This window comes from Barbatula barbatula (assembly GCF_947034865.1).
Source record: "Barbatula barbatula genome assembly, chromosome: 8".
Lineage (NCBI taxonomy): Eukaryota > Metazoa > Chordata > Actinopteri > Cypriniformes > Nemacheilidae > Barbatula > Barbatula barbatula.
Window position 1 is genome coordinate 10698562 of NC_136771.1, and position 64703 is coordinate 10763264.

The 64703-nt window shown below is 38.3% G+C and overlaps 1 protein-coding gene across 1 annotated transcript; it reads right to left on the minus strand.

Moving 5' to 3' along the window:
• Positions 1–22246: 22246 nt before the first annotated feature.
• Positions 22247–60659, minus strand: vegfc (vascular endothelial growth factor c). Its single transcript, XM_079462761.1, has 7 exons — positions 60095–60659; positions 46455–46665; positions 46049–46239; positions 43878–44017; positions 29981–30084; positions 25558–25879; positions 22247–23375 (listed from the first exon to the last, which is right to left on the minus strand). Exons 1-7 carry the CDS (start codon positions 60203–60205, stop codon positions 23261–23263), a joined length of 1194 nt encoding a protein of 397 aa, XP_079318887.1. The 5' UTR covers positions 60206–60659; the 3' UTR covers positions 22247–23260.
• Between the last annotated feature and the right edge of the window lie 4044 nt (positions 60660–64703).

Here is a 64703-nt window from a genome sequence, read left to right on the forward strand (position 1 = left end):
CGACTTGACTGGCATGACACGGGAGGAGGCTGCTCAAAGACTAGAACGCGTGTTCTTGTCAGGCCGTTCCGGTTTTCATGCGGGTATTTCCTAGCAATAGAGCAAGAGGAAAAGGCGTCGGTGCCATGCCAGCTGAGTGAATATTCAATCCGCCTTCATCTTCAGTGAAAGGTTTCATGATTTTGCTAAGCTGCAAACTGACAGGCATGACCGGATTGATCCGTCACGCATGTAGAAACTCAACAAGATGCAGAGCGCGCGCGAGATCAATCACAGTGAGGGGGAAATTAAAAGAGCAAACACTGAAGCAGTTCAATAAATATTCCCAATGTTTGTTTAAAAAGTATGTTTTAATAATATTGACAGATTTTTTATGAAAATAAAATAGCAACGCATAAAGCACAAACAAAAAGTTGAGCTACAACACAAACATTTTTGGTTGACATCTAGTTGGCCATCAATTTCAAAAACACATCCAGTAAGAAGTCAGAAACTTAAAAATGATCTCATTTAAATTTTTGGACAATATACTGTCCTGCTTATCCAAGCTTGTTCTAATGCAAACTGTCCAGCAAACAATTGCTTATTGGGCTTTGCCACTTTTCAAGCAGCCTTGTCCTTTTTCATGAACAATGAGTTTGGTAAACTGAAAATGCCATTTATGGGTAAAATCAGCTCCCATTTGAAGGTTGCCTCTTGATGATTTGATTACTGTGAGCTGTAATAAGTAAGAAGGACAGAACCGCCACAATGGCAATAACATTAGCAAGGTAACAATATGAGCAATTCACTGGTAATAGGAAAAAATCCATTAAGCACCTAGTTGTGCCGGTTGTCTCTATGAGATTTGCAGATTGAATTGTTTAAACTAAAAGCTTTATTTTAGTCACTCATTCCTCTGAAACCAAATATTTCAGAATTTTGTCCCACCTATGCATCTAGATAACATAAACCGGGATGCTTATGATGATATAGGGCAGAAGAATGAAATAATCCTGAATGTGACTGGGCACAGAATATAGCTGATCAGACACCATGAAGCATGTGCCAATGAGTTATTGGACAGATTTTTAACCCCGGGAAAACAGTGCAATGCCATACGTGGCTTTACATTAAATCCTGGTCCTAAAAGTGAGCAGGAGGAAGTTGAGCTCTCCTCCTGCTTCTCTGGCATCATGGCACGCTGGTACATCATGAGTCATGGGTCGCCTCCCACCCGAGATGAGCATTTGTCTTCGGAAAACATTACTGCCTAATTCAAACAACTGCTGTGACAGCACCACCAGTAAAATAAATCTGGGGTTGGGCAAACTACTAAAAAATTATGAAAGAACAAATGTGTTTATTCAATGTCGCCCAAACATTAGTGGTGGAAACAGTGCACATACACTAGAAAAATATTGTCATGAAGAGCGAATACATAAAAATCAAAACAGGTCTCTTCTGTTTACAGTAATGGGCATGTTAAGAATATATGACTCGTTTGTAAAGAGTTATTAAAAAATGGTTTCATGTACCTAAATGAAAATCTAATGTATTGTTACATTTTTACTTGCAAAAAGAAGGAAACGAATACACAATTAGAAAATGTTGCTATTATTATTGATCATTTTCATTTTCTTCTATTATGTACTTGCTAATTAAATCTTTTACCACAAATATATATTTTTAAGTCATTTTGCTGTTACGTTTTGCAATACTAACAACCGAATAACATTATGTTCACTTTTACGTAAAAACTAAATACTGAATCTATAAAGCAAATTGAATTATCCAAACACTAGTCTTTTTTTGTATTCCACTTTGAAAATTAACTTTAGGTTGAAATGAAATGAAAGGTTTCTGAGTTTAATTCAAATGAATATCCCTTTCCTGAAGTTTCAGTTTGCTGGCTAAGTGTCCTTGTGTCCATTAGACTCTGATTAGTTGATGCATCTAATAAGCAATCCCTCCCATTTGCTGCAGAAATTATGAAGTAAATGATGCATAAGCAGAGGAAAAGGAGAAAGCCAGTCTTTCTAATCTTTCAACCATAACCATAAATGAATGTGAGCGTACATGGGTGTCTCACTTACTCAAGACACACAGCAAGATCATGTTTAGTGTGCTTGAATGTCTGTAGATGGAAGAAAATAAAAAAGCATTGTCCACATGTAATAAAAGCAAGTAAAAAGGATAGCAGACTGGAAATGTATTTATGTTAGTATGTCCAATATTACAGTATTTTCCATTTCACTTCAGAGTTGATACCTTTGAAAAGCAAGGTGTTGACAAGTTATCATGAATGACAGGTGCTTACAGCTGGTATCTACTGTATAAGATTTGTTCATGGTCATGAAATAGGGAGTAATTATAAAGTCATGGAATAAGAATGTAATCCTTTAAATATGCAATAAGCAGTATTTAATTAATCTGGTTGCAGTCTATTTTTTACATGTCAGCTGTTCGATATATTTTGGGGAAAATATTTTATTTGATTGAAATTATTCTGGAGATACCACATGGTTTATTCGTGACAGCTAAATATTTAGTCATCTTATACACGCTTAATGCAGTATTATTATTTTTGTGGTTTGTGCTCATAATATAAATAATAATTATTACAATAATACAAATATTTAAGAAGGGGATCATCACATTTTTTTCTACTAACTTTCTAAATAGAACTCTGACTACTTGTTAGATGTATAATAAATCTAGACATTCTCAATAAAGGGGCATTAATTCATTTGGAACCTTTAAACAATTAAAATGTTTAAACTTATTACACAGTATACAGTGCATTACAATCACTTTAAAATGTAAAGAAATTAAGGTACACCAGGAGATGGCAGCACAGTTTACATTTTGGACCTCTGCAAATACAAACTGTCCATTTCCACTTCTTGAAAGTTTGTATAGTTCATGTAATCATAGACACTTGCAGACCAGCACTGACCTAAGTGAGCATGCATCCTTCTTTAAAATATATCTGAATGTTTCAAAACATGTACTTTAAATCCATGGATTTAAAATGTGTATTTTATACTTTATAAAGTATACTTTAGATTTCTGCCCGCAAAACTTTTTTAAAGTGGCTGTTGTCCCAAATTAGCTTATATTTAACAGATTGTAATGTAGTATAAACAAAACTGTCTGTTACAGGAGACAGGAAACATCTTTAGTTTAGTTAATAGGATTTTCCCCTTTTAAATCAAATGTTTTTATTATAGCTTCCCTCTTTATTCAGCGATTTATTGACGTTTCAAAAGGCTAAACTATTTACAGTGTCATCTAATAATGAGAGAAGACATCCAAACATTGAGCTCTTTCTCAATGAGTGTACAGTATGTGCTCTATTCATTTGACAGGGATTTTAATTCTAAGTTCCAGAAAGAGGGTGGTAAAGTGGGGGCTTTCATTGTAGAAAAAATACAAAGATTATGAATGAACATTAAGAAAAAATGTTATGCTAGACAAAATATTTTTCCACCAAAGGCACCTCATAAAAATACTTGACTACTTGACTGCTGTGACATAAGATGTGATTATGATCTTTTACAGCCACAATATGGAAGAATTTTGTTGTGAAATATCTGTAAATACTTACATTATCCGAAATGTTCCCAAGAATGTGCAAATCCAGAGAAATTCCTATTTAAAATAATGTCCCGTCCCTTGTCTCCCTTGTATTTGTCGCATATCAATGACTTAATACCTGGTGTTCCGCAATACTGGTCTCCGGTTGGGGAAACTATTGCAACACGCAAATGTAGAAGTTGTTATACAGCATCTGGGATGCAGCATCTGCTGTTTTGCTATTATGGAACACTATTACTCTTTGGCGAGTAAAGGAAACCCAAAAAGCGTAAACGTAGTTTTAAACATGTAAAACTGTGTAGCATTACGCTACCAAATCAATTGACAAAGTCCGATATCATTCGCTACCTAGTCTGTGAACATGATGGGCGATCTCCATACGCCTCTGGATGGTGAAAATTACATTTCTCATAATTCCACTCTCCTACATAACGTAATTTAGCTTCGCCTTTTGTTGTTGTTTCGAATGTGCACCATCTAGCGGTCCAAATCTACATATTGTGGCTTTAAGCGCAATAACTTGCCCTTTTTTATTTTTGATAAAAATTCACATCAGCTATTATTCCCCGAAGGTGGCTGTAAGGTTTTGCTTACATTATTTGACAAAAGTTAAAAGTTGCCAAAACATCATACAAAATGGCTACTATACACATGGCAAAACAATATTCAGATCACATTCACAGAATGATGTCTTCAGCAGATCAAATACTATGGCAGCATCTTTTACTGGTTGAAGACCTTTGTGAGGCAGTATATATCCAGACACAGAGACTCTGGTCTGGAGAGTGTCTTTAAATGTCAGAGTCTGGTTAATGCTACCGCAATGTAGTAAAATTAACCTATCTGGCTGTGTTCAGGATTAGCAGACGATTCATTCATCACCTGGCAAATTAGTACCTCGCAGCTGTTATCTTTCAGGGAGGTCTCCATGCCCCTGTTTTCCATCCTCATCATTCTGACTAAGGCCTGACAGTCCGGTTCAGCCTTTTCCCGTGATCTTTTTGGAGACCAATGAGACACTTACTCATGTTATTAAGAAATATTTATTATATTGACATATTATACAGAAAATACAGTATGTATTATATTTTGTACAATATGTTGATAACCTGTATGCAGAGAAGGCATACAGTTTTGTCCCGTGGCATTTCGAATGATGACATGGGTTTACAAAATGGCATTTGATATTGACAAGGCCTGCCCACACACTCTAGATTCGCCAGAGAGGGCGAAAGGCAAACACTGGGATTCATCAAAGAAAATAAATGAACACAATTATGTACTTTAAACTGATCTCTCTTGACACTGTCCAGGAAGTGCTTCTGGTGACTTGAGAAATTCTTGCAGGAGCTTTCCCAGAGGAACTCCATGTACACTCCCCCGGCTCAGTGGCATAATCACAAAAATGTGGTTACTGAATGTACAGTACATTCCTCTGATCCCCTTACCTCTTAAATAATTAAAATGGGAAATTGTTGTGGGGCTCCCTGTACCTTTGGGCCTCTGAAATCTTTTCCACCTTAACACCAGGAGCTATAGCCCCGCTCACAAATGGCACTATAACCACCATTTGGATCTAAAGTGTCTTTGTGATAAATATTTTGGTATGGACGGTAGTGACCTATCATATATCAACCAAAGTTAGGATTTATTTAATTATCTCAATGGAAATTTAGTAAATAACACCTGATTTTATCAGCAGTAAGCAGTGAATGTCACATTTACATACACAGGTAAAATATTAATAAAGGAGGGTTGTCGTCAGAAGCATTAGCTCTGAGAACCAAGTCCAGTTGGGCCAATGGGGCGCAACTAGCAAAACGTGATGCTCCTCTTCCCTGATCTTGCATAGTTCCTGTGCGAGGAGGCTCACTGGGGGGAAGGCGTACTTCCGCTTGTCCCGCGGCCAGCTGTGCAAAGGCATCCGTGCCAAGGGGGCCTCAGTCAGGTCGTACCAAAGCTGGCAATGGGAGGTGTCCAAGGAGGCAAACAGGTCCACCGGCGCCTGCCCGAACTGCTCCAAAATGAGCTGGACTCTCCGAGGAGCGCAACATGTCACAGTGGTGCCTTAGGAATTGAGCTTCCATTCAGTGATCCATTGACAGCCCATCCTAACACTGTCCTAACAGCGTATGGACCACTCCCACAGCTGTTGTCTATCTCAAAGGGTTCCAATATATTTGGTACCAATCAACAAGTCAACATTTGCCTTTATGTTTGGAATGTGCACCTTTGATCGGTAAGAAAATTTTGTCAAATCTTCAGATGTTATCAAACTTTCAGTGCTAACTGGCATTGTCTGCTGTGTAAGCAACTCAGGAAGATGATAGAAGTTATTGTCATCCAGATTGGATACTTCCAAGTCAGTCAAGGAGTAAGCTGGAACTATAGCTTGTTGCCCCATTGTACAGAGCAGGAATTTCACCTGTTTGCCTGAAATATTCAACCTTTGCATTAGCCCTACTCAACAAAATGTAGTGGAACTCCCTGCAAGAATGCATATGTTATTATGGCCTTGTTTCCTTTAATGGATTTAACTTGTACTGGGAGAATGGACAGTGCACATCGTTTTTTTCTGACCCCTGTATGCCCACATGTTTGGTAGAAACAAACTTATCAGATGCCGATTGTTTGACAGCTGCTGGTTGCCTTTTATTTTGAAGCACTGTATGGTGAGTTTATGCTTTTTTGCATTAAAATGATCATACTCCTCCAATTGGTGATTATCAGAACAGCATAAGCAATCAGCGTTCTTTGAGTCTGATATTGAACTCCAAACACCTGAACATGAGTCTATGTTTGCTACTTTAGTGGCAAACCTACTTCCCTTCATTCTTTCCTTGGTCTTTAACTTGAATCTGGTCAGTGTCTTGACTCCAGTGACACCAAATTGTGACTGTTGAATATCACCAAACAAAGGTTCAGAAAGAATCTGAATATGGCGTTCTATGAATGCACCAGATCAACAAAGCTCGTCTTTTACATGTTTCCATTATGTTATATGCTTGAATGCTCCACTTGTCCAAAAGCTTTTATAAAGTATCTATATTGAAGAGAGTCCCCATCAAATATAGGAATATCTCTTGGTGGCACAGACATTGAACGATTTTGTTGAAGCAATGAAGTTGTAATCCCGTTTTGCCTCTGCATGATTGGAAGAACTCCATCAGGTAGATCTTGACCAGTTGCAGTATTGTCTGTTGGTTGCTTGTTTTGTACTTGAAAACGTGTATGCTGTGATGTTCTCTGTACAACTGTTGCCTACTGTTGAATATTGAAAGCATGCTGGTGATTTGTAGTAATGTTACTTGTTTTAAGTCGCACATCAACTCTTTGTCCAGGTGGTAATGAGCTGACTCCTTGTTGAACTGATTTCCCTAGAACAAGTTTCTATTCCTTTGCCATAGGGTTTAATACATTTCCAGATTTCCTTTTCTCTTCTTGCTTTTCGGAGTAGGAATTCATGAAACTTGAAGAAGAGACATGTTTTTCAAAAGTCTTTAACACTTCCAGTTTAGCAGTAGATGCAGCTAGTTCAGCCTCCACATCAAGCTGCTCCCTTTTCCTCCTTAACTGCTACTCCTGCTCCTCACGAACATGTATTACCTGCGTTACTCAAAACCCACTGTTTTGCACCAGTAATTCACTCATCATTAAACATAAATTTAGCATTAAACCATGTTTCATGTTTTTCCTGTTCCTCCGGTGACAATGAACCCAATAAAGACTTGTGCATGCTTCTTGCATTAGCACATACCTCAATGAGCTCTTTGTCAGGGTGTGTGGACAGAACCCAAGCGCAGGCAGACGTGATATAAATCACAAAAATTTATTAAAACAAAAGACCCTCGATGGGGAAAACATGAACTAAAACAAGACAGTAAACAAAAGCCTCCCTCAAGGGGACAAAACAAACCAAGTCCTTAGAATAATAAATCAATAATCCACAAACTTTGAACAGGAACAGGAACACGGGTAATCAATAATCCACAAACTTTGAACAGGAACAGGAACACGGGTAATCCAGACAGACTAGGGTAAATGTGCAAAAGTGTGCAAAATGCAAAATGAACCGACAAGAGACAGAGGGAAACTGGGGCTTGATAAAGGGAAACACTAACAAGGACTGATGACACAGGGAGAGTGGCGGCAGGTGACATGGATGAAACACTAAGGGAAAGCTAACAGGAGGATTGCACGAGGCAGGTGAGGGGACTGAAACACTAAGGGAAAGATGGACCAGGGCTGGAGACAAGACTAACACTAATGGACCGCTAACCGGGGAAACAAGGGGTCGGGACTAAAGGACGTGACACCGGAGAGAGAGCATGGCTTCTCAAACCAAAACAATGCTCTTTCTCCACACAAAACACATGGGACTGACATGATCCTGCCACAAGACTCGAAAACCAAGACAAGGAGAGGCAGGATCATGACACTCTTTCAGTGTACTTTGTACCAGAATTGTGTCACCAATTTGAATATAACCTTGCAAGGATTTTATTATGCTATCTGTTAAAATTATTTAGCTTGGCTTTTCTGCCAACTTGCAATTTTTCCAATCTGTTAGCTAATGTTTTAAATGAAAGCGTAACCACGCGTTTTTCAGTTTGTACCTCCACATTACTAACCACACTGTTATTTTACTAATAGCTGACGCAACAGATACGTCTGCTTTATCCACATTTGCGTCACGTGGATCCATATTTATTTGTCTTTTTAATAGTCCGTTGCAACAAACAGTCAATATCCAAGTCCTTCTTGCGCCTGAACACAATGTGATGGCCATTTAAACAGTGTAGCGCTACACATACCTCAGTGCGTTGGGCGCCATTCCCAGGTTATGATGTTCTTCGAGCCAACTTTTGAAGTTATAAATCCAGTACCATGATTTCCTTCACACAGATGAATAACTGCATATACTCTTTACTCCATGTTGCAAACGAGAAGTACTCCCATTTGCCACGTCGTCCTTGTTCGATATATTCCAACGTGCCAAAAGTTCAAACTAAGTATATTCCAACGTGCCGAAGCAAAGTACCACAAGTAAAGTTCCAAAGTTCCACAAGCAAAGTTCCAAAGTTCCACAAGCAAATTTCCAAAGTTCCACATGCAAGGTTCCAAAGTTCCACAAGCTAGTCTCATACTTCAATCTACTGAGTTTGATCCCGGGATTTTAGGTTTATGCGTTTTCCTCACGTACTGTTGTTTGCTTCTTTGTTTCATCTCCATAAAGAACGAACAGACCATTTCTTGTTTGCATCACTATATAGTTTATTGGCTCCACACCAACTTGTATATTCCAATTATATCCAATGTACGTACAAACATGTGAAGCTTACAACTTGAGTTGTTTCGCTTTGCGTTTGCGCTTAAAACCTTATTGCCCTTCCGGGTCAAACACCTGCCTTACAACAGTAGCTGGTCACTTAAATACAAAATGCACCACCGTGTTAACAGCGCCACTCAGTGGCTAAACAGAAATAACACAGTTTGGCTACTACAGTTTTCCTGTAGCTCAGTGGTAAGAGCATGGCGTTAACAACGCAAGGTTGTGGGTTCGATCCGAGGGGATTGCAGCTCCCTATGTATAAATGTATAGGATAATGCTATGTAAGTCGCTTTGGATAAAACCGTCTGCTAAATTTAAATGGATATGAGTGGCTGCACGAATTCCATCCTCTGCTGACTCCTGAGGAGGAGGCGTCGGGTGAGTTGCAACATCTTCCGTGAGTGTACGCCACCCTGGCGATTGATGTATGCTACGGCAGCCGTGCTGTCTGATCAGCACCCCAGCCAAGCAGGGAGGCATCTGTCGTCACCACTACGCACCTCGAGACCTGGCTGATCGGGAGAAAGGAGATGTCAGTCCAGGGGACTAGGGTGCGATGGCAGTGAAACGTGTAACACGTTCGTGCCAGTGAACAATGCTCTCCAGGGAACTTGACTGAAGCGGTCTCATATGCATCAGCTCAAGCAACACGACTGCCGTCGAGGACGCCATATTCCCCAGAAGCCTCTAAAAAAATTTTTTATTATTTAAAGAGTGCGTTAGGAATATGTGCCCATAGGTGGGTGCACAGCGTTTATACAATTACACACAGAGAGACACGCAGAAGCAAACAATAATGTCAAATATTTATAAAATGAATTACAATGTACAAGATTATTATTGTGGACATAAAGAAAAAAATCCGGCTTGTCCTGCAGATGGTCTGTTTACCTCTCGCACGAGCAGACGCGTTTCCTTTCTGGAGAAGTGTCTGCTCTACCAAATTCCGCCGTGTAAATAGCGAATCCGCTATAGTTCGAGCGCAACTGGCTCTTAAAGGGAACAGAAGATGACACTCTAATTGGTTTATTGCACGTTACGCCCAAAAACACCCATTACTCATTAAGAGAATTGGGACAACCTGTTCAGAGCATGTGCTGAGGCGCACAGCGACCGTTTTCCTGCCTTTAACTAGCAAAAGTGGAGTCGAACACGCTGAATATACAACTTGGATATTGTTGTCCACATTTTACTTGTCATTTTAATTAACTTGTTTTTCATTTTCTTGTTCTGTTCTGCGCCTCGGGACGTTTCTTTGCTCCACCCATTTTGTCATGTGACTGTCACAGAGTGAGCAGTTGACTTAATAACTTGATTAAATAAAAATAATCGTTAATTACATTTTCTAAAAGAAAACTTTGCCATATATTTTGTTCCTCACCCATATACTGCAAACCCAATTTTTGCGCCACTGAAAATGCTTGATTTAAACTCATTTGTGGTAATTCATATTCTATTTTTGCGGCAATCATACTAGAGAAAGACAGACAGAAAGAAAACAACAGAGGGAAGTGGCTAACACATCTTACAAATATGTCAAATTATTTTGTGAGGGGACTATTGTACAGTTTGACACAAAGAAAAACAAACCATCAAGGTTTCTCATTCAGCTGGTGCAGGTGAAGGGAAATACAGTTACAGCATGTCAAATATTTACATCTCTAACGGACATTCAATAAATTGAGCAGTAATCTGTTCATGTTTATTACAGTACACACATAATGAATAATAAATTGTCCCTCATATCTGTGAATCATTTGGACAAAAAAGAGTTCTTGGACATCAAAACCTGGGTTTCAATTGAAAAATGATGATGAGTAAGAGGGAACCTGATTTCTTTTAAAATATCAAAACAGAATGATGAATAATTCTGAATGAGAATTGCATTGTTTTTATAAGAGCCACGTAAAGCTTGCCAGTTTATGTTTATATTGATACACATTCATATCGCAACAAGCCTGAGTTCTGAAATTAAATACACGTTAAACACTCATCATAGCATGATACAAAAAATAAATCAATAGACTCAATAGAGTATACTAGAATGTTGTTTATTACATAAAATTATTTCCATCAGAAAATTCTTTACTACAGGGATGTTAAACTTGTTTTGCAATAACAAATACTGTTAACACAATGTAAATTATGGACACAATCTCATGTGTTGAGTATAAAGAAAATCGTTCAATATGTTAAAAAATGAATTTGATTGTTTTCTGAGAAAGGACAGGGGTCTTCTATCTCATGCAGAATGGGGATTTAGAACATCTTAAGCACTATAAGCATCATGCAAAAAACTTTTGTTTACGCAGGGTCTAAGCAATTGTTTTTAATTTAATTTGCTAAAATTACCACAAATTAAATAACATTAAGACATTTTGAAAAGATAAATCGTGAAATCTTGGGCCCATGCGTGCGGGTGCACTTTATAATAATACTGTTTAACGCATTAGATGCTAGGCTAACTAGAGCTTACACATACTGTACACAGGCACTAAAAGTAGGATTTCTAATGTTTTTTTTAAGTATTGTTCAAACATCTTAGATTTTAGAAGGAAACTATAAACGTTCTCACCCTCATATCTTTGGTCATACATTCCCATATAATACCAGCCAGCTGCTTTCCAACAAGAACTCTTTTAAAACACAATTCATGTATTTATGGACCTACATTGTGTAAACAGGAATTAAAAAACAGACATGCGGCGATTCATTCTTCTTCAGTCAGGTGGTAAGAGCCAGAGCACAGGGATTTAAAAAGGCAGGAACATACTGTATTGCAGTCCTTCAAACAGAATGAAGCAGATGCTGTTTGTGTCAATTGTGCCTTGTCTTTTTATGCTCTTCCTCTAATTCCAGTGCCAGTCATTGTATATCTGACATCATCGTGGGTTTACGTCAGTCTGTGGCATCTACGGAATTCTGATTCGTGCCATTTCCTAAACAGAGAGAATAGAGATTCATGCCACCCTCTGATGTGCTATTGTGACTTCTTTCACAAGTATTTATTTCACCTAGAGCCATTGCAAAGTCAATAACAACCCGTTTACTTACAACCCAACATTTTTCAGAGTGTACATCTTTAAAACTCCACTCATGTTTTTAGATCTGCTCATAGTGACTTGTGGTACACAATTTTGGAAAGGCTGTGAATTCACACACATACCCCTTTTCAAAACTCTCCCTTCTTGCATTGTTGTGCGTCCAATCCAGCACACACCCATCTCCTGAAACACAACCTATAATGGGATTCTCAGCGGCTCCTGCCTCTCCCTTTAGAAAGGTCATAAGTCACGTAGAATTTCTATAGCAGGAAAAGTGCATGATGGGCACACTGATGTAATATACGGTGTGAACGGGTCGCAGTGGCATGAAGACTATCTGACAATCTTCAGACCAGGGCAATTGACACCGTTTCCTTCCCTCCTCTGAGGATATTGGCCATCCTTGAAAGAGTTTCGAAACCACTCTGTATTGTCTAGGTATCTAGGAGACAAGCCGACAACAAACTTTATTTAAACTCCTAAAATAACAAAACTGCAATTATGGAAGCATGTCAAGGTCATGATAAACCTCAAAAAGCAGACTTTGATTGGACTGAAACTTAAATTGATGTTGACATTTAAGATTGTCATGCCCAGTCTGGCTCGGGCTATTTTTAAAAAAATAAAGCTCTGTCCTCATGTTTCTTTTTGTTAACCGCAGAAGAGGGGCACGTTCACAATAAAACCCCAAACCCCTGACTTATTTGATGAATATGTGGTTCAGAAATGATCGTCCCCTCTAGAGCTCCACGAGAAAACATAACCATGCTTTTGGTTAGCACTGCATTAGACAACATTACTTATTTAGTTTGACAACATAACAAAAGACGTACCAAAGGCCTTACAGAATGAGAATCCATCTGCGTCTTTCAAGGTCACTGGTAACCAATCCGTTTTTTACTATTCTACCAGGCGTACACAGCGTTCTACGTAATGTACTTATCAACTCTGCCAAGAATCACGAGGAAATGGATGGGCTAATGCTGCCTAGCTTTCAGATCTACAAAATGTGAACCAAGTAAAAGTGGTCTGCATTGACTCTGAGTCAGTGTTGTTTCATTATGCCACAGTGGCTCCCAGATGGAGCTTGGTTGTGAAAATGTGTTACAACCAACTTTCACAATGTGCATTGTTCCAAAGCAGCTTTACAGGGGAAAATAAGAAAAAAAACGAAAAATACGAAAGAGGTAAAACACATTTCATGGTGTTAATATAACAAGTTAAATTACTCTAGTAAATAATATCTAATAAATGCAGTCTCGTTTATTTAGCATACAGTGCCCTGCACAATTATTGGCACCCCGTTTAAGATGTGGTCGTGGACTTCTAAAAATTCTCCTTTTTTATTAAACAACATAGAACCCAAATGCAAAAAAGATAAAAATCCAACCTTTCATTTAAGTACATTACTTTGGTGGTAAAAAAACATCACACATTTAGAAAAAAAAACTTGAAATCATGTGTCCCACAATTACTGGCACCCCTAACAATTCCGCTGAAAAATTTAATTGTTTTTTTATTAAATATATTTTTCTGCAGTTGCTAAAGTTGGTCAGGGTATCTAGGAACTTTTAATTAGTAATTCATGACTTCCTGTTTCCCTGGAGTATAAATATGACGTGACACAGAAGCCTAATTGTCTTACCCATTTGTCAACATGGCAAAGACAAAATTTAGACAAAAATGGTGCAGCGATCACAAACTCAAGGTCCTCCCATGGCCATCTCAGTCCCCAGACCTCAACCCAATCGAAAACCTATGGGGCGAGCTAAAGAGGAGAGTGCATAAGAGAGGACCCAGGACACTGGATGATCTAGAAAGATTGTGCAGAGAAGAATGGTCAAAGATCCATCTCTTTTGTTCTCCAATCTTGTGAACTGTTATAAAAGGAGAATTTGTAGAAGTCCACAACCACATCTTAAACAGGGGTGCCAATAATTATGGGGGGCACTGTATTTGCATTAAGTGAATGCTTGGCTGAAAGGATGTGTCTTTAATCTAGATTTAAATTGGGCGAGTGTGTCTGATCCTCGAATAGCGTCAGGAAGGCTATTCCAGAGTTTAGGTGCTACGTATGAGAAAGCTCGACCCCTTTGGTGGATTTAGTTATTCTAGGTGTTATCAAAAGTCCTGAGTTTTGCTATTTGTAGGTTTAGATGTTGCTATAGGTTTAATGAAATCTTCCTGTTTTATAGGTGAAAAACACTGTAACCTTTCTTTTGGGGCGATAGTTGGTACTAATTCATGGGACAGACTTGGAGGTTGAGTTTTTTCTATTTTTACAGATGATATCTGTTTATTTGTTAATTTAGCAACTGTGCTAAATAAAAACCTTGGATTGTTTTTGTTGGTTTCTATCTGGTTACGGAGGTGCGATGACTTTGCTGCTTTTAGTGCCTTTTTATAACAGTTTGCACTCTCTCTCCCCGCAATTTTAAAAACCTCTGATTGGGTTTGTTTACATTTGCGCTCCAGTTTAAGCATTTCTCTTATAAAGGCGCGGGTATTGTGCCATGGTGCTAAGATTTTCTTATTAATCTTTTTTGACTTCATAGGAGCAACAGCTTCTAATGTATTAGAGAAAATAGTGCCCAATTTGCTGGTCATGTTATTGAGCGATTCTGTATTTATTGGTATGGTTATTAACGGAGTCAGATCTGGCAAGCTCTTTGCGAAACTATCTTTAGTAGTCGAGGTAATTGTTCTACCCTGTCGATAACAAGTTAAACAGCTGATTCCTGAAGTGCTCAGTGTAAATGTTATAAGATAGTGATCGGTGACATCGTCACTTTGAGGCATAATATCTATATCGGCTCCGTGAGATATAATCAAGTCTAGTGTATGATTAAATCGATGAGCGGGTCCTTTAATGTGTTGTAAGACTGGTAAAGTTGAAAGCTGGAAAGCCTTTTGTGTATGTGTGTGTGTGTGTGTGTGTGTGTGTGTGCCAAATTTAGACATTCATGAACTACATCTGGAGTGTGCAAATCACATTTACATGTTGTAGTAGCCCAGCCTGAAGCTATACATTTATAGATTCTATTCTCAAAGTTTAAACAACCCTTCTAGACTTAATTTGTTAAAGCTGGTATTGCTATACACCTAGGAGGGTGTTCTCTCTATGTTTAAGGAAGTGACAAGTGAGAGTCCTTCAAATAAGCTAAATCACACTGAACGGACAGGACAGATATAATAATCTAATAATTCCCAGATGACAAAAAACAGCTCCAGAAGTGAAGCTAAAACCGTTTTTTATAAAACTGTGTTTTATGGTTTGAAGAACGCTCACTTGTAAAAAACAGTGCGTGCAACTGGTCTTATTTGAATTTTGTTCCAAGTAGCAAACATAGTCCTCTATAGAGGACATAAGAATGTGCCGAAAAATACTGATGGTTGGGAACAGATGGAAATTATCAGATGGACTTAGAAACAATAGATCACATTCCTTATGGCTCCAGATGACTCTACTGCCCCACTGTCTTTGAGTTTAGTTTGATCTATAAAACTGCATAAAATACTACCATTGTGAAAACTGAAGTCTGCATACTTATTGGTTTATTTACAAGTGTAAAACAAAGTGGATTGTGTCACATATTTTACTCAATGGCACAAAAAGGTATTAATATTATGAATTGTTGTAATCTTTTGATGTAGGCTGTATACTGTAAATTGTGACATCTTAAATAATAAATTTATTAAATAAAACTTGCTAAAAACCTGTGTATGAATCTTTCTTCTGTGGAACACGCGGTTCTGTGGAGGCCCCAATTTTGTTTGGTTACCAGCATCTTCTTTTGTGTTCTGCAGAAGAAAGAAAATCACACAGGTTTGGAAAGAAATGAGAGGGGTTTTTTTTGGGGGTGAACTATCACTGTAAGCCTTACATTTGCTTTTATGGCATATATTATGTGTGTGTTTTGAATGCTTCCTTAAATAACACAAGACACATGTTCAATATACTTTAATGTTTACAGTATACCTGGAGTCACAAACTAATGACTCATGGAGAACAAATAGACATAAACTGTGGCAGCGCCTGACGGAGACATTGCTCAGTCTGTTCAGTTTGTATTTAAAAGAGGCTGTGGTTTGTGTTGACTAAATAATTTATGAATAAAACAATCAACAGGCATGTGATTTGTCATTTAGTTTGAACACTAAGCAGTTCAGTATTTATTTTACTACATTTATTGAAGTATTTATTTTACTACAAACTGAAATGATGTTGCATTTAAAACATTTTCAACATCACCAATAACATATTTGCAGTTTTTTGTTTTATATGATCGCATAAACTATGGCTACAGGCTGAATCTCATGAGCCGAAACACACTTAGGGGAATATAAAGTGGATAAAATGTCTTTAGATAAAATATTATTCTGAACTTACTATAAAAACTATAAGAGAACTGTTCTCAGATAATTATTCTAAATCAAAAAATAATTCTCTCACCATCTTTGCTCATGAACGTGCAAATTAAAACGTTTCATTTTAAACATCCAACTGCAGCCAAGGGACATTAATAAAAATAAGCCAACACAATAATAGCATGAAATTTGATCAATTTGAAATTTATTTACCCTCTGATTGACAAAGTATTGTGTGACAGGTTGAACTGGTTACAGATATTTCTGACCATTCTGACTGTAATCTGATTATTTGATAGGATATCTTTTGACCACCAATGTAATATAGTGCATTATTTGGTTTCTTGCATTGATTCATGACTATTTACGAATGCACGTGCTTCGCTGAAAAAGAGGAATTTTGACAAAGAACAAAGCATGACAAAGAACACAGGAAAAACTGTTATTTTACGATAATTCTTTTTTATTTAACGGTATATTTCTGGCACCCCAGCTGCCGGAAAATCTATTTTTTATGGGATATCTTTTAAAGTCTATTTTTAAAATATGATAAACAGAGAAAACAATGTAATTTTACAGGAAAAAGCTTTTTACGTATTCTTTATATTTTTATATATGATCAAAACCCATCAAATTACAGAAAAAGACAACAACAAACTGAGAAAACCATGTCATTTTACAGGAAAAATCCCAGCTGCCAAAAATGTTTTACAGGAGTTTTTTTACAGTGTTTTCTACGGATGGAAGAGATATCCAATCGTGAAAACATCAAGCGTAGACATCAGAAATCAAGAATATGGTTTGAGATGCATATATAACGAAACTCGGAAAATTGTAAATTCAACTGTTTTTTACATCCACGTCAGTATATGGACATTTGTGAGCCATGTACAGTATAACCGCAAATCTTTCTGAAAATTGTGTGTCAAAATCTTAGTCCAACTTTCCAAAGTACATCAGGTGTACAGTAATAACTTGAAGCAAGAATGATTTCAACATTCAGAACACCGCTTGATATATCAAGGCAAGGTATGTTTAGGTTTAAATGACATATATGACGAAAAAAGGCCAACAGGAGAAATGGATGGTCTTTAGGAGAAGTTTGATTCCGTGGGTATGGGGCGTCTGTTGTCCCCTGACTGTTTCTCCACGGACGTACATGGGAAGCTTTAGTTGTTGAAAGGAAAACACCCTCCAAACTTGCCAATATCCACATCCTCTCTTTCTTGCCCTTTCAATTAATTTTTCATAACCACCTAATGGCTTCCTTTTCCCACAAGCTAAAAAAAACAGACCCATCAGGACACATCAGCGTTTATTCTGGCCTCTCCTTTCAGTGAGGCCTCAGTGGAATTTGCAAAAAAAGATGAATTTGGCTGCAGTTTAGTGCAGACAGTTCATTTATCCGCTGCTGTCAGCTTCTAGAGAACAACATTAAGACATCCGATGCTGTAGACCCCATTTCAAAACCTGTGTGGGATGCAGCTTCGGGGTCGACGTATGATTGATACACTGAAAGGCAGCGATGTGGGAAATGGGGCAGCGTCCTTCTCGCTCCTTTGAGAGCTGCTCCAGGAGTGGGTGTAATTTAGAGGAAGTCTTAATCTTACTTTCCAGAGAAGTGGTTTGGCGGCTTACTTTACGGTTGATGTTTTCATTGTGGTGGTGCACGGATTCAGGCCAGGAGGAAAATGTTGGCGAGGGTCAACAACCTGATCAGAAGGTCAGGAAGAGGGTGAGGTCTGTTTTGCAGAGGGTGAGAGACTGGTGCCAAAGAAGGATTTGTATCCTGTAGGTCAGGTTGACCAGGTCTATTGCTCTTGTACGTTGAAGTTATACATTTTAAGACTTTCTTTGGCACCATTTAGAACCATCATTGTCATTTATAGACAATCCATAGCTGTTTCACAGGACTACACATACTAAGGCATTGACGACAAGCCTCCTCTACAGACATTTGAGTGACATCAGGACAACCGTGACTCTCAGCGCTACCAGATCTATAACAGAAGTAGAGCCCCCCCCTCAGGAACTTATTCTGAAATGTCCATGATTTATGGCCCCTGAGAGAAGAGAGTCTGTTTCCCGGGCCAATCAGTCAGTCATTCTTCTGCCTCCATAGACTCTTACGTCTGTTAGCAACAGTGAGGAGTCATTCCATGTCTCAATTTGGGAAGTGTGTATATATACACAAGCACATATACAAAATCTTTCTCAATTACCATTTCAGCCCCCACAATGAATTCGGAAACCTAAGCCATCAACCTGAATGTTTTGGAATTAGTTTCATTACAGTATACAGTAAACAATTTTATGGGGCTTGACATGAAGCAAAAATATTTAAGTTTTCTTTTTACAGAGATTCAATGTAATGTAAGATAGCAAAAACACAATTTTGTGTCATCACTATTTCAAACAAAAGATTCAAATAAAAGTTTTTAAATAGCTTTTGTGTGACCATGTCTGTGAAAACCCAGTTTAAAGGGATAGTTCATCCGCAAAATGAAAATTCTGTCATTGAAAATATATTAACTCTAATTCCAAACCTGTATTATATTTTTGAGCACAACGTTGGACCCAGTGGCAATCCTAGACGTCTGGGGGCCCTAAGCAAACCATAGTGGGGGCCCTTGTCAGTTGAATTTAGATAAACATAACTGTAAACTATAAGAAATAATATATCAATTAACACACGAATAAACCTGAAAAACTAAATAAAACATTAAACTGACAGTTACAATTAAGTATAAAATTAAATTCACATTTTGATTAACATGTATTAATTATTTACCTAAAGTAACACCTGGCTCTGGAACCATCTAGCTGTTCAAAAAAACGTTAACAGGTAAATGCGATGTGTTTTTACTAATACAAATGAGTGATTAACAAAAATAAAACATGATAAAGACTTGGAAGTAAACACCCACTTGCTATAATTGGATAGCAGTTTGCGTGGTAAACTTAGTTGGAGCATTCTGTGAATTTGGTTGGACGTAACGTTAGGTTACACATTATCCAGCGATCTCTAACATAACAATAGTGACGCACAGTACAAAGATGTTTTACTCACATAAGATTGCTTCAGCATTCCCGGAGGATTAAAAAAAAATCTGCAAATTCAGAGCTGGAATGTCTTCCAATAAAATGTAACCACGCATTCCTAATGTCCGAATCCAAAGGAAGGTTATGCAGCAACTGTGTTCTTACACAACCAGATACTGCACAATATTTTGCGATCTTTAACGACATGTTTATTGCTTGCTGGCTCTATCTGGTTCCGCGCCACTTGTGTTACTTCATTACTGTCATTCACGAACCAGTGGGCGGGGCTACAGAAGCAGTCAGTGGTATTCTTCTGTGGAGGCCGTGTTCAACCTATCTATGAAATACTGTCGATGGGTGCATAACAGGACCTGCCGTACGCTGGTCAATAACAGTATAAATAACAGTTGTCATTTCAGTAACAGGGGCGTTTTCAGTTCGACACTTAAAAGATGTTCGCTTAAATACAACTACCTCTTATATAACAAAAGCTTGGGTTAAAATTGTTGTCTTAATTCATTGCCCCTAAATTCTATAATGCAGTCACCCTCTTGTTATTTCAAACCTGTATGCCTGACTTTCTTCCGCAGAAGACAAAATAGATTTAGAAGAAAGTTGGTAACCGAAGCACTGGCCATTCACTTTTATTCTATGGACACAAACAGTTCAACAACATTCTTCAAAATATCTTCTTTTGTGTTTTGCAGAAGAAAGTCATACTGTCATGATCGCGGGTGATGAGACACAGACAGAGGACCCAGGTGCAGACAGCGGGTAAGGACATTTTTTATACTAAATGATAAAACAAACACCCACGAGGGTGCAACATAACAAAACAGGGAAATATAACAACAAGACAGGACTAAAACTAACTACACTTAAACAAGACCGAAATTAACTTTTGACATGACCTACAAATAACACTAAACTAGACTACAAGACACAAGAACTCACCACACAACCACAATGAAACCAGCACAAGACAGAAGGCACAAGGGCTTTAAATAAGGGACCAAATCAAGAGGGGAACAGGTGAAGGGCATGAGTCAATAACGAGGAGACCAGAGGGCGGGAACAGAGATGAGACCGGAGAGAGTGTATGGAAGGCCATAAAGGCCATAACTGCCTCACTCCACACAAAACATGAGACTCTGTCATGATCCTGACACTAAACCAAGAGAAACATGACATGATGCGGCAGAATCATGACACATACAGGTTTGAAATGACAAGAGGGTGAGTAAATGATGACATTTTCTGTTTTGGGTAAACTATCCCTTGAATTGTCCTATAGGCCACTGTACATAAATCCTGTAAGCTGGTTTTGAGTAAGTGCCTCAAAACGTGAATGGCAGACATACGTGCACAGGCAGGAAGTTCGAGCGTGGACCTGAGAACAAAACCCTTTGAGTGGACTGCCAAGTCCCTCTGTAATGCTACGAAGAGATTCCACAATCAACTATAAATAAACACACTTGGCATCCCCCTAAGGTACATGAAAACAAATGCAAAAAAGTTTGTTGGTTTAATGCACAGATAATGTGCATACAGACAATAATATCCTAAGTGAATTTTCTAGTTTTGGAACCAAATGCATATTAAAATCCAGCAGAACTGAGTTAAGCTACATGCTATCCAGTTTGTGAACCAAATAGTCTCCCAGCTGATTTTGGTTGCAATGCTGGCATTGAAACAGGCACCTAACTGATGCCAGGTGTATGATACTGGACCCCACTCAGCTGAATAATACAAGCGGACATTATTGTTTTTATAGACTTTATTTATTTGATCACATGTGGCTGAAGTTTTCAGGACCACACACAGCATAACAGAGCAGCCTAATATATTTCTGCTTAATGACATTTGTTGACTACCACAGTTTTATATATATATATATATAATAAATATCCTCATTGTGCTGAATTTAGGTGGTCACATATTTTTGTTTGTTCTGTACACCTGTGTGACTTTCTTTCTACTGCATAATACATTGTGAAGAATGTTTGTAGCCAAACAACATGGCCCCCCATAGACTTCCATTACATAGACACTTCTCGAAATATCCAACATATTCAAGTCATATAGGTTTGGAATGGCAGGAGGGTGAGCAAATGTTGAAAGAATTTTCATTTTCTGCGAACTATCCCATCAAAAAATATCCAAAACTCGCTAACACAATAAACCACAAATCTATTGTCTGTACTTGTTTAAGTTTCTATCGCATTGGAAAAAAACTAAACAAGCACCAAACACAAATCCAAAGTCGATTTTGAAATGTAAACCTCATCTTCATTTACTGCTGTGAAAAAAACCAAGTCAAATCAGGCCAGACATGGTAACCCCCCCTTCTAAAATATTCACATCCACTCACCAGGTGGCTGTTTTCAGTTATTTCACGGTGAGTCCGCACATGTTATTTTTATCAGGTCTCTCTTGGGATTGTGCGGCGGATGCAGATGGCTTTGGTACAATCTGCTGCAAACCAGGCTACAGGGAAAGCCTACTTTCAGCTGGAAACAGATAAACGCTGAACAGTTTTAATGTATAACATCTATACATGTCTAAGTATATGCAATGCTGGGGGTGGGGGGTAATGTAATCCAGATGCCAAGTGATGCAATCCTAGATCTGAAATTCCCTAGAGAAACAGAGAAGGGGAGATCTGTGTGTGTGTGTGTGTTGGCTGGGGTTAAAACGCAAAGAAACGAGGAAACCTGCTGAAGTAATATTCTAGAAAACAAAAGACGAGCACATTTCTGAAATATCCCATCCAGCGACAGAAGATTATGGGTCCAGAGTGGGGCTACAGGGGGTTGCTATGGAATGAGAAACAGTGAAAAATCACACGCACATATTTGGCAGACACAGACGCAAGACCGGCATGGAGGCAGAGGTGATTTATTATATTTACAGTGTCATGGGTGAATATGAGGTGGATTTGGGCCAATCACATTTCTCGTATTTAAACATCCATTCTGTGCTTTCGATCACTCGCCGAAACGATTGTTGACTACGTTGCGCACTACATACACGACCAGGCCATAATGTCCAAAAAGGCCACTGATCTCCAAACCTAGAAGCCATTCTGCACCCCACCATCACACTTTCAACTGCATATATTAAAGGAGGCAGTCTGGAATCGATTGTAGGCTGAGAATCCGTCCAAATGCACAGCACATAACTTATGGGACTGCATACATGTAGCACCAGTTTTTAGTTGGTATTGGTTCATATCCAGACTTTAAAATCATTTGTCCTCTTAAAATCACACAGTTCTCCATGTACCACTGGAATGCACTGCTGCGGGGTCCTGGTGTCCTCGATTGTCAACAAGCAACGTTTCCAGCGCAAAAAGACACGTTGTGCATATTACCACCAGCTTGAATTGTCTGATAGAACTGAATCAGGATAGGTGCATATATATGGTAGACAAAACTGAATACATTTGAAACGTGTGCAGTATTATTTCAATAAGATAGTCTAGCTTATAAATAAGTTAACAATATATAATACAACTATATATTTTATTTTACGGGACTCGACATGATACAAAAATATCGATCACAGTGTTTTTCTTCGCAGAGATCTGAAATTGCTATGAATAAGGAAGTTTCAAAACGTTTCATGGCAATAAATTATAAAGTCAACATCTGTCAAATAGACATTTAAAACGACGAGAAGAACATGGCTCCAGCCTTTATACATCTCTATTGGTCCTTCACTCAATGTTTGATATGTGGACATTTTTTGTCTCCCATTGACAAATCGCTACACTGTGCAAGTCCACGTGACTGGCACATGTGAGTCAGATAACCAGCAGCCGAATATTAGCACTGATCCAAATGCCAGTGTCTCCGTTGGCATTCAGCGCCTCGACCTGCCCTGTTGCTCGTCTTTACTCCAGTCTCCCCCAGTATGTGGGTATACAGTGACACAGTTCTTCGCTGAAATACTCGTTGTCCTTACATCTCCGTTTCCTGGGCTCCACAGTACATGGCGCTCTGGAGCAACTAACAATAACAGAAAACATTTAAACATTAACATTTAAAGGTCTATTGACAGAAATGCAATATAATATACACAACTTTAGAGGTGTATAAAGACCTTACATAATGAAGCGTTATGTTTTTATTATCTAACCTTATAATTTCTATCTGTACACACCCTACATGGAATTCACAAGTTGTTCATACAGTAGCCCTAAATGGACAAACTGCTCTACAGAGCACATTTCATGAATATGTTATCTCCTTCTGCAAAGTAGCAAAAACATGGTGAAATTTTGGGCATGTGTCATCCACCGTAGTGCTTTGAAATGGAGGGGTGGAGTGAGCCGTTGGTTGCAACTCACAACCTCACCACTAGATGCCGCAAAATTTCATACACTGGACTTTTACACTAGGTATGGAAATTTCTATTTAAAAAAGCCATTTAAAGTAAAATTTTATAAAGTCATTTCAACATACAATAAAACATTTTTGGCACGTGGTTGATGAACTTAAGCTGAAATTTCTAAAGATATTATGATGAGTAAGTTGCAATAACTTGAAAAGCTAATTTGATTGTACCTAAAAAAACAAAGGCAGCTAAAATGTTTACAGCACATCCAAAATAGTGTTCATTTAAAAACAGATCTTTGCAGAAGTCGATTAACTAAACATTTTAAACAATTACAAGTTAAATTAAACTAAATGTTCCAAATTTTGATTTCCGTTCTTATATTTACAGCACATATGTGGCAGTAAAACGGACCCTTATGTTCGAAAGACTAGAAACACAAAGGTTTGGGGTTAGACAAGGTCAGAAAGTAAAAAGCCTAAAAAATCATATTATACAGTACTTTTTTGTAATCATCTGTGATGCTGTTTTAAAACATCCTTAGCCCTGTTTTCGGTTAAATGAATGTGGCAAATGATTTAATGAAATGATTTGTCAAACTGAAAAAAACATAACATCCATACATGTCATAATGTTCTATAGGCAGTTTGGTGAACATTTGAATATATTGTAATAAAAGAATGAGCCCATAGTTACATTTAATTCTGAAATTGTCGGCAGTACTACTTGCCCGCAAGCACAAGGTCTTGCTTTCCCAGAGCAGGGATCACCTCTTAGAGTCTAACTTACTACTCTGCAAAGTGAGAAGCCAAAGCCACTAGATGTTAAAAGTCCAGTCAGTAATATCTAGCGGCAAGGTTGTGAACGAAAACTCGGAAATCGCAAATTAAAAATCTACCAGCGAATTCAAAAACGATTATTTGCAAAAACGAAACTTTAAAAAATCTGTTTATTTGAAAATCATGTTACACTTGCCGATTGAGTTTATTGTTTTCATAATCAACGTGTTTTTTTCTTTCTTATTGTATATTTTTGTTCGTTTTTTTAAGTTTGTGTTAATTTTTATTGGCACAAAAATAATCCCGGCCCTGGCTTCAGCGGAATGCAGGAAAGGGGTCCAGATATAGTTTTCCATCTCTCTTTAATAAGTACCTCTGGAGAAGCATGTTTGATATATAAACATGAAACAGACAATATATACACGAAAACAGTTTTATTGGGCAATATGCTGTATTCAAATATGTTTAGAAACGGGTCTGAAGTTGCAACACAAAAATAAGCGATTACATCATGAATATGTTAATTAGCCTATGACGCCATCCAGCTCCACTGTTTTATAAAATCTTAGCAGAAACACTATGTTTTATTGTTGTAAATGTCCCGTTTGGACAGAGTGTGTGCAGTTTTCAAAGAGTTTAATTAAACGTTCATCTTATATATTTTGGTTTCATTTGTGAGTTACAGTATTAAAAATGTAACTGCATGTGTAAACTAGGCAAGTAATAGCAAAATATCGATTCGATTAATCGAATCGTAAACATTTCCGAGGTACACTTTCAGCTCGAAGCAATCGCATAACATGTTATTCATCTCTACAAATGGTTGATATTTGAAATGAAACCTCAGTTAATCATCAGTGGTGTCACATTAGGTTTGAGGGGATTCAGAATGCATCAGAGCTCCAGATGTGTATGAAATACAAATACAGTTCCAATAGCCTCGAGGAGACAGACACCAGCTGTAAAGCTCTGTCGTTAAAATATATTTTGGTGCTTATAAAAGAAAGTAGCCATTTTTCTGTCAGTATATGAAATAGCCATTATCTCACATTGAAAAAACAAGCTGATTTCTTACCTGCATGAGGCCGGGTGAAACCTCCTCCCTTTTAAGAAGCACTTGTTAGGGGTCTCTGTGCATTCGCAAACACATTTAGTGCGGTTCAGGGGTTGACTCTTAGGGCACACCTTGGCACAGGTGCACTGGCAGGTGTCCTTGTTGAAGCTCTGCTGCGGCCCGCAGGAGGAGGGCTGCACTTTGCACACGCACTGACAGGTGTTCTTGTCCAGGTAGCGGTTTGGTCCGCAGCCTGCTGTTCTCAGTTGCTTTCGACAGACACACTGACAGGTTTCTTCATCCAGCTCCTTGTTTGGCCCGCAGAAGTCCTGCTCAAATAAGTCTTCATAGGACAAGAAAAACGTTTTTATTACAACTTATTTTTACATTTGAGGAACTCTTTGGTCAATGCTATGGAATGTTTGGCGGATTCCCAGAAGGTTACGCAAGACCGATGTCCAGCATGCACAATTGTGAGATGTAACTTTTTTTGGTAATCTTCTGTCTGAAAAGTTTTTGTTTTTGCATTCCTTACATTATGCTACCCCCCAAAGACCTAAACAGATGTTTTCTCTACAACAGGCTAAAAACATTAAACTCGATGACTATTCAACTCTTTTGTATGAAGTGGCCTTGACTGACGAGAGGGCTAAAATTCCAGTCACAAATGTTTGTATTTTGTAATGATTTAACTCCTAGGGGCCACATTATGAGTAATAGGACTTTATCCATGGAAAGAGTTTATAAACGGCTACGTAAACATTTTGTTAACATGTTTTCGCTCTAGTGATGTAGTAATAACCTTGCAAAATGCACAAAATGTAGAAACCAGACGCATTTGTAACTAAGCTGCTGTAACAATCAAGATATGTCAATGGTTACAAGCTATTTATGCTTTGCGGTTTAAAATGTGAATTTTTGTTATATTTCTGCTTGGGAAACTGCTCAGTTACAGTAAATAAGAACTACACTGGGTTTCACTGGAAATATACCATGCTGTTCTGGTTTTGTCGGTGTGACCACAATTAAAAGGTTTTTTCACAATAGAGAGGGATTTTTAGCAAATCTTATTGTCACTCAGGAATCATCCCACACATATAATTCTCAAAATATATTCCCCTTGAGACATGAGGTTTTCTCAATTATCATATTTGTGTTTTAAAAGTGATGTGCAACAGTGTTTCATGCATTCTGACTTCTTTACAATGTTAAACGTGTTGTCTTCTCGTGTTTTAAATGGCCAACTTGTCAAAAAACGATTTGGACATATGAAATAGTATTTATGTGCTCGATATACTCCCACATCGTTCTTATAATTTTTTTTTGAACATGAAAATCCGTTTCGTAACAACTTTTCTTAGTCACTTATTAGACAATTCTCCCGAAAAAGCATGCCCACGCGTCAACCAAGAATAGCAGGAGAAGGAGCATGCGCAAACGTCAAGCAGCTGGAGCAAGAGAGAGAGAGAGTACTGCGTTCGCGAAGTTCAGCTGTGTTTGTTTGATAACTGCATTTCAGTGAGGAACGTTATATAAACGGTGGACATAACGCTGGATTTGAAGATCGATTGCAACTTATAAATTGAGTGGTCCCAGCGCTAAAAGATGCCGGACATGAACCGCACGCGGCCAGTCAAACTGAGTGCATGGTCTCAGTAACACATCTGGCGCTTGATGCACGCTGATCAATAATTGTATCCACTCGTTTCCGTCGCCCTGGTCAAATGTTGTTTATGTTAGAAAGATGGCAAGTACGGAGTCTCCGCAACAGTTCTCATGTTTGATGCACGTGCTTTTGTCTTTATGTGTGCTCATCAATGATTTCATCCACTCATCTCATAAGCTCCAGTTAAGTTGATGTTTGAATTGATACTGGTGCAGTGGAAGTCTCCACAAGTTCTAGCGTGTGAAACACGTCATATAAATGTATTAATGAACAATGAATGAGCAATTCATTTGTTTTAAATGTTAGTTAAAAATAAAACAATTCATGTAAGCTCTGGTCTATTATTACCGACAAATACAACTTTGATTTTAAATAGAAAATGTATTAGTCAAATTTGCATTTAATTAACAATGAATAAAAAAATGCGAAAATATACCTCATTGTCTAGTCTTGAACAATTTAACTTTTAATAAACCTTAAAATGTAGGTTCTTATTGTTATGGGAGTTTCTTCCCTGTGCTATCGAATATCGGTTTAGGTATCACAAGCATAGAAAGCATATGAAATTACACAACTGGAAACAAGTAAATCCAGAGTACTTGGCTGTTGACCCCCAATATAATTTGCTGTTGACCCCAAGATAATTCACTATTAGTGTAATAAGCTTTTCTGTCAAAGCACTGAGCCAAGTAAAGAAATGTGTGTCTGTCTGCTTGAGCAAAAGTGAATCACGGCTGAGTTTCACTCCCTAATCTCTACAGATGAACAGTGTGAAAATCTTTTATTTCACTGTGGTATGACTGTTAAAAGACTTGCCATTGTGCTGCTGCCACATATCCATCCTCTCCCGATCCAGCTGTCTCTTTAAATCAAACACAGCAAACCGATATACGTAAGCAGTCTGCATCTACACGGCTGATCTCACACATGCACTATATCTCTCTGTCTATTATGGGATCAGCTGTCTGCTTCTCTTACGAATTGAGTTTAGTGTTACACATTAGCCTGATGGTTTTCTGACTTCATTCGATTCCTAAGTGCATACTCCACAGGCACTCATATCTACATCAGGTTTGACCTGTCACATCTGCTCAGTGAGAAGAAGACGAGTGCGTCACTCCTGTGAACCTGCATTACATCATCCTCCACTTGGGCTGGAACTCTGAGTTTCGAGACCGGTTGGGAAGGTGAGAATGAGAAATTACTTTGTTTTAACCGAGCGCACTTTGGTGCCAATGTTTTTGTTTAGCTTGAAGGATTCTTGACCGATTGCCACAGTATTGCGAGGAGCTATTATGGCAGATTTCCCCATTTGCCGGTTTTGAGTTGGACTGAAGTGTTTGTTTTTGAGGCTTTGTTTTGTTAGCATGTAGTCAGGGGTGTCAAATGCTGAGTTTGATCTTTTGTGGCAACAATTCACAGCTGCTGCTCTTTGTCTACTTGAGAAAGAATTTCCTTCAACACGAACACGGTTGCACTCCTTTAACCAATTCACAGTAGAGAATTACAGTAGGCCATAAGAGGCTTATTGTATGTGCTACAGTTATCTTAGCACTGGCTTAACTTTAGACCAACTGGAAAGGTGTCGTGGGTTTGATGCAGGTAATACATGTGATCAAATGTAAAGCCTGAATACATTGTAAGTCACTTAAAACAACAGTGTTATATAACTATAACTGAAATATACAGTGGTTAAAGAGATAACCAGAGGGAATCTTTAAAGAGATAATAAGAGGGAAAGGCACAAGGCCTGTCACTTGAGTGATAACGACATCAGCTGTGGGTGCAACGGTCTCGCATCTCTCATGGAGGAGCTCCGGAAGCATAAGAGATGAGCGACAACAGTGAAGTATGAGAGAGGACCAGGACTGTATGTTGGGTTTTATTATGTTTGTATGGCCGGCAGTCACCCGTGAGGGATATGCCGGCATTTGAAGTTAGTTTTATTGTTTGTTTATTATATTAAATGTTGTGTTACGTTCGCCGGTTCCCCCTCCTTCCTTCCTTTTATTGAACTTTGTTACAGTGCTATATAGAACATAACTATATACTACATAACCGCCCTCAGGTAATGGTAGGGGAAACCACTTGTCATAATAAAGATAAAACACAAATATTTTAGGAATCTATTCAATATTTGTCTAAAACTAAAACTGTTATTGTCATTAATTAAGCAAATAACAATCTGAAACAACTAAATCATCAAAAGACCAGAACAAACCTGACTCCATGGGGGGCCTGGGTTTAGGTTGGTTCTCCCCCCCCAAAAGTGTTTATAACCTTTTGTTTCTCCATGTTATATTTATAAACCATTTGAACATTTCAATATCTCCACGCGCATACGTATATTGATCCAGCACAGAGCTCGCAAGTATCCATTTTTATTTATAGAATAGATGCGTTAAGTTTGTGCCTCTTTGTTAAAGATGAATTTACTGGTGTGCTGAAACGTTTCTACCTGCGTTCTGAAACGTTTCTACCTGCCTTATTGTTGCCTCTCTCTCTCTCTCTCTCTCTCTCTCTCTCTCTCTCAAATTTGTTATGCCCTGAATATATATTTATAAATATGTACAAACACCTATTCAAATAAATACAGCATCCTTACAACAAAGCCTAACTTTCTGCATTTGTTTAGAAAGACTGCTCAGGAATAAAAAGAATGTAGAAGAATGTCTGTCATAACTTACTAATGTTTAAGAACATTTAATTCAAGTGCACCAGGCACTATGAGCACGCCAAGGTTTTTTTATGCTATTAACATTATAAATTAGCACTTACCAGAATTTGTTTTTGACAGAAGAGTGTCAGGCATTGGCACACATCTGCATAAGCGATTACTCCAGCTGTGTGTTTTCGGGCATGTTTTATTTGCCACATGACATCTGTTGAGTAAATACGTGATTATTGAGACAGACGGTAGCGCAAGATTAAAACAAATAATTCACAATAAAAGCTCAAATACCACCCTCAATAAAGCCACTCTCAACAAGCAAATTACTAATCTGTAGGCAACACATTTTGCATGTTGACTTTACTGTTATAACTACGAAATGGATATATAATTCATAAACGCAGTACTTTTGATCACAAGATGTGTCCAACCTCGCAGCAAATTAGTCTTTTCTTGCTTTTCAGGATTTAGTAATAAATAAGATGGTCAACAGCTATTTTCAAAGGCAACTTAAAAGACGGTATGTTTTTCAGCTCATTCACCTCATCTCTTAACTAAACACACCTCGCTGAGTTTTATACCGTTTGGCTTAACTTTGCAATTTCTCAAGATCATCTCATTATCTGCTCTAGCATTTATTTATTGTCTCATGGCCTCAGACTTCAAGTCCAGACTGCAAGCTTTCACCAAGATAAACTTTACTCTGGCTTCTCTATTTTTAATTCGATAAATCTTCAAAATTGGATGGAAAGTGAGCGCTGCCCACAGAATGCATTGACACTGGTGTGAAGTGTTGTTTTGCCGTCTGGGATTTGATATTGCCTGCTGGCATGTAAAATGATATGAAGTAACTCATTGGGAAGAGACTTGTTTTGTTAAACCGTGTGAAAATGTTGTTTCTTTGAAGTTCTATGAATTTCAAAGCTACTTTGTCCTTTTGCATTGAGTTTATCAGTGTGTATGCATATGCTTCTAAACATCTGCTATACATAAACATACATCCACAGCTTTAAGGCGTCTATAAACTAGAAAAATCTGAGGCCTACTGAGATTTATTTTTTATAACATCAGCAAGGCATTTGAATATCGATTTGGGGGTCCTCCTGCCTCACACAAACCACAGATTGTCCCATCCAATTTTCTTCATATTTTGTTTTCGAGTCAAACAATTTAGCATGGAAAAAGTGCAGGATGGGACTTTAAGATGAAAACCGAACTACAGCGGTATCCATTCACACAAAAGCAGTGCATTTTTTTCCAGAGAATCCAAATTCTCTCAAGAATCAAGAGAATCTAGCATCTAGCATTATTGCAGATTACTGATAGTTCAAATTATCATTATCGGTGCATCTTAATTGACCAAACGATGAATCAGTCGACCTCTAACTGAAATTACTGCTAAATTGGGAGTACTGATTTACCAGGAATGTTATGTTTACACACAATCTGTTAACTGCAATTTTCTGGCAATTTACCAGTAAAACTGTATGTGTAAAAGGGGGTATAGATGGAAAGTTACAGAAGTAACAAGGATGTGAGAGAGACTGAAAACTACAGAGAGTGACTGTGAGCGATTACGTGCATCTGCAGTGACATGTGCAAGGAGAAAACTGATAAATTTGTTAGAGTATCATTTAGCTCAAATGTTACTGTAATACAGTAAGCATCCAGCATGGTCGTTTCTTATACCAGCAATCCTAAAACACCTCAAAACCGATCTAAGGACTAGAACAAATAGTTGCATAATTTACAGTAGTATACAAAAAAGAATGCCCTTTAAGAGAAAAGCAAGTTACTTCTGATTTCATATTGACGTTAACATAAAACCAGCTCCCAGCAACAATTCTGAACAAACCGTCATCTGCAGTAAAACTTACATACTCCAGACTGTCTAATAAAATTGAAAAGTCAAGAGCAATGCTTCTCTTGACCCATGACAAATTCCAACCACTAAAAACACTATTTAGTGGATCTTTTTGGAAAGAAAACTACAGAACAATACCTTTAAAATCGCTTATCCTCATACTGCTTAACAATAGTCATTTTAAGTACATCAAAATATCTTTGTAACATTCAGCAACACTATTAAACTCAGTGCTTGTTTTGTGACTTACACTGTGTTTACACCAAACGCGACCGGCACGACACAACAAAAGACATTAAAAACGCATTAGAACCCATTATAATTAAAAATGTTGTCCACACTTGTCCGATGCAACAAAACCATTAAGAACAAGCAGGTTGTCATGTCGTGCCTGTCGAGTCTGGTGTAGAAACGATGTAAAGCATAAAAAAGGTCCATATCCACAAAATATTTTAGTTTTGATGTTCCTAAAGTCAAATACAGACCTAAAGACCCCACAGGGGGACCCTCGCGAAAACCTGAGCTATTTTATGCTTCTGCTTGTATTCTGAGTTGTTCTAGATAAGCAAGCATACAACAACAGAAAATATATTGTGTTTACACTGGCCATTGAAATTGCCAGAAAAATCTATCACATGCTTGAATATTGACTGAAAACACTGAAATATTAATATGAGGGCTTGTGGGGGACCCCAAGATTTGTGGTCTATCACTGGTTTGAAGATGGTAAGCCCCATCTATTTATTGCTTTGTCACCTTCCCATTGCCTCTACCACTTTGCTCTTTTTAACTTGAGCAAGTTTAGTGCCTTGTGAATAGTGTCAGATCCCCAGGCAGATTTGGCCTCAGAGTCATCCAGCGCAAAACCAGTCTCAGATGTGGGTTTCCCCTCTGGAACACAGAGACAAGAGACTTCACGGTCTGCCCTCAACCTTTGCACTGGAAGATTTATGTGATTGCGTGCAAGTGTGTGTGCTTGTTAATTTGCATGTTCAGCCTATGCATCCCGCTGAGACCAGACTCGGATGTAACAGCTCGAGTTACGGGTCCACTGTCATTAACCTCCACTGGCTGAAAAGTGAGAGGTCAGGGCCAGTTAGCATGACCCCGGGCTGGATCAGGTCCAGGGGAGGACTATTCTCACACATAGATCAACCTTCTCTCCTATCCTGTCTGGCTGTCCATGAAATCACCACTTTTCCTTCTAGACAGCACAGATGATATATTACCCATGTAGAACTGTTTGTCATTATGGCGACGTTTCAGGAAACTTGAGTAATGATCTTGATTTTTAAGCTTGTGAACAATGTACTGTACAAAGGACATCACAATCACCGCTAAATGTCAATATGCTTTGCATTCTACACTTCAAACATGCAAACTATGTAAACAGATGTTGGCATAATTAGTGTTGCGGGTTGTTTACTTAGAAAAATCCAAGCAGGTTGTTGAAAGCCAATACCGTGAAATAAAGCAAATTGCAGACGTCGCCCCGAATGGGTTCAGTGATAAGCTACATGTACAAGGTACTCAATGTGTTTTCAATTACAATACAGTATGCTCGTGGTATAAGACAAGACATTCCTGAGAAGTGGAGGGGTGCTTATGTGGTCCACAAGAGGTGGAAGGCAACCTATCGGATGACTTACACGTGCACTTGCACCTTGTGTAACACAAAACAGATCAGTCCATTTAGTCTAGCAAGGTGTCTGAAAGATAACATATAAGCTAGGATAATGTAGAGAGCATGTTCCATATATGACTATACTGTCGTTCACGTTTATAGGCCATACTGAGACAGATTTCTGTCCTCACCTCTCCAGTAATTCAACTGCTCGGTCAATATGTCCCATATGTTGTTTGTTATAGAGAGCGGTTTCATTCCTTACTGGGGGCTGTCTGAAAAGGTCTTCCGCTCTTACTGATTTACATTTAAAAGTCTGAAGAGGTTGAAAATATCCCTCTTTCATATGGTCAGATAAATAGCACTACCAGAGATGGCCAGCCTGCACTTTGAATCACATTTAAATGTCAAAATGTCACTTGCTTTTGTCAAAGTTGTTCCAAACCTATAAAAACTGGGAAATGATTGACTACCATAGTAGGACGAATAATTTCATCATTTTTTGTTCTGTTAAACACAAAATTTGATATTTTGAAGAATTTAGGAAAGCAAACAGTTCAAGGGCACCTTTGACTGCCGTTTTAATTTTCTCTTCAATGGTTGTGAAATGTATGAAATGTTTATCTAAATAATATATTTCTATATTATTATTTATTATAGTAATCTATTTATAAATATATATATATATATTAGGGCTGTCAATAGATTCAAATTTGCACCCTTTTGGTGTGATTAACTGTGAATAATCGCAGACGTATAGTGAAATTAAACATACACTGTTTATTTTGTTTAACATGTTATTTTAGTGCTGCCAATCGATTACAAAAATTAACCAACTAATCAGACACAGCATTTATGTTTTTACCTACAAGTTTCGTTTACATTCTATTAATTTCACATTTTATCTTCAAATTCCCACGTATTTATTGTCGAGAGAGACATGGCATTGTTTGTTTTGGAAAGCAAACCTGTCTTCTCTCTTGACCCAGCCACCTCGTTAAGCTTTCCGCCACCGTTTCATTACCCACACCTGCCTATTGTGATTAGCCCTTGTTAGTTCCCATATTTAATGCCCTTGTGTTTGTTGTCCTGTGCCGTTTCATTTTGCAGGTTACCCTGATACGTTTGCCTTGTTACCTTGCCATGTGGAATATAACCTTGCCATGTTGGAGTATTACCTTGCCATGTTGGAGTGTAACATTGTATCGATGTCTTATTTTCCTAGTCCTGTCTGAATCGTGTGTTTAGTTTGATCCTGTTCTCTTGTTTTCTGGGGGGGAATTTTTTGTTTCAGTTATATTTTGTGCCGCTCTGGTTTTACCCCCAGTGTGCTTTTGTTTTGTTTGTATAAATAAAGTTATCCATCCGGCTTAAGCTACCCTGTCCCGCCCACCGGTCTTGGTGGCAAGCGTAGTAGGAGGGAGTTACTGTATGCGAGTCGGCTTCCGATGCTTCCATTCCGAAGCCAGCCACAGTCCCTGCCACATCTCACCAACCTGCCACAAGTCCAGTGGCCCGCACGAGGAGATGGAAGGGGCTCTTCTGCTCCGGTCCAACCGGCATCCAGCTCTGTCCAGCCATACTGCCTCGGGAATCTGTACTGCTACGTTGTTAATTAATTCTACATTTTTATTTAATACTGGTAGTACAATTCGCTAGGGTATGCGCTGTAAAACCTACATGTTTCTTTTATGCTGGTAGGATGATTCTGGCATGCATTGTAAAATCACCCTACCGGTTTATTTTGTTGATGTGGTTAAGATTATATAAAATTTTGCCCTCCGGTAGGAAAATCTGATGTGTAGGACAACTCGACAGAACACTAAAACGCTTAACAAGGTTTAACGTACCTAAACAAATGACCAGGGAAGCTCACATTCCTTTCAAGCCTTGTTATAAAAACAAGCAGCCTAGCCTTCCTTATAATGGGTTTTGGGAAATAATTTGTATTAAAAAAATTCTTTACTTGATCTATTTAATAAGGGCTCGTTCCCTTAACAGCATTTAGTGTTTATCACAAGTAAGGTTTGACAGAAATTTACCTGGTTGCTTACCTGGTTGTTGTTCAGGTCGTCAAACATAAGTACGTTCACATTCATATGGAGAAAATCACTTGCCGCCGTCCACTTGATTGAAAACAACCTTTCAGTGAGCTATTTTTAGAGTGTGCATGTGATGCCCGAATCGACACAGGCAGACAGCTCGATCCTACTTCTCCTTGGCGATGACTGCGTGCAGATAACAATCATAAACTCATTTGAAAATGGGGGGGACACAAACAGGATTTTGAAAAGTGGAGGAGACATGTCCCCCTTGTTCCCAGTGGAAATTACACTCATGCCCGGATGATGCACCTTTTCGACTGAAAATATGAAGTGTGGAACTTTTATTTATTTATTTAAAAGTGTAATGAAAGGGAAACATGTTCATTTGTTCTATTATTGTGTCTTAACAAAAACGGAAAAGCGGTTTTAAAATCTTTGTTCTCCAGTAATAATTTTTTAAGCTATAGAAGTAGTACTGGGATAGGGAGAAATTGTTTTATTATATATCGTTTTTCTGTTCTGTTAATCTGTTATTGTTAATACTTTCCAGTAATAATTTGGTGCAAAGTTCATGTTTCCAAATTCTATTACAGTAATAAATAAATAAAATTATTTGGTTTAAACTATGCCCTGTGTTTTAACATCTACATGATTGATTAGCCTACACACACATTAAGAGCACAAATCACAAAATATTTTAGTGGTCATGAAAATGTATTCAGATTTAGCATATTAATGATCCATTCATCTGATAAACCATGACACTTCATCTACAGGAAAGTCAATGTAAATTCAAGTGAATGCTTCTAAAAGTAAAACGTTTTGGTATCGATATCGGCAATACTGGCCCTGCATTTACTATCAAAATTATGATATGGGGAAAAAAACTGGGCCGCATCCGATTTATACTTTTGAATATGGCCCTCAAAGAAAAGTAGTTGACGACCTCTGCACTACATGGTTAACTGCATAGTGCATAGTTTAAGTGTATAGTTAGTATGTCCATTTAGGACACAGCTTTCATTCAACTCGTTGAAGACTGTGCTTGCGAAAATACAACACAAAATGTGCTTTCTGGCATAATCTTGTGTGTTTTTGTTAATTAAAGCACGAAAGAGAAGTTGATACCGGTGCGCTGTCTCACAGATTCTGAAGCAGCCTTTAGCCCATGTGTACATCAGACGGGGCCACTGTCACCTCACGTTGAGCCGTTTTCTACCGCCAGAACCTGTCAATCTATACTGGACGTGTCAATAGAACCATTTCAAATCGCACATATATCTTAAAGGCCTTTATATGAATAAGAGTGTGATTATATAATGTTACGCTACACAATGATGACAGAAAAAACGGATGTTATGTTAATGGTGTTCAATATTTTTTAAACTTGTTTAACAACCCTAATATATATATATATATATATATATAATGTATATATTGTAGTGCTTGCGACAGATAACTAATTAGATTTCTTAAGTATAACAACAACACCCCTCACCCAGCCAGCAAGTCACCAGGGGTCTACCCCAATCTGCAACCTACACCAAACCATCAAGATAAGACTATTTTACGACCCAATGGAATGTAGGGAGATGCGCTCTCTATACTCACTTTAGGGACAGACATATGATATATTTATATAGAAACGTACATATATTCATTTATAACTTTTCCCTGTATTGATGTTCCTGTTGTTATATCTGCCTTAAACATAAACCCAAAGTAGTTTGAATGAATGTGTGTTTAACTACTAGAATTATTAGATTTGTAGTAACTCATTTAACCAAGATGATATGTAGTCCATGATTGGTGTCTATGAGCTACATTTGTGATTTCCTTAATGTTTGTTGTGTTTTGGTAACTCTTTTCATATTAGTTTTATTAAACTCTTAGAAGTTTTCTTAATGAACATTCAATCAGCTTCCACATGCAAAACAAAGACAATTAACTTTCCCTCCAAAGGTGTCATATCCTGATTGGGTCCGTTCATACAGCTTAAGAGACAACAGTCTCTTCCGTTTTGTCTGTGCTTTCTCTCTTTTCTCTTCACCCGGACCCCTTAGATTGTGCCAGGCTGCGGCCTTGTGTTTCCAGATACAGACCCTCTGCATCAACTGGTTCTCTCTAATCACATCCAGCCAAGATCAACAGCAGCCTCAAAAAACTGCATCAGGACACTTTCTTTCTTTTGATGAGCAAAATATACAAGTATCGTACATGGTCTCATTATGGATGCATAGGTGCTATACCAATAAGAAACTGATGTTTTGGTCAGGCTATTGATCTTCTTAATATCAAATACTGCCATAAATCCATGCTGTTATTCTCTCTCCTTCAACGTCAACCTTCTTCCAATGCTAAACTGTATGTGTGTGTATGTTAGATTAGTATGTGTCTAGTTTAGGTAGTAAAGTTCTGTTTTATTGTCACACGTGACGTTGTTTGTAGTTCATGCTCATAATCCGGAGTCCCTAATCATGCTGATTCTTGCTACCTGCTCGTAGTGCCAAATCATTTCCCCAAATCATGAATTTGAACCAGAGTAATATAATTGATCATAATCAATTAAATTTATCCCAATTTGGGCTGATATTTGTTTCCCTTATAAGGGGTGCTGGAGAATATATTACTTATAATTGTGATCAATTACTCATGATAATTCTTACCATTTTGGTGCAGAATAGTGTTTAAATAATACTGTTCCTCATTGAATCCAACATATATATAGATTTTTTTGGGGGGCAGACTATCCCATTAAGCAATCAAATATGTATATATACTGTACATATATGTATACGTGGATCCTATATGTATGTGTATATATATATGTATGTATGTGTGTATGTGTGTGTATATACACACATAAAGACTACACATATACATATATGTACAGTATATATACATATTTGATTGCTTAACGGGATAGTTTGCCCCCAAAAAAGATTCTTGCATCATTTATTCACCCCTTGCCAACTGGCATGTGACTCTTTCTGCTGTGGAATACAAAATATTTTTTGAAATGTCTCAGTGGTTTTTTGTCTTCATACAATGTAAGTCAATAGGGCTAATGTTGTTTTACTAACCTTCTTCCAAAGCTTTGGAATGGCATTAAACCATTCAGTGTTGGTTGTAGGATCACTACAAATGTGCTTGTATAAAAACCATCATATTCAAGATTTGAAAACGGTAAAATCCCAATGAACTGATGAATAAGAGAGCATACCTGAATGTAAACCTGAAAGATCACCTACAGGTCAAATGTTAATTAACAGTGTGTGCAGTTTTCATAGCCTCATTAATGTCTTAATGTTTATCCTCATGTCGAGTCTCTCTTTCCTACATGGTGAGTCATCATCTCCCAAACAATACAGAGTGAGAAAACCAAGAACGCAACAAAACTCTAGCCAAATGTTGATAATCATTACCAGGCCTCTGCCATCGCATTGCACAGGCTCTGATAACAACGACAGCTTTTAAATGCTACGTTACCCTCTCTAGACCACACATCTGAGTTAAACGTTCTTCACCGTGGTGCGATTTGCATCATGCTTTGATTGATTGGCTAAATGCAATAGCACCTTGGAGCGGACCACCCTGTGTCAAAGCCCCCGGCGTCCCAACTGCCCTGATATCAGATGGCGGCAGGTTACGGCAGAATAATTCCAGATATAAGATTAGAATCAAACTGAAAGCATTTCAAGACGACCCTGGAGTGGTCTTGAATTAATCTGGCATTGGAGTCAGATTGAAGAAAACGTTGGAGAAAAAATCCGGAGAGCACACTGCAAAACATGGATCGGATCCCACGGGTGTTGACCTTTACAGCTGTAAAAGAATTACAAGAGCGTGCAACACTGTAAAAGACGTCAGCTGTAGGTAACCGCAGCGGAAGCCGTGCCACTGCGCGTCTGGTTGGATCTCACGTACGCAGACGTTATGCCGTCGCCACTTGCGTGAAAGCACGAGAGGAATGAGGAGATGAAGCCTCAGTGTGTCCAGGAAACCAAAACAACATATAACACACTTCCTAAGTGCAGGTCGCCCTAGGAACACATCTGCTTTTTCTTAAGCGAGTCCTGGCTGTGCGGGACCTTGTGGGGGATAAAGCCTCTTTCCTTTTCACTGCAAATCACTCTGACAGCGATGGCTTAAAAAAAACAGCGCTGAAACACATAACAATAAACAGTTCTTTTACTTCTGGACTGGTTAGTTGTGGTTATAACGTTTTAACATTCGAGACAAATAATTAACGGCTTGATTTATAGAAGCTGTTGACGGTTTGTAAACACCATTAATAAAGCAGTTTGTCCACAAGCCAGCATTAAAATCCAACGCGAAAAAGTACTTTAAATATTTTAGTGCTTACGCAAGACTGCATTCCGTTCGACAGAGCGTTAAGTAACTCCTTGCACACTGAAGACATCAAATGTAACGAAACAGCAGCTCCATATTATATGTTTACAGGCCAATTTTGGAAACGTGTCACTGAACCTCTCTCTGGCGTGAGCCGCACATCACAAGTTAACATTTGGGTGTCATTTCCCCCCATTTGCAAACAGATCAATGCTGTAATACACTGGGGTCCACTGCCACACGTGTTCTCAAACAAAGAAACAGCAGTTTTCACACACTAAGCATACATTATTAACAAGTAATTTAACTCGTTTTCTCCACTTTCCTTGCAAGTCAGTGACTGCCTGGTGCACTGATGTCTGTCATGAAAAGGCATACAAGGTAACCTTTCATTCTCTTAGAGGATTAAAATGCTAAACATTTACACAAAGTATGCAAGAGAACAACGTAGAGTTGAAAACAGGGGGTGTACCTCATGTAAAAAATATCTGATGATAGGAAACAGACTATGGTGTTGTGTTGTTCTTGCCACTAAATCACCTTAAACAGTAAAATTAGATTTTATACAATGTCCTACACCGAATATGGTTTACTTTACATATACAGTGATGTTGCTCTTGCTCTCTCTCTCATGGATAAAACTCAAGGCCATAAGGGTTGTTCTGTGTTTCAAAATAAATTAAGTGTTTTGAATGATACAAAGTGATACAAATCCATTGTGGCTTTGACCAAGTAATATACACTCTTACTACACTCTTACTACTCTTAAACGACTGACAACCCCCAAATATAAATGTAGATCATCAGCTTTTTATTATATTTAAAAGGATAGTTCACCCTATTCTGTCATCATTTACTCTAATTAACAAAGGAGATATTTTGAAGAATGTTGTTAACTGGCACCCATTTACTTGCATTGATTATGTTTCCATACAGTAGAAGTGAATGGGAAGCCGTGGATGACAGGGGAGGTCTATAGTTTTCTCAAGGCTTGGAACGCTGCCTTCAGAGCTGGAGATAAGGAGAGCCTGAAGACAGCCGGGGCCAGTCCAGCTCACAGCATCAGAGAGGCTAAGAGACAGTACTCCAGGAGAATAGCCCAGCGACAGCAGAGACACTCAGAGCCTGTGGCAGGGGATTCAGACCATCACAGACTACAAGCCCCCATCGTACGACCTGTGACAGCACAATCTCCTTGCTAAATGAGCTGAACACCTTCCCCATCGCTTTGAGGCACAAAATAGCACCACTGCACAGAAGACATCACCTCCTGCTGGCGAACAGGTGATGATCTGTCCCCAGACAGTATGAAGCGATTCCTCAGAAGGTTTTTTGCACGAAAAGCTATGGATCCTGACAACATTCCTGGACACGTGCTTAGAGACTGTGCATTAGAACTCACTGATATCTTCAGAAACATTTTCAACATCTCACTGAGTCAGGCGGTTGTCCCCACATGCTTCAAAGCTACCACCATCATTCCAGTTCCAAAGAAGTCACCTCCATCCTGCTTCAATGACTAACATCCAGTTGCACTTACTCGACCGATGATGCCACTGCCCTCCACGCTGCACTCACTCATCTGGACAAAAAGACTTGTACGTCAGAATGCTGTTCATAGACTTCAGATCAGCATTCAAGACAATCATCCCTCAACAGCTCACTCACAAATTGGTCCAACTAGGACTGAACACTTTGCTCTGCAACTGGCTGTTGGATTTCCTGACGAAGAGACCTCAGGCAGTACGGGTCGGCAGTAACACATCCAGTACCATCACAATGAACACGGGCCCCCACAAGGATGTGATCTTAGCTCCCTCCTGTAAACCCTGCTTACCCAAAACTGCATACAGTCACACAACTCATCGAGTTTGCGGACGAGACCACTATGGTGGGTCTTATTAGCAACTGAACATTTGACCTGAGGATCTCTCCTGGACTAACAACACCACTGCACTGGCCAAGAAAGCACAGCAACGCCTCTAGTTCCTCTGCAAACTGGGAAGAGCAAGAGCCCCAGCCCCAATCATGTGCACCTTCTGCAGAGGCACCATCGACAGCATTCTGACTAACTGCATCACTGTGTGGTATGGCGCCTGCAACGTGTCCTGCCGCAAGACCCTCCAACACCTATTGAGAGCAGCTGAAAAGATCATTGGTTCTCGTTTCTTGGAACCCGTCTCAACCGAAAAGCTCTCTGCATTGCAGGTGATCCCAATCACCCAACACACAGCTACTTTAGGCTGCTGCCATCAGGGAGGAGACTGCAAAGTCTCCAGGCCAGGACCTTCAGACTAAAGGAGAACTTCATCCACTAGGCAGTCAGGAAGCTAAACTCCCTCCTCTCTTGCCCCCATGCACAACTGAACTCTAACCACATCCGCAGGTCCTTCCATTCCCAACCCATCACCCCCCACCACAACATACACTGACCCGCACCAGTCATTTTATGCTGCATTGGACTGCTCTACCTCAATCAGCATTGGTCTGTCCTCTTCAACTACCTCTTCTTACAAGTTAAACAAAGTCTGCCCTCTTTGTCACTTTAAACTAATAAGCTCTTTGCACTTCCTCACATCTGCAGTGTTGTATATTTCACTGGTTTGCATGTCCCTGCTTGGAAAGTTGTAATATATACAGTATATAATAACCTGTATGTATCTGTATCTTTATTTCTGTTTCTGTGTTAGTGTTATTTGTATGCACCATGGGTGTGAGAGTAACAACATTTCTAGGCTCTATATGTATGTACTGTACATGTGGCAGAATTAACAATAAAGCAGACTTTGGCTTTGACTTAGGGCTGCATGATTTGAGGAAAATGTCACAGTGCGATTATTGATGTAAAAATTGTGATGTGTGATTGCGATTACGATGAACTGGGTATAATGAGTCAACTTGGCTGATATCAAGGAAAATGCACACACAGATAACTGAACTCTTTTGAAAAAGAAACTGGATAAATGTGTGGTTCACTCTGTAAAACCTAAACCTCTATAATCTTTGTTGTTACTTTAAATGGTTGTTACTCAACCAACTGGTTGAATCCTCTTTCTAAGACATTCTATTTAGTACTTTATTTACAACTTAAGTTTAGCAAATTCTGCACAGTACCTCTCTCTTCTCAGTGTCTGATATCCTGAAACAAATATATCGCCAAATAACAGAGGTAGCATTTTTTGTGGGCACTAGTTCAGGGTCGGTCTGCACTGCAACCATTTCTCACGTCTCCACACTGCGCCCCGCAAGTCACGTGACCAAGCACACAAGACGACTCGTTTTTTTTTCTCGCATAGAAAATGGGCATATATCTCTAAGAATGGATGTCTTGTCACGTGCACGAATGCACTTTTTTTTATATAATAGCACAATTTTGCTTCATTTAATTGCATAGCCTGACATCGCGATTGCGATATGATTAATCGTGCAGCACTACTTTGATTTCCATGAACCACTTTCCGATTGTTTGACTCATGCTTTGATCCATATCACATAATTAAGATGTTTAGATCCTGTTCATGGTCATTCTCATATGATTCTACCTGTATCAGTAGTTAGGTAGCACTACCCCCACATTTGCAGATGAAGAAAATTGAGCAAGAAACAACGTAAATATGATCTGCAATTTGTTAAGCACACATTTTGTCAGCAGGACACAGAAACCACATATGCTTTCTTACTTGATAGTCATGATTACTTCATCAAGCCAAAACACTGCATGGTAAGTTAATTAGATTCCCTACTGGGATTTTCCTCCCTGACGAAATTCACACAACAACAGACGGACAGGAAGATCTCCATGGGCTTTAACAATGGGCAGTAACACTATACCGCCAATATAAAAAGCAATCTGATGAGTTACCGCACGTCACTGGATGCAGTTATATTCAAAGTTCACACATCAGTGTAGCCGCATATCCGTTCATCATAAGACGCCATGCAGAGCCAAAGCACTACTGCAAACATCAATGTCTTGCCATGATACTCAGTTTTTTTTTAAAAGGTAGACTAAAATCACAATCTACATCAATGTTTGGGTGTCTGATTGTTAAACACATTAAATATTTAGGTTTACACACCTGATTCGTATGGTTTACATAGACAAAGTGAACACTTACTCTGGTAAGGCTCTTCGTATGATTGAGTGTCGTTGTCTGTACACATCCAGTTTTGACAGACAGCTGCAGGAAGTGTGGTTGGCAAAGCTTATGGTGACTGGCTTGGTCCCTTGTTTGAAAGGAACTGTGATCTCAAAGAGCTGTAGAAAAAAGGAGACATTTTCAATAAAAGCCTAACAAGTCACAAATAATGTAAGCTGGAACTTTAAGAGCTCTGGAACAGTATTTCAGAGTCATTTGTATTTAAATAAAAAAATTCTATCTACAGTAAAAGTGTTGTGCAAGCAGGATTGCAAAAACTTTCTGAGAAATCAGTGAGTGTGAAGACACAACCAGAACTACAGACTGAAACTGCTGAGGCAGAATGGGGAAGAAAGATGGGCAGATGTTGGTAGATCAAGCAATATTCACACCACCACCACCATTCCAAACCTTTTCCTCCTCTTCAGATGATGACATGTATGTTCAGAACCAACCCTGGGCACACATAAATAAACTGTGCCTGATGAAGGGGGAAGAGTATGGGATGTTATCATCTGACCTGAGCCCTGGCATTGGCTCACCTCACTTCTCAAGGTACCTACCCATCATTCTCCATGTACACTTCTTAAGCCTAATTCACACAGATACAACAAACTGAACAAATAAAGACATGTAAACAGAATGAATGAGTTTGAGGTCAGGGAGTAGTGTGCCTTTCCATGTGTGTAAGTGCCATGTTGCCACTTGTTTATGGCGCGGATAGATCTGCAGACAACTGCGTTAGCATTTTACAAATCCACGAGAAAGAATCTCCATTAGTCCACCAACCGTACAGACTACACTTAACATAAACTGAAAATGTAAGACATTTTTTATATATTTATCAGTTTGTGTATCCCCTGAGAACCTCGTTTGGAAAGTACAAAGCTCAACTAGTTTGGCGATGTTCAAATCATGTTGAAACCGCACACCTGGAACCACTCATACTACATAAACATTATAGACATATTAGAATTACGTTGCATGGCAACCACAAACAACATACATACATACATACTGTAGGTGGTATAATAAAAATATTACTTGTGAAAAACTTTTTACAACAACCTATTTCATTATTTTTTATGATAACTAAAATCCTAAATTACATTTTAGAGTTTTAAAAGAAACAATTTTATTTTACAATCCTGTCTCCCATGTACATACTGTGTACTTATTACAGTAAATATTAAAACTGGGTAATAACTATGTACTTACCCTGAACCTACCCCAAACCTAAACCTGATACCATGTGGTTACCTTATACTACCCAGTTCTTTCGTAGGTAAGTACACTGTAAGTACATTATAGGTACACATACTTTAAAATAAAGTAAACAAGAAACTCTTATCCACACCTAACTTACTGTAATAAACATCCACTCATGATGACTTATTGAACCTTTTTCTTTCTTGCTTTCATGTTTGCAGAAGTCCATAATTCAGTGGGGATGCATTTTTACCAGGACAAGCGATACAAAAAGATTCACCGTCCTGCTCACTTTGTAAACTTGTCAGCCTCCAGTCCCGATAATAAAAGCACTTCAGCCAAGTATTTACAGTCCACATAGCCTGAGTATTATGTTTTTGCAGGTGAGAGAAGGGTCAGGCGAAAGTAGAGATCCATTTAAATTTGTTCTCTCTCTCTCTCAGGTTATCTTCATTACATTATTACATATTGTATGGGTGGGCAGATAAACAGAATATAAATGTTGCATGTAATTTTATAATCCAAATCTTCCTAAATTATTATGTAATATCTTGACATTGCATCTCTTGCTTAGGCTTTGTGCCCAGACTGGGAGTGTAATGTCGGTAGTCCAGTAGCTGGACATGAGGACCTTGACCTGCTCGGTGGTGGGAGGGCGTCATGGTTTAAATCACAGGAGGACAACCCATAGCCTGCTGAGGTCAGCACACCCAAAATAAGTGGGCAATTAAAGAAAGCCTGCTTGCAAATAATTCACATCCATGACCTTCCAACCAAACCCCTGCCTCTTCACAACTCACTAAATCAAAGCTTAACAGACCATCTCTGCTCTGGCGAGCAAGCTGTAAAACAAAAGCCACTGCAATATACATATAAAATAAAAGGCATTACAGTGAACCAAATGCTCCAGACTTGATTAATAAAAAGTAAACGTCACTCACAGTCTTGCTGATGTAGGAAGTGCTGATGTTCATGCATTGATGTTCTTCACTGTTACAACAGCCCCCACATCTGTAGACAGACACGCAGGGTGGTTTATAGAAGGTGTTTGTAGCTGCCCCAAACTCTTTTCCCACATCTAAACAAACTTGGCGTGGCATGCACAGGGTCTTTCTCCACTCTGTTTCAATACCTGTTGGAAGCGCAATGGAAGAGTAGGAAGAGGAGATGCATTAAAAAAGGACCACCATCAATTGTTATGCACTACAGTTATTGCAATTCACAGTTTGAAACAAAGCCTATGGAAACTTTGTGCCAGGATTGTGCTATGAAAATCTTGGCTGTAATGCAGTGGCAGAAAACACAGCCAGTACAGATTGTGGCTGTCCCAAATTTTTAGTCACTCACTTTTTAGTATTTCAAAGTTGAAGTAAGCAGCCGCAAAGGAGGCCTCCTCCGACCTTGTTTCTGTGGAGCCGTGTTCTCTTTGAGGGTAGCGAGCTCCTGTTTTGGAACGACATTTCAGCATGCTCCAGTAGCTGGGATAAACTATCCTCATGAGTTCATCCACGCTGCCCGCCGAACGCAACTGCTCCACCAGATCTGGCTCAGTATGTTCCTAATAAGACAAAAAGAAACGTGGCCAGTTTACTCACAAAAGGCTAACTTTGTTCTTCGATCTTAAGTATCAAGAAGTTCAGAAACCTTCATGTGGTAGCACGTTTTAGAGCAGTGGTTCTCAAACTAGGGGGCCCAAGATTTGCCTAATATAGAACTTTCTAACTGCTTAATATGCATATATATCCATCAAATCCATCTATTATGTCATCAGCTTAAACCTAGTTTTCCTGATAAGTTTGCACAGGTGATAACTTTTCTAACTTTCCAAAATCCTCCAAAAACACCTAATGTCAGATTTGTTTTAATTGTGTCACTCTTCTTCATTAACTGAAACCTTTGCCTAAAAACTTTAACTGAAACCTCTGCCTAAATCTGGGAAAGAGCATCTAGTCAGTGACATTCTCATGTCAGGAAAACTCCTGGGTCACAGTATAAAACTGTCAATATTTAAATCAACAGCTTTCCTTGTTGTTTCTAGTTCTAGTTTCTAGGTACCCAATAAAAGATATTGATAACACCTTTACTTTAAATAATTGGACTTATGTACCTTTATTTTAATACATTTGAATGCAAATGTAACCTTTGCATACATATGCATTAAAATAAAATGGAATTGAATCAAATCGATTTTTGAATAAATATCTTAAAATCTAAAGACTTCTTAATCAGAATTTCTGTCCATTTCTTTTTACAGATAACGGGTAACTAAACAAATAACAGAACAGAGTTTACAATTTATAGGCAGGCATCTAGTGTACGTGTGTGGTGAGGAAGGCAGGACGGGAGCCGTGAGGCGGAGTCGGTGGCGTGAGTGATAGTTTGAATCAGCTGTGCGCGCACCAGTCCCGCATATCTCACGGAGAAGATCGGGAGCTTAAGAGGACGCTATTGCTATTGTGTTTAAAACAACCCAGTGTATGAATTCAACGGCATCTCGTGGTGAAGTTGTAAATTGCAACCAACGGCTCACTCCATCCTTTCGAAGCACTTCGGTGGCTGACACCATCAAAGATATTGTCACATTTCCGCTTGTTTGCTGAAGGACATAACGCATTTACGAAATGCGCTGTGTAGAGCAGTTTGTCTGTTTAGGGCAACTGTAGAAACAACATGCTGAATTTCTTTCAAGGGGACCCGCAGTGTATGTAGATAGAAAGAGCTCATTCTAAGGTAATAAAAACAAAACGCGTTGTGTATAAAGACCTTACATAGTAAAATTATGTATATTATATGGTATTTCTCTCAATAGATCCTGCAAAATATTACACATTGGACCTTTTATACATTTACTGAAATAATCTGTCAATCTGGATTGCACCAGCAGCAAGTAATACAGCCCTGAAATGGACCTCAAAGATATCACACCTGTTCCACATTTACCTGACCTACCCCTGACTCTTTCCATCGTCTTGCTTTACGTATACAAAAATAGTCTTTCAAGTTCTTCATCTTTAATGTTGTTAACTGTTTCTTTGCTTTAGCTACTTGTAAACATGGCTTTGAAATCTACACTTATTGTTTGCTATTTGACAAAATGTCAAACACTCTCTTTGGTGAGTGAGTCTCCTTGGATGAATGAATTTATTCTTGGCAAAAATACTACAAAGAAACTTGTGATGTATGCTAAGATTTCGGGAAGATGGTTTGTGACTCAATGTAAAACCAGTGACAGTAAACACACCTTTATGTGTATCCCTTTCCCATGTGTTTAACTGCTCTATTCAACCAGACAACATCAACAACTAAGCTTAGATACATACATACTGCATGACATATTCTAGAATATACATAATACTGTTAAATAATCTGTCAAATTAATCTGTTGATATCTTCAGGGAACTTTCACATTTTTATAAAATTATTTAATCCCTTTTAAAAGCGCCCCTATTTTTAATCACTTAATTGATTGTTAATTTAATAATATATAGTAATAAACTATGATGAGCATTTACATTAGCTGATCCGAAAAATGATCCGATCCGTGACCCAAATCCATAAAATGAGTTTTGTGATCCGTTGCACCACTACTATGGAGGTCAATTGGGGGTGAGATCTGTTTGGTTACTGATATCCTTCCAAATATCTTTCTTTGTGTTTAGCAGAACAAAGAAATGTATACAGGTTTGGAACAAACTGAGGATAAGCAAATTATGAAAGAAATCTCATTTTTAAGCACTTCAAGCAGATGGGTTCCTACTAAATGACTTTAGAAAAAAAAAGGTCACAAAGTTCACAGCACATGTTTGAAACAACAACAGTACAGCTTACTAATGGGTTGTCTGTTGTGACTGAATCGCATCAGTCTGCAGTAACAGATAGCCCAGTATATGCAAATCAAACACCCTCCTATGTCTTGACCTCCCCTTAATCCTCAGTGGAATGAGACTTTGCAAGTGTGAAAACACCAACAGCATCTTGAAACAGGCTGAAGTCCCCGATGGAAAATGATACTGCTGCCTGGGACATTCCAGGAAACATGCCCAGTTTACCCACATAGCCCATCACGGCCGTCGATAATAAAAAGCACTCCCACCATGCACTTGGGAAGGTGTTAAAAAATACAACTCAAAGCTTCTGTGTAATTTCCCTTCCCCTTTTCAGGAGGCCAGTGCTAGTAGTTGGCCCAGTCTGGGGTTGTATCATCTCTGACTGGTGAACGAATCTCTTTGAATATCTATTGCAGAGATCTCATTGGGCAAGTAAGCATGTTTACAGCAGTGAATGTATTATCTCAAAACCTAGGAATTTACCTGTTTCTTAAAAAAAACACTCTGTTGTATTTTACTGTAAAACCCATATTTATCTACGACAGGAATTTTTGGCCGGTTAAGTATAAGCTGTGCTTTTCTAGACCTCCCTTCTTCTCTCACTTCAAAAGAAGATCCCTAGAACAAACAGTATTACAGTATGGCAGTTTGTGAAGACTATAAATCTGAGGCCCATTTTTTAAGATACAGAAATCAAGTTTTTACATCATCTGAAAGCTGAATAAATAAGCTTTCTATTGCTGTATGGTTTGTTGGGATAGGACATTATCTGGTCGAGATACAAATGGAGGAATCTGAGGTTGCAAAAAAACACCTTTGAAGTTGTTACTCAGAGGCCACAGGTCAAACCTCAAGAGGTTTGTTTTAATGCTATCTATTGGCTGGGTTACCCCAGCAATGACTTTGTGGAGAGTAGATGTACCTGAAAGCAGAAATCCTAAGCTTTACATAGATACCAAACTTGAGTGTGTTCATTCCCAAAGAGCGGGCAGCAGCAACAATGGCGTAACGCAAACTGCAGTGGCCCTCTCGCAAGAGTTGGGGCTTTACCATATAATGCTTTAAAAAAAAAATCGCATAACTTTCCAGTGCTATGCCACTTACTAGACCATATTGTTTTGTGTCAAAGCTATTGGACTGCTCGCACATAGCCTTGTGACGTACATCCAACTTGAAATGGTAAAGCGCACTTGGTTCTGGTTATGTATTTACAATGAGCTGTTGCTGCCTAGTAAATCTAACTATTTGAAAAAGATTTCAAGTACATACAAAATCAGCAACTTGAGAAGATATATTCTAAACACCACTAGGATGCTTTTCCCCGTTTCTCCTCACAGATAGGTCTGTTGCAGACATTTAACCACCAAACACAAATCACAGAATACGATATAAGGATACGAAAATACCAGCACATAGTGAAATACTGTTCAGTGTTTCATGCGTGAGAGTGTAGGGACCTGACAAACACACGCAACGCATGCTTTTATTCAATGTTTTAATCACTATGTTGTGCCATTATTTCATTGACAAATGTACAGTATATATCCATAAGTAAATACATATTTTGTCAATATATAGGCCTAACTCTTTTCTTATTCAGGAGTTGAATAGGCTACGTCAGGGCTCTAGACAGATTTATCCCACTGGTGTGATTCACTTTCTCAGTTGGTAGCACCAATTTTTTATTTGGTCACACCCTTTTTATAATTATTTTAATGACTTTGCATAATGATCTCACTTGATGAATCGTTATGTTAATTTGTCAGTCTGTCATTTAAAAATACTTTGCTATAGACCGCTTCATATTTGTGCTTTAACACTTGTGTTTTATTATCTATGCACTGCGCGCCTTTAGGGAGGGGTGAATCGATCCTGATTGGTTAACAGGCAGGTTTTTTTCCCCGGCAGTGCGTGACCTGCGTGCCCGTCCGTTACTCAACTGAGCAGCGAGTGAAAATTGCAAGCATGTGTCCGCCCATTTTTGTTAGCGATTTTGCTGCATCCACTTTATATATATATTTATGGTAGGAAATTTAGAAAAAATCTTCATGAAACATGATCTTTACTTAATATCCTAATGAATTGAATTTGAAGAAAATATTTCATTTTGACCCATACAATATATTTTTGGCTTTTACTTAAAATGTTCCCGTGCTACTTAAAGGTCCCAGTGAAATAAAAAAAAATACAGTTCCTATTGTTTCATATTATATTACAATTTAACAGTGTTTATTGCTAATAGCTTACCAATGTGGGTCATTATATATGTTTTATACATTTGTCCTCACAAACTTCTGTCCCTGGAGTGACTATCCATCTCAAATGATGTAAGTTCTCCCCTTCAGTTGTCAGTCAGCTGCCAGTTCCATTTCAATATGCAATAGCTGTTTTTATACTTTTTTATTATTTTTATTTGCAGTAAAAAACAAGCTTCTGTTAAAAATTCTGTTTCTCCCAGAAAACCTGTCAGAATAAGAAAATCCGGATCACAAGTACTTTAAGACTGGTTTTGTGGTCCAGGCTCACACGATAAAGCTCAAAATAGCAAATTAGCATCTAAATCACAGTTTCACAAATCTTTCATAAAGGTCCAGTGTGTAACTTTTTTGAGGATCTATTGACAGAAATGCAATAGAATTAAAATAATGAAATGTCTTCAGATGTGTATAAAGACCTTACATAATGAAACATTATGTTTTTATTACCTATGAATGAGCTATTTCGATTTGCATGGAATTCCCCATGTTTATTCTACAGTAGCACTAAACTGCCCTACAGTCCACGTTTCGCAAATACGTCATCTCCTTCAGTAAAGAAGTGGAAACGTGACAACATCTTTGTTCTTTGAGAGCCGCAGTAGTGCTTCGAAAGGAAGGGCTGGAGTAGGCGTTGGTTGCAATTCACAACCTTACTGCAAGATGCCGCTAAAATCTACACATCATTCCTATAGCTAGAAGCTCACGTTAACACAGAGACGATGTAATAAAATAATTAAAAGTATGACTATCACGGTTTAGGAAACTAATTAATTTAAATAAAAATGATTAAATATGTATTACATACAGTATATTGAATACTGAGACAACCTGACAAACCACAACTAGATCCTATAGATTGTAACTGTGTTGTACTGCACAGGAAAAATACAATGCTTTTCAGGAAATTGGACTCACTTCTGTTTATTGAGGAAACTTAAATACCACAAAAAGAGTCTGAACAAGACTATTGTATGTGGCCTCTTCCATGTCTTTGTTTACAGTGATTCCTGAGATAACAAACTGGTCTGTTTCCGACCAGAAACAATGGCGACAGAAAATTATAATATTGTGTGTATGTGCATGACACACAGACACGTTCAGACATTAGCATTAGCGGGTCCCAAACTTCAGGTCATTCTACATAACACCAATATACAATGCAAATTTTTTTTTTCGTTTCAACGGCAATAAAAGGGGAGAAAAAACTAATGGGAACCATGAAGTCTGAGGGCAGTTGACCCAAAAATGCCATTCATTGTTATTTTTTGTGATCTTGTTCACGATATTAAGATAGACTTTTAGTATTACAAACTAATTGACAGAACTATAATAATAACCAATCTTTAATGTATTTGAATGCCAACATCTTTACTATCAAATATCATGTTCAAATGGATATTTAATTGCAATTTTCAAAATATGCACTCCAAAAACTCACAGCTATTATAATAAATAAAAAACAGGCCTGAAACTTCAGAACATTTTTTAGATAAAAGAAAATAAACAGCGTGCCTGATTTATTTAGGTTGCAGTGAGACAAGCCTCAAACAAGAGTGTTTGGCCTGGAAGGACAGTGATTCATGGGAAATGATGAAATGATGAACTGATCATAGATGCCAGCAATATTAATGGGCAGAGATGGCCACATTTTTTAAATATGACTAACTGAATTATTATCAGCTGGACTCAATAATATAGACAAGACGCCATGTCAACTCTTAACAAAACATGATCCCACTTTTGTCCAATCCTCCCTAAAAGACAATGACTCATTACTGAGAGTATTTTGCGATTCAAATGTGAATCAGTAGTTTGAAACCAATGACAGATTTTACACAGTTACAAGACAGCCTGAAACTACACAGTGTTGTCATCCGAAATATGAGAAGTCACATTTTCCTGGACACACATAACATAGATGCTGTTTGCAATTAAAGATGCTGCATCACTCACAATAAAAGATGGGACTAAAAATAGCTTTGCCATTGGGTCACTAACTGGAGCAAGCACTAATCTTAGCAGACCTCAAAAAACTATATTCAACATTGAAATCTGAAAAAACATCATAAGCAAACCATCACACACAATCAAAATAAACAGATCCCTGTACTGACTACGAGATAAGCATTTACTTTCTTCACTGACACAAGCATTCAGAGCTATTTGGAAAAAGTTTCTATAAGACACTCTTACTAAAAATCATTTTGTCAAAATACTGCACATTTTTAAAACCACATCATCCTGCATCATGTGCAAAATTATGCTACATAAATTTGACAATGATTTCTGGAAATGAATAAATCATTGTGCTAGAAAGATTTTCAATATGGCACTGAAGTCTCCATTACTAATGCCACAAATAGAGCAGTCTCGGTTTATACTACAGGCAGCTGATAATCATAAAATTATAAGAGGACCAGACAACAGGCTAACAAACACAGTAGTCCAACATCACAGTGGAACAGCCTCAGTCCATCTGCACAGGAACACATGTTGCATGTGTTCTAGACATACCTTTCATCCTCAGTATTGGACTCCAGAGAGCAGGTTTGTGTACACTGCTGTGCTCACTGGACTTGAATGATGTACTCGAAGTCAGCTGCTGAGGGCATGTCTGGGGTTTTGCGTGCAGATTTTTCAAAAACAAAAAGGATGAGGATATGAGATATCATTAACCCTCTAAAGACTCATGTTCTCAAAGAAACTCTAGACCTGTCTGTGAGTTTGAAGTCTTTGACCCAGTGAGAACGGATCCTTTGGAGAATAAGTGTTGCCCACAAGTGTAAAGAGTAAGAAGTCTGACACTAAGACCTTTGCACATTTCAGACCAACAGTCCAATCTACACTGTTTTCCTGAAGCAATTGAGATGTTCCCTGAGGTATAGTACTTTGCCACGATCCTTATGAATGCTATATTAAAGACTAGTCCCTCGTTTTGTTTCTAAACCAACCGTTGGACGCAGTACACACGCTCGGCACACACACAAGCTCTTGAGGCCAGACCTTACGTGTGGATATTGTTTTTCCAGCCTACAGCCCAGTGCCTGTTAGAGCTATTAGAATGAACTAGCAGAATTGGATACAACACAGAATGGGGAATAGTGCCTGAATCAAGAGATTCGAAAACAATGACTTCTTTATTCATTTTTAATGTCTCAAATAATTGTAACAATAATGTAACTAAATAAGTTTTGGAAAACTTAGTGGTCCTGAAATACTGTTCACTTACACTAGTGAACGATTTCAACTTCTTAGGATTTCACAGAACTCTACTTTTATATTTCCCAATGAAATGCTAAAATCTTTTCATTGAGAATTCATTAAATTGTGAAGAGTGAGCATTAGATACTAGAATTTTTAAGGTTGAGAGTTGGCAAAAACAGTTTTTGTGATGTAAGACAAAATAAATGGTATAAAGAAATAAATTGATGATAAAAATTTTTATCACAACACATATTATAAGAAAGTAAACGGTTACAATTGTGGTTGCTTTTAAAACTCTGAAATAATGCTTGCAGTCTTTTTGTCCTGTGGTAATATATGACCTTTCATCCATTTATTGAAAATAGCTTAAAAAGACTTTCAGACATCAACCATAATGTGTGACTTGATTGAAAGGAAATTCTCTATCAAGATTAGAAAAAAATCTGAAGTGCAACATGAGTAATCAATTTACCCGTGAAAATCTTTACCATTTGACTGTAAACACTTTAACAGAAGTTCACTTTTTCAGCCTACAGTGTAACATAACTACATAAAAACTGAAAGCCAAAACAGCCACAACTTTAATTTCATGGGGTCTTTAAAGAGTAATAGAGAGTCTGCTATAGTCCTACCCAGACTCATTCATCCCCTTCTGAAAAGTTACTTTCCTGGTCTTCTCGGTTTCACGCGTTTAGTCAGACGTGTGTCAGGATGCAATTACTGCTCACTTCTGATGCGTACTTGGTTAAGGTTTCTGTGGTGCAATAAAGCTATTAGCCTGGAGGGTTGCCCACTACTCAATAAGACCGCAGGGATATTAGGCTTAATATTCTGTAACCCAATTCTTTAGCTCTCCAAAAACATAATACAGCTCAGCTGAACATGAAATCCATGTGAAACTCCCTGTAAGCCAATTAAAACAAACTTTCCAACACTACAGTGGGGAAAAGGGATTTAGCTATTTTTTGGAACACTGAAAACATTAGGGTATGGAGCCAGTATCCAGGCTGATAAGAAAAGAAAGCTAAGGTATGATGAGATCACCAGCTACATAATACAATAAGATGTAGATGACTCATCTGTAAACTAATGTGTTTATCTCGTGAGTCCATTTCCACAAGCAATAACACTTAGTGGATAAGTGTAGTGTACATTATGTTGGATATGGCTTTTGAAACCAACTATTAATGCTCAATTCCAGAACTCCAGTTTGTACGTACATGATACAAATTCATAAACTGTGCAGTTTGGACAAAAGTGCCAAATACATTAATCAAAGATTTCAGGGCTATTTGATCCAGAAGGGCCACTGTTTTGGAGAGTTTTGCTCCATCCCTGATCGAACACACTAAACAAGCTAATCGACAGGATTACTTTAAAGTGACAGATGCAGGAAAGTTGCCTTCTATGACAGAGGCAAGCTGTACTTGCCATGGCACACTACCAAGGGAGGCTGAATATACTTCTTGTGAATGTCTACCATAGTGCTTCCAACCTCAATAAACCACACTTGAACCAGTTCACTCGAAAATTAAAGGCAGTTATCGTGCAGGTGCTCAATACTGTTCCTGGAACTTTAAGGAACTTCTTAAGCAGGTCGATCTCCAGGAACAGGTTTGAGGACACCTGCTTAAAGAAAATCCCAAGGCCTATACACTGAGTGCTGTTAGAGTAAGTTTACTGAAACAAAATAATAAATCAAGTTTGCCAACTGTAATTGATCTGAAATTGAACCTTCTCAAAACCCTGCTCTCCTTTGTTTCCGGTGCCATGTCCGACAAGTTTTCGGTATCAGCCATGCACTCCCAGTGTCAATTTTGCACTCCCTGGGGAAATAGTGAAGAATTTCTGGAAAAAGTACACGCTGATTTCAGACAGAAAGGTCTGCAATATGCATTCGAGGGATGCATTCAGGATTTGAGATAACTGTAACAATAATTATACCTATATTTTTATCCACAAATATGTGCGCTCATCACATCACAGGGACGCAAAGCAGATCTTGCGAGCTTGCTCATACATGTAAAATATAAGTATTATATCAATAAGTATCATATTCCGCCTTAAAACACCACTTCCTGAACGCTTCTGTCTGTAATCCGCACATTAATGATTCCAACAATATCGTGTCTCGTATCTGTATTGGTATGGCTGTTATATGAACTCTGCTATTTTCCTTCATTTAGAATGATTTTAAGTCAAAACATAGTTAACTTTTATCGTTATAGTGTGAACATCCATTAAAGCTGGGTATATATCTCGCTGTTTACTATTACAATAATAAAAAACTGTATTTTTTCATATTTATCACCAAAGCTCTACTACACCAGGTTTGTTTGTCAGAAAAAATGGCGGTCAGACAAGGGGGCACATAATATCTGATTGGTGAGATCGCTTGTCAATCCAACTGCTTGCGAAGGACCAACAATTGTACGGCCAAATACACACTACAGTCATTTGTCTATGCAGAGAAAATTGCAAAAAACTTGCAATTCAGTGCAAAAAAACAAGTGTAATCCCAGTTGCTTCAGGCATACTGCTTAGCCACAGTCAGAGATGAATTCCTAAAATGAGTCTATAGACAGTTTTCAGCAAGTAAAAAAGATGTCACACAGACTGCACAAAGATAGAGGGAGAAAGACCGTGATATAGACCATAAATGCATAAACCATAAGGTCTCTGTTCTTGACTGGCAATGTTGAGTGATATGCTGTTATCCCCTAAAAGTTTGGTCTACAAAGCTGTGTAAGACTGAGATTGGGATGCTTAAACAAAGCAGATTAATGTTTTTATATCGCCACAAAGTCACAGTGTTAACAATCCTAAGAAAGTCAAATCACCATCACTGAAACTTAGAGAATTGGCTTTTCCCCTATTTTATATTGATTGAATGATACATTTGTGGATGTTTGGTAATAATCTACAGTGTATCAGACACAATTTCAATCATGATTTAAAGGGACAGTTTACCCCAAAATGAAAATTATTTCATCATTTATTTAACCAAAACGACTATTTGACAGAAAACAAAAGACGACATTTTATGAAACAACAATGTTTTTGGGGCCACATTGACTTCCATTTTATGGACTACACCCACGAAGACATTTCACATAATATCTTCTATCGTGTTCCTCAGAAAAAAATTATGAATACAGTTTGAATGACATGGGGGTAAATAAATGACGACATCATTTTATAGTTTTTCACTTTTGATTTTCATTCTCTTCAATGTGTCGGTACTATGCATGGCAGTACAATTGACTATTTAGACATCAAATATTACACCATAACTTTAAACCTTTCAAACCGGTCCTTAAAAATACACAGGAGAATGTATTTCAAAATTATTATGAAATTAGCTTTAGAAAAAGCTGAAATTTCTCCAAAGAATGTAGTTGCCTAATTAAATAAAGTTGAGCTCCCAAAAAGTCATTTCGCTTATGCCATCTCAACGTCTGACTACCCCTACCCCCGGGGCGAAAGCAGATCTCCTCCAAAGTTGTGAAAGTGTTGAAAGAATCTAAAGTTAAAGGACTGAAAGGATCTGGCAGGTGGATTGGCTATTAGTGGGCAAGATAAGAGAGGCAGATGTGGATAATCTGTTCCACCTGTGTTAACTTCCTCCTACCTATGAAGTACACGCACCACACACTCACACTGCAGAAGAAACCCCTTGGGAATCCCTCAGCCATCACCGGAGGACAGAAATAAAACAAGCATTGTTTATAAGATAACGGAAACTCTTTGTTTATGAAAACGAGCTCTTTTCCTTGTAGCTGGAGGTGCTTTATCATGGGTGTTATTTTCTCAGACATTCATTACGAGCCAGAAGACGCACTCCTATGGGCTGAAACGTAATGCTTACTCAAGCCTGGCTGTCCCAAGAGGCTTGCAACACAGCAGATAATTTAAGCAGTCAAAATCCCAGTTTATAATGATGAGTCAAAACCGGCAAAGTCACCAATGAGGTTACCTTCATATCTGAGGCTTTAAGACTACAAAGCTGTCTGCAAATGAACAAAGATTAGTGGTTCCATCCCAAAAAGGAAAAAAGTCACTCTCGCGTACCTTCTCTGGATCTGTTCCACATTGGTGGAATGATCTGCCTGCTGCTACAAGATCAGCAGACTCTGTTGCCATCTTTAAAAAATGCCTGAAAAAGCATCTCTTCCGTCAACATGTAGCTGATTGATTTTAACCTCGAATTCTTTTCTGTCTTCTTGTAAAAATGTTTTACTAACCTCACTATTCTTAGCTTTGTATACTGTGCTAGGCTTCAATGGACTATTTTTGATGCACTTATGCACTTTGTTGCCTATGTAGTTATAATTGCTTCCAATGTTTCCTCGTCTATAAGTCGCTTTGGATAAAAGCGTCTGCTAAATGACTAAATGTAAATGACTGGGACCCAGCACCCACATTGCCCAGGTGACCCCAGTGTCTTACAGAGAATAACCATCTCTATATGCAAAACCCTTGTGATTTACAATTGCACTTACAATTACTCGTGATTTACAGGACAGCTTTACCAAACAGATGAGAGACGGCCATCACTGAAATGTGCAAAGGAGAGAAATAAGGTCAGTACATAAGCCAAGCCCTGACTGATGCCCAATGAATTATTGAGGACAAACACTGTTAGCGGAGTCCCCATCCTACACTTTCATATTCCCTACGGCCACATGTGCAATTATAGAACAATTATTCAAACACATGGCAAAAGCGCAAGATAAATATCTCCCAAACGGACTGAAAATAAAACATTAGAAATTCGCCAGCTTTCATTGTTGCCGTGGCAGTTAATCTGAACTTTCCCGTCTCTCTGTGAATTCCAGCTAAATGAATCTTAATAACCCTCGAATTTCACTGAAACCCAAAGGAGTTTGGAGAGCGGGGAAAATAAAGTCTCATTTTAGGCAATCATTTAAGTCACACGTTACTAATGGGAAACATTGTAAGATTTTGTCAAGACGTCCACGTTGCTGGGTGTAGCATATGGTATCATTTATACAGTGTTCGGAGTAAAATGCCACAGAGACGACTACTGCCGTGTTGCAAAAGTTTGAATGTTGTAAAATGCAGAATGTCAAAGCGATTCTCTGCGTAGTGGTTGTGTCTTCCAGAACATAATGTTGGTGGGTGTGTGAGCCACAGTACGAACGAACAGATCCTCATTTCTGTGAATTAACACAATCTCACTTCACTTGGAAACTTCTAAGAAAAAAAAAGATTGCAACATTTATCCAAACAATTCAGTGTATTGATGGCATCATCAAACAGAGAGAAAGAGAGACACAGAGAGAGAGAGAGAGAGAGAGAGACAGACAGACAGGGGGGTTTTCTGAAGTTGTTGCTGACCCAGCGACACCTGCTTCCACTTTTATGGCAATAAAATAGTGCTTTCAGATTATATCCTTAAATTACTTTTTTTTATTTCACAAATGTCATCCTGTGCTTTTGCAAAAGAATCTCTAAAACCTGTAAATTCTACGTGTTTCGTTTATGTTAAGTCCCCGGTCAGACAAAAGATGTCTCTGTGCTTTCAAAAGGACTTAAAATAATAAAGCAAATATTTAATACGGCTTTCCTTCAGGCTGACTTTAGTTAAGTTACTGTAAATAAAAACTGAGGGCAACGATTCAGAACCAAAAATGACTTTCAGAAACATAACCTGCTGGAACTTGCCAGAGCTTACCAGGATATCTCCTTGATCTTGGTCATAATCATAATCGTCGTGACTTGACTCCAAAGCAAGGTTTGCATAAAGCAATGCGAGACAGAAGACAGAAATTCCAAATAAGTGCATTTTAGTTGTAAAAACCCTCTGAAGTCTGGACAGAGTCTGTTCAAAGTTCCTCCTTTTCGGCTTTCAAAAGCCGGTTTCTACAACGCTCTCTCCTTTAAAATAACGCATACATCCAACATGTTAAAAAGGAGCAGCTGAGGAGATACTGGTCCATGTAACGCAGCGTAAACTCTTAACATCCAGTCCGCGCGGAGACAGATGAGTGTGGAAGTGAGCTGAGCGCTCAATGGCATGTTTTATGCAATTTCACAGCGTTTCTTTGGCTTCTTCTCCTCCCCCTCTCCGTTTTCCCCAGCCTGCCTCTCTGCTCGCTGCTACACACATTTCCCAAATATCAAGAGAGTGGCGGCACGCGCGTCGTGTTATCGTGTTAAACGTGTTTTGGTCAGACTCGAGTACAGTGCTCGTGAACGCACGGACTGTTACCTCCGCAAGGTTACGCGCGTGTCTGTGTGAGGTCATATGTGAAAGGTCAGAGTTTATAAATACATTTTTTTTGAAGAACATACCTGAAATAAATGAAATATCCCTCATTGTGACGAATGTAGATTTTTGTATGATAACTACATTATGTGAATTGCAACTACAACATATAGCAGTAGGGTACCTGACAATGACAATTTTTTTGTTAAATTGTTTTCAGGATGTGTTTTTATAAAAGGAATTTTAAAAGGTAATTGATTAATGCAAAAAATAGAGTCATTAACTGTATTGGATTTGAGGGCTATAATGAGAATTGTATTGGTTGGAGTGAACAAATATCTGGAGGTCTCTAGGGGTGCTTTTGGTGGGATGGGAACCAAAAGAACACCATTAAATCCTACTGAACTATAAAATTAGTATAAAATGTACAAACCGCAATAAGGGGTGATTTCAAAGGAGTTAAGGGGCGAATTAATGGGCCACTTTTATAAACTTTATCCTTTATGACCAAAAAGTGAACCATCCTTCCATACATGGGGCTGGAACCTATCTTGGGCCACACCCATAGATTGTCAGTCTATCAGACCCCACACATTCACCAAAAAGTGAACCAATTTGTAGAAATTGACACTTTGCCTACTCAATAGAAATTACGTTCAAACCCCTATCATCAATTAACTGCAGATTATGAGTTTTCTTTCTTTCTATCTGTCAAACATGGTAGATTTGTGGTTTATAAATAAAATGGTCTGGGTAATATGTGTTGCATTGGGGTGGTTTTATTTCTGTTCAAGGGTTCTTGTCTGCTCTCCTAATGCTGTGGAATGTGAGTCCCACTTCAGTCATTGTGTTCCATTCACCAATTTCAAAGGGTTGCTTTTAATTTTGGGACCTCCTCTACTTTAAGTAGCAGGCTGAACATGCACTGTCAAAAGCATTCAGCGTTAACATTAATCTTTTAAAAAGGCTCAAAGTCTAAGGATTGGTGAATGATAACCCAATTAGTCATGACACTATTGAACACCGAAAACATACTTGTCAATACAAAGCCTGCTTCTGAGGGATTTGAGGGATGTTAAGTTTACCATTAAATAAAATCTTTGTAAGTATAAATGCTTTTACCAAATAATTGGTATACAAATATGGTAATTGAAAAAGCCAAACAATTCTACTTATCTGGACATGTAGTAATTCAAAATCATTGCAATGTAAAAAGGCAACTTGAACAATTAGCGCCCATGTAAAATCACTTTAATGGGCATTGATCGACCCTCTATGGTATAACAAATCTTAAGCCATCGTCAATCATATACTTGGCAGTGGGAACTAGCTTTGGCTGTTTTTTGGCCTTCTCTTTGCATATGAACAATGTCTCATTCTGCAATCTGCCTCCCTGAATGTCTTGACTGGAATAAAAAGTCAAAGTTCAGGCTGGTTAAATGAGGATTAACAGGGGTTAGTTTTGCTTTGACATAACTGAACACAAAAATGTCAGAAGTTATAACATTGCCAGCCAAAGTCTAGAGCTGCTTTATAAGCGTAGCCACCACAGATAGCATCTTGTTTAAAAGTCATGTAGGCCTTTGATTTCCTCAGAGGGACTTTGAACATACTTAGTTTTAGCCCAAAAGTGACCAGAAACTGACCGCAACTTCCATGCTTTTTTCACGATTATTGACATCTTTTACACTTTTTTTTCTCATTCAGCCCAAACATACCAAGAAATCTAGTTTAGTGTCCTTATTTAAACTGCCTGTGCTTGTTTTTCAAAACTTTTTAAGTCAGTGCATCTTTCCGTGGGATTTATTTGTGTAATGCTTTGTAAAAAGAATGTGTAATGCTGCTGTAAGTTCAGACTTGCATGAAAGCTGATATGAAGTTTGCCTCTTATTGCCTGCCTCCTTTCCTGCACTTTTTATATGTTGAAGATCATGTATTGTAACTATATTCAAAACTTCTTTGGTATTCATTGCTGTAGTCTATAGTTTCTTTGATAGGTGCACGTACAGTACAGTGCAAACTGTAATGACCTCATTAAATACTCACTATAGTATGGAACCAAAGCCAACAGATCATAATGATATGAGAAGATACTTATAAGACACAGCTGTGGCTTGCGTCTTGCGTACTTATTTTCATAATTCAAATCCCTCAACAATTAAAATATTCCCAACTTCTCTGTTGAAAATGCTTTAAGTACATACAAGTACACACTTCTGCATCACACATGGACCAAACAGAGGTCCGCTGATTTCTTACTAATTCACTAACTAGGGTACAAGACCACCACAGGAATTTACGAGGGTCCTCATGGCACAGTGACCCAGGGCTGTCTTGCACTCTAGTTTGTCTGCTCATGTGTGCTCAGTTTGTTCCCACACATGGGAATTGCTCCTGCCGGAACTGGGAAACAATGGTTGTGGGAGTCCTGTGACTGGACGGCTGCTTTGGGAAGCGCTGGACCTTGTTAATGCTGGAATTTGCGGTGTCCCTTGCGTTTCAAACAACGGCTGTATTAGTCAGGGTAGATCGATGAGGATAAGATGGCAAGGTCACAGGGGGCAGGCCTAATCTTGCACTCTCCAGCACTCCTTGGCATCCTCATTTGGTGTGTTTGTCTGTAATAAATTGCACCCGTCGAATAGTTTTTTGGCTACGTATAGAAACACTTCTGTTGTTTATTCTAGTGCTCAAAGATGTATCTTTTTATTTATTGAGGCAGAAAGGTACTTATTTGAAAAGATGATGTTTCCACAGTCAGCACTGTCCCTGCAGAATATAAAAGCAAGTTAAGGGCCCGTGTTTCAGAGATTAAGAAGGGAAACGTGTTGAGACTAAGATAAGGGGCTATGTTAAAGCTTCTTTGTTTCACAGTTGACAGCTGATACAATTAATTAACCAACAAACGAGGAACATGGGTGAAGTGATAGAATGTTAGTGGTTTTGTGTGTGTTTATGACAATTTGGTGAGAATCATGTCATGTCAGCATTGCTTTGCTGTTCTTTTTTTGGCATGTCTTAAAAACGGATGACCAAATACAGACATAGTTCCATAGTTGTGGCCAGAGCCGATCCTCCCTATACACAGACTATGCAGGTTGCGTAGGGCCTCTGCACCACCATGGGTACTGAATCAAAAACACTATCATGTAAACAAGATGCTATTTTTATAACTTGCGGATAAATACTTGATATTAATACTTCATTTTTTAAATTACTTTGACACAATAGGTCTCGGACATTGTGATGACATGCGCTGTGCATATCCATAAAATAGAAGTGGATGGGTGCCGGCGCTATTGAGTTCCCCACATTCTTCAAAATGTCTTCTTTTGTCTTATACAGAAGAAAGAAAGTCATACAGGTTTGAAATGACAAAAGGAATGAGTAAATGATGCCCAGAAGTTTAATGTTTGGTTGAACTATCACTTTCAATATCAATCTTAATGTGAAACTGTGATTTCAATTAGAAGTATTTTTAATTGAGAAACTCAATTTGAAGTGATATGTGGCATTAAACCCAACTTCTGCTTCTCACGTGGAATGTTTGATGAAAGGACAACACTTCATAAAAAGTGTCAAAAGCATTGGTTAGCAAGCACAGGCTCTAGAGGCATTTGACCCTTGTCTCATTGACATATTTGCCCAGCAAATTACCCTCACTGAAAAGGTTTTCAAAGTGAGGGACTGTTGAAGTGACCTCTTAAAAGTGATCTTTTACACACGTAAAACATTCCTGCTCACACACAAACACACTTCGCAGAAGAGTAAGAGAATGGGGAGGGGTAAAAAAGGGAGAGAGAGAGACCTTCCACCTCTGGCCTGCTTGCATTCGTATGGAAATAAGTCTTCTTGAGAAGTTTACGTTAAACTCTAAATGCGGATTAACATGGCTCCCGCTTCACTAAACACAGCAATTACTGAGAACACGTCTACTCGACTGCTTATATAAATATTGTCTATACATGTTGACTGTAAAATATGTTGTCGGTTAGCAAAACCACAAAAAATTGCATCCCTTAATATGAAGTAAATACATTTAGCACTGAATGTTTCTTTAATAAAAAATCGATTT

Coding starts and splice junctions, on each gene's coding strand:
- vegfc (XM_079462761.1), bottom strand. CDS start 60,205: ATGCACTTATTTGGAATTTCTGTCTTCTGTCTCGCATTGCTTTATGCA. Junction 44,018..46,048: donor CTTCCTACATCAGCAAGACT/GTGAGTGACGTT, acceptor TTTTTTCTACAG/CTCTTTGAGATCACAGTTCC. Junction 25,880..29,980: donor TCTGTCAAAAACAAATTCTG/GTAAGTGCTAAT, acceptor TGTCCTATGAAG/ACTTATTTGAGCAGGACTTC.